The sequence below is a fragment of the Mus musculus genome, chromosome 13, assembly GCF_000001635.26.
Source record: "Mus musculus strain C57BL/6J chromosome 13, GRCm38.p6 C57BL/6J".
Taxonomy (NCBI): Eukaryota; Metazoa; Chordata; class Mammalia; order Rodentia; family Muridae; genus Mus; species Mus musculus.
In genome coordinates, this window is record NC_000079.6 from 50,445,962 (window position 1) to 50,515,770 (window position 69,809).

Genomic DNA, 69,809 nt, shown 5'->3' on the forward strand with positions numbered 1-69,809 from the left:
CAGGCTCCCTCACTGGCCTGGAGCTTGCCAAGTAGGCTAAGCTGGCTGGTTAACAAGCCCCAGGCGTTCGCATGTACAAACATGTTCTGCCATATTCAGCTATATTTTACATAAATTTTGAGGACCTTACTCATGGCCTCATGCTTGCAGGACAAGCCTATATCTTCCCACCCTCTTGGTCTTTCTATCTATCTTTAACTTCATAAATCATCCAATCAATATATAAGCAAATTAACTGAAAAATCAGTTCGATTTAAAAAGAAAAAAGAAACTTCAAAAGTCCCCATAGTTTATCACAGTCTCAACAATGTTTATAAGTTCAAAGTCTCTTCTGAGATTCATCCAATTGCTTAACTCTAATTCCCTATAAAATCAAATTTAAAAAGCTGATCACATAGCTCCAAAATCACAGGATATACATACCATTTCAAAACATCATAGTAAGGAGATCCTGGACAAACGCAAGACCAAAAAACACCTGGAGAAACTCCAAACTCCAAACTTCATGTCTGATGGATGTCTGATCTCTGCGTCTGATTTCAAAATGGTCTTCAGATCTCCAACTTTTTTCTGCTTTGTTAACTGCAACACACTTCTTTCTCTTAGGCTGGTTCAACTCCCTCTTATAGCAGCTTTCCTCAGCAGGTATCCTACAGCTCTGGCATCTCTAAAATGATGGGGTTTCTAATTGGAACCAGGCTTTACCCAAGAACCTGTCATAGGCTCCCTATATGGTACCAAGCCTCAACTTCTTTGCATGACCCCTCCAGTCCCAGGGCATCAACTGCAACCAAATCTGTACTTTCACCAATGACCTTCCCTGGGCTCTCACAGTGTCAAGCTTCATCTGTTCTCCAACACCCCTTCATGCCTTCAAAACCCATACCACCTGGGTGATTCTGAGTTACCAAGTCCAGCTCCAGCAGGAGATACAACCTTGGCAATCTCTAGAACACCACTTCTTTGTGCTCTCAGAAAACACTTCCCAGAAGATTTCACCTCAGTGATGCTAGCTTCTGCTTAATGCTAGCTAATTTCTTAACTCCAGCTAACCAACATCATTAATTGTCTCGGTAGTCTTCTACTCTTGATTCTAAAGCCAGAGCCACATGGCTGAAGCTGCTGAGTTCTGCTGCTCACTGGAACTAGAACATGGCCCCCTTGTTCTATTACATTATAACCAGCTATCTGTTTTCCAACTCCACTACCTAAGCTTAGTTTTTCTGGAACTTACTCTATAAATTAACCGTGAATTCAGAGATCTGCATGGCTTTCTCCTGAGTGCTTGGATTAAAGGTGTGTACCACAATGCTGGACTTAAGCTTTTCATGGCCACTATTCCTCAAGATCCGGATCAAAAGCCTGTATCTTCCAGCCTCAAGATCTGGATCACAGTTGTGCTCTCCACTTCTGGAGAGCAGATTAAAAGTCCAAATGAAAATAATAACCAAGTCCTTTGTTCCACTGCAAAAGCATAAACAATAAGCTTAGCAGGGTGGGGTCTTGCTATCAGATCACCACTCCCTTAATCTGTTTATCTCCTTGAACATAGGATTCAGATCCATTCTATTCCCTGGTGCCCCTTTATTCTTGAACCAGACATTTTTGTATTTTTCCTTTCAAAGCTTTCTCCTTTTCATCAAAACACTCTTCATAAGAGTGAATTTTAACTACACAACAGAATTTGTACCAGGCTGTTTTGAGACTTTCTTTGTCAAAGCAATTAATCTAACTATCTTTACCTTAGCCAAAAGCAGAATCTTCAGACAATGGCAAAAGGCAGCCCTATTTTTCACCAAAATATCTTAAAACAATTTCTAGGTCACATACTGAAATTCTCTCTAGTGAAACATATTGGGCCAGGTCTGCACAGTTCAAATCACCCCTAACACCAGTGTCTTCTATATTCCTACAAGGATGGCCCATTAAGCCCCACTTAAAGCATTCCACTGCTTCCCAAACCAAAAGTCCCCAAATCCACATTCCTCCTAACAAACATGGTCAGGCCTATCACAGCAATACCCCAGTCCCTGGTACCAACTTCTGTCTTAGTTAGGGGTTCATGGCTGTGAAAGGACACCATGACCATGGCAATGCTTTTAAAGGACAACATTTAATTGGAGCTTATTTACAAGTGCAGAGAGATTCAGTCCATTTTTGTCATGGTGTGAAGCATGGCATTATAACCAGGCAGGCATGGTGCTGGAGAAGCTGAGAGTTCTATATCTTGTTCTGAAGGCAGCTAAGAGAAGACAGACTTTGAGGAAGCTAGGAGGAAGGTCGCAAAGCCTACCCCAACAGTGACACACTTCCTCCAACAGGGCTATACCTACTCCAACAAGGCCACACCCACTCCAAAAGGCCATACCTCCTAATAGTGCTACTCCCTGGACCAAGCATATTCAGCCTGTCTGCAAGGTATGCTCATTAATCTAATAATGGCATGCATATTAGGCCATTTTCTAATATCAACCATTTTCTATTAGACTAAAACCTGCTGCATGAAATGGACTTTGACACTTAATGAGGCCAAAAACCTGGACTACATAGACAGGTCATATTCCTGTCTCCATGATCAGTAGTTGACTAACATAAAATGGACTCCGCATCTTTGAGAGTTCTGTTTTTATTTTATTTTATCTTATTTATTTTATTTTATTTTATTTTATTTTATTTTATTTTGGGTTTTCAAGACAGGGTTTCTCTATATAGCCCTGGCTGTCCTGGAACTCACTTTGTAGACCAGGCTGGCCTTGAACTCAGAAATCCATCTGCCTCTGCCTCCCAAGTGTTGGGATTAAAGGCGTGCACCACACCCAGCTTCTGTTTTTTTTTTTTTTTAAGATTTATTTATTACTTATTATATGTAAGTACACTGTAGCTGTCTTCAGACACTTCAGAAGAGGGAGTCAGATCTCGTTACGGATGGTTGTGAGCCACCATGTGGTTGCTGGGATTTGAACTCCGGACCTTCGGAAGAGCAGTCGGGTGCTCTTACCCACTGAGCCATCTCACCAGCCCCTGTTTTTATTTTTTTAAGAGAGAGAAGGAACATGAAGTTGGGTGGGTAAGGAGATGGGAAAGGATCTAGGAGAAGGTGGAGGAAGAAGAAAGAATGTGATCAAAATATATTGCATGAAATTCTCAAAGAATAAATAAAAACATTAAAAAATAAAACATGGCTAAAAAGGCATTAAAAAAACCAACAATAATAACATATAAGCAATCAAGGAAATGCAAATTAAACCTGCTTTGAGATTCCATTTCATTCCATTCAGACTCATGATCACAGCAGCTGTGTTACCTGCACCAGATGGGCCCGTTACCATCCCACCATGGATGGGAGGGAGGCTTATGAGGCCAGACCCCTGCCAAGGTACTGGCAAGTAATGGTTGCTGGAAGCAGGACAGCCATTTTCTCCAGTGATATAGTCACTAGTAACTTGTCCCTGTTCCAGAAGAAAAACAAAAAAAAAAATCCATGTTTATACACGCAACCCCAATTAAACTTAGTGAACCACGAGGAAGCAAAACGATAAAAAGTCAGGAAAAGCAGAAGGAGAAGTTTGTCTTTGCTACTTGGGTTCTTCTTTTGCTGGCATCTTGGAAAAAAAAATCCATTCCTCCGAGCCCTGTCGTTTTCTCTATGGCATTTGAAATCAAACTTCCATTCTTAGTGCGCTACATGGAGGCTCCACTTAAAGCTGTCTTTTGCTACTTTGTGGGTTCTTCTTTCTGGCACATTTCTCTACCCCTTTTCTTCTACCCTTCAAACCCCATAACATGACATAGGAGAGAAAAACAGATAGAAAGGAAAGATATCCCTGAATAAAGTCAAGGGTTTGGAAGGGGGTGATATTATCATTAGACTACTTCCCGCTGATTAGGGGTATCTAGTTCCTTGGGGCAAGTTTGATCTTGGCCATCATGATATCTAATTTCTACTTTTTATTTTTTTCTTTGCACATGAGTACTTAACAAACCATGACCAACAACAACCAACAACTCACCATACCTCTCAGGGGCCTCTCATTTATATACCCTCTGAAAATACCCAGAATTCCAAACTTCACACAATCGCAAAAACTATCTGCAGCCAGAAAAATCGCATCTCTGCTAGAGCATCAGGGACATCTCAGTCAGCTGCTGTCACAATCTGAGGCAGCCACCATATTCCACACATGGGATTCAAAAAACATGCTCTTATCATATTTCTGTTTTTTTAATAAACCAAAACTCCAAAATGGTCACTACCGGAACTTGCTGGAGAAAGGGGGTTCAAGGAGAGTGTTGGGGAGGAAGAGAGAGGATTATGAGGCTGAAAATGGCCAAAGTACATTATATACATGTATGACAATATCAAAGAAAGAAAGAAAGGAAGGAAGAAAGAAAGAAAGGAGGGAGGGAGGGAGAGAGGGAGGGAGGGAAGGAGGGAGGGAAGGAAGGAAGGAAGGAAGGAAGGAAGGAAGGAAGGAAGGAAGAAAGAAAGAAAGAGAGAGAGAGAAAGAAAGAGAGAAAGAAAGAAAAAGTGGCAATGAATGTTGTGAGAATGGAATGACAAAATCTTATCCCATGCTGGGAACTACCTTGTGCTATGTGAGCATTTGCACACATACACACACACACACACACACACACACATTTATACATACATACATGCACAGATACATACATACATGCACAGATACATACATACATACAAATACATAAACACACACACATACACACATGTGCCTAAAGGTCTGTGCTTATTCAGTACAGATGATAAAAATTATATATAAAGGATCCTTCATATTATTTAACAAAAGTTTTATAATCTAGACGGTAGTGCAATGGCAGAATTAAAATGCTTCAAAAAGTCTGTGAAAAATTTCTATCTAACTAAACTTGTCATTTAGAAGTAATAGACATTCAAGATAAACAAAACTTAAAGGAGTTCATTATCACCAGTCTAGCCTGTAAGAAATATCACAAGTGGTCTTGGTGGGATGGCCCAGTCAGTTAAGCATTTGCCTTGTGAGTCTGAAGACCTGTATCCCATCCCTGGAACCCAAGTGAGAATGCTGGGCATGGTGGTGAACAGTTGTGATCCCAACAGTAAGCAGCTAGGATTAAGAGGCAGGAATCCAGGGCTTGAGGATGGCCAGTTTCCCCTAATGGATAAGTTCCAGGTCAGTGAGAGACAAAGGAAGAAGACAGCTTCCCCAGGGTAACACTCAAAGTGTCCTTCTGATCTCCACGTGTACACACATGGATATGCACACATGCCTGCTTACAAAGGAATATTCAACATGCATGAATATGAGCACAAGTATAGGCACACACATAAACATGAACACACATGAATAGCCACATACATGCACAGATCAAGTACAGCAATGTCCATTTGGAATTACTGTTGTGTCTCTTCTCTGCACTTCTTTCCTGGCCTTCCTTGATCATTTTTGGTTGAGAGAAGCAGACCCTTGGGTTTCAGTTAACTAGTTGCAGGAGTCTAATTCTGCTGTGATAATCTTGCCTGGACCTTCCATTTTCAGATCCCCAGGATCCATCCCCATTCATGGGACTGGAGTGGAAGATTGGCAGTGGGTGGAGCTGTGTAGACAGAAACAATGTTAATACTTGTACTGGCTGGTTTTGTGTGTCAACTTGACACAAGCTGGAGTTATCACAGAGAAAGGAGCCTCCCTTGAGGAAATGCCTCCATGAGATCCAGCTGTAAGGCATTTTCTCAATTAGTGATCAAGGATGGGAGGGCCCATTGTGGGTGGTGCCATCCCTGGGCTGGTAGTCCTGGGTTCTATAGGAGAGCAAGCTGAGCAAGCCAGGGGAAGCAAGCCAGAAAGTGACATCCCTCCATGGCCTCTGCATCAGCTCCTGCTTCCTGACCTGCTTGAGTTCCAGTCCTGACTTCCTTGGTGATGAACAGCAGTATGGAAGTGTAAGCTGAATAAACCCTTTCCTCCCCAACTTGCTTCTTAGTCATGATGTTTGTGCAGGAATAGAAACCCTGACTAAGGCAACATGGTAAATGTGAAGGTCAGAAAGATGTCCAGGCGGAAATCTGTTGTTGATTATTTAGCGGAATGCAAGGTGAAGAACTGGGGATTTGAGGGAAAGCTTGGGGGAGCAAAATGGCTCTTGTTTGTTGTCAAAGGGTGTTCTCTCTAATGGCTCCTCCTTGCCTTATGAACTAGATTTTAAATAAGAAGGCGGAGATGCTGGTTTCAGGTGGTTGAACTCTAGTCACATTTTGAACAAGGAAAGAAAATAGCAGTTTCCCTGCCTCAGCCTGGGAATTCAAGTCCACCTTCTCACTGTCACTCCTGGGAGTCCTACAGGACCTGCCCCTCCCTCCTGTCCCAGAACCCTCAAAGATGGAAATTTGACACAGAAAAGTGTCTTTTTTTCAGAGTCATCATTTGTAGCCTCCCCTCCCCAGCCTGAAACCTGCTTGCTCAGGGGTGGGGCTTGCCGCTCAATCGTCCTGCCATGATTTGCTGGAGCCTGCCGCTTTGCTGTTCCGAAGCCATCACGTGTTCACCTGCAACCTTACTCCAAGATTATTTGGCGGGAATTGGGCCCCTCCCCCTCCTTCATAACTGAGTGTCAGAATAGTAAAATTGAACCTTGAGCAGAGCCTTGTCTTGGTTCCGTCTTTATCTCCAGCCGCCTAGTCCCCTCTTCTTTTCGAGGTTTCTAAGATGCCTTTCCAGACTAGAACCCAGACATGTGAGCCGCTGGCCAGACACAACAGGCAGGAGGATCATGATTTGGGGGAGAATCTGGCCTACTTGCAAAAGAGCTGCATGAGCAAGTTAGATAACACTGTGACACAAACATTACTTGGCCTGAATGTCACTCCAGAGAGTTAAATGTTAGAAAGGAGGACAAGGACATGGTTCAGTGAGTAAAGTGCTTTCTGTGCAAATGCAAGGACCAAGTTTGTGTCCTCCCAGTACCCATGTGCAGCAGCAGGTACCTATAAGCCCTGTACCCTGGAGGCCTCCAGAAATAGGAGGGTCATGCAGAAATGTTGGACAGCAAATCAGCAAATTGGCAAGTTCCAGGCAGAATGAGAGACTCTAGTTCAGAAAAGAGGTCAAGAGCAATAGAGGAAGGCATCTAAAAGCAACCTTTGCCTTTATATGCAGGCACACACAAACACACACACACACACACACACACACACACACACATGCGTACACAAAACTCGTTTTTAAATCCATTTATAATGCTAGTGATATGGTCAATAACTGACAGTTTCACTTTAAAATCATCCTCCAGCTTCATCTACGTGGGAAAAAGACAACAAGTGGTCGGAAGCATCTGTGTCCCAGCTTTTATGACTTTACAGAAGTACAAACAACATCGTGAAATTGTGACATGGACCAAGAGGACCCAGAAGCTTCCACCTTCCCAGAGCTGGGGATTTAAGTCTGCATCACCATATATGGCTTTCGAGTGGGTGCCAGGGATGAAACTCAGATCCCCACACTCGTGCAGTGAACACTTTACTGACTGAACTAGCTCCCAAGCTCTCTCCTTTCAAACTTTAAATCTCCCCACCTTACTGCCAGATCTCAACTTACACGCCCCTTGACAGCAAACCTGTGCAGAACACTTGGCCTTACCTGCAGTGGTTGCCTCCTGCTGCGGTTGGTCTGATGTGCTATTCAACAGCTAAATTCTGTAACCCGAGCTCTGGTTGCCCCAAGATGAGAGAATTTTCAAGTACACCAGCTTTTGTTGTGCAAACCTTGCTCCCCAGTTTAACTGGAATGAAAGCTAAAGCCTGTGATTGGCTATCTCTCTAAGATGTGATTAGAGAAATAGGTGGTGAGACTTCCTGAGAGGGAAAAAGGAACTCTAAAAAGAAGAGGAAGGATTTTTGAGAGGAGACATGAAGGGAGATAGACATGACTACAGGCCTGGAAGATATAGCTAGCCACATGCAGGACGGGACTAAGTGGTCGGGCTGAGCTAGTTAAGAAGAGCTTTGAAATATTAAAAGGTTTCTATGTGATTTGGGGATGGGGGAGAACTAGCTAGTCAAGGGATAACTGCTGCTGTATTATTAATTTCCAGCACTAATTAATAGAGAGAGAATATTAAATACTTTTACATCCCACTCTCTCCCAACCACAAGGCAATAGAATGAAATGTGCAGGATGCAGAATCTGAGCACCTGTGTAATTTCACATCAACTCCAAAGACAAAACCAAACCACCCTATATCCTAACTGTCAAAAAAGGGCCTATTCTCTCTCCTGGGTGTGCTTTACCCAGTTTGCTTCTGCCCATGGTAGGGGGGATTCTTTATTAAAACTTTTAACATAAATTCTAGTCTAGTAAATACTTTGTCTTGTCATTGCTGGCAAGATGCAAGAGACATTCCCTTGTCCTCAAATGTGTACAAATTCCATAGGAGCTATGAATTCACACATGCCTATGTGACTAGAGTTCAACATATACATCACACACCCTTACTTCATCCAGAAACACACATGCAACCCCCCCAAAACACTAAATATTCATACAACCAAAGAACTAGCACATATGTAAACTCCACCCCACCCTAATAACATAGATAACTTTAAAGTTCCCTCACAGTGTCTCACATTCACTAAATGCATACATCTAAACCATAGTGTTTTACAGACAAGCTACCCTGTCATCTCTCAGCCCCCTCAGCACTTGGCATCAGTCACAGACAGCATTTGGACATGCAGTACAGGAACAACACGTGAGAAAGGGTCTATGCCCAAGACAGCCCTGATGAGACATTTCAATTCTAGGTAAGATACAGCAGCAGGGGAAGGCATTTGGGAGCCCAGTCTTTCTATGTATTGGGAGTGTTGTGTCCTAGCCACTATTCTCTTGCTGTGAAGAGACACCATGACCAAGGCAACTCATAAAATAAACATTTAACTGTAGGCTTGCTTACAGTTTCAGAGATTTAGCCCATTATCAATCAACAGAGTGGGGAGGATGGCAGGGAGCATGGTGGCATGCAGGGAGTTGCTGGAACAGTTGCTGAGTTCTACATCCTGATCCATAGGCAGAGAGATAGATACCAAGCTCGGCATGGACCACTCCCAATGGAACACTTCCTCCAAATAATTTTAATATAGTAAATTTTAATTTTAATGTAGTAAATTAATAAAACTGGTTGTTTGTTTATACTATCTAATCTCTTCAATAACAACATGAAGAGATGGGGATTATTTAATCAAGCTTTATATTCATAATACTTGGGCAACCATTGATCTATCTCAATCCTCTAAACTAATCTGGCAGTATCCCCAAGCCAAAATGTTCAAGATAATTATATTTTAGTGTTGGTCTGCTTCTCTGGCCTTCAGCTGTATTTTCCCATAATGTCTCCTCTCAACACCCTTGTGGCTGAATTCCCCTTCTTCCTCCTCCCAGCAAAAACAAGGGAAACACACACACACACACACACACACACACACACACACCATCAATATCACAATAACAGGAAAAGATCACTGGCCATTAATATCACTCAACATCAATGGACTCAATTCCCCAATAGAAAGAAACAGGCTAACAGAATGGATACAGAAACAGGATTTATTATTCTGCTGCATACAAGAAACATATCACAGCAATAAAAATAGGAATTACTGCAGAGTAAAGGGCATTGGTAAAATGTTTTCCAAGCAAATGGACCTGAGCAGCAAGCTAGAGTACAGATAACACTTATCAAAGTTAAACCAAGATCATATAAACTATATAAACAGCCCTATAACCCCTAAAAAAAAGAAATAGAAGCAGTCATTAAGTCTCCCCTAAAACAAACAAACAAACAAAAAACAAAAAACAAAACAAAACAAAACAAAACAAAACAAACAAACAAAAAAAATCCCAGGGCCAGATGGTTTTAGTGCAGAATTCTATCAGATATTCAAAGAAGAGCTAATGCCAATATTTTTCAAACTATTCTACAAAATAGAAAGAGAAGGAACACTGCAAAACTCATTCTATGAGGCCACAATTGCCGTAATACCTAAACCACACAAAAACTCTATAAAGAAAGAGAACTTCTGACATATTTTTTTATGAACATTGATGTAAAAATACTCAATAAAATACTCACAAACAAAATCCAGGCACACATCAAAAACATCATCCACCATGATCAAGTAGGCTTCATTACAAGAATGCAAGGATGGTTCAATATATGAAAATTCACCAACATAATCCACCATATAAACAAACTGAAAGAAAAAACCCACATGGTCATCTCATTGGATGACAAAAAGGCCTTTGACAAAATCCAACACCCCTTCATGTTAAAAGAATTAGAGAGATCAGGGATGCAAGGCACATACCTAAGCATAATCAAAGCAATATACAGCAAGCCAATAGCCAACATCAAGCTAAATGGAGAGAAACTTAAAGCAATTCCACTAAAATCAGGGAAAATACAAGGCTGCCCACTATCTATTCAATACAGTATTTGAAGTTCTAGCCAGAGCAAAAAGACAACTAAAGGAGATTAAGGGGATACAAATGAGAAAAGGAGAAGTAAAAGTATCACTATTTCTGGGTGATATGATAATATACATAAGGAACCCCAAAAGTTCTACCAGAGAATTTATACAACTGATAAACACCTTCAGCAAAATGGCTGGATACAAAATTAACTCAAAAGAACCATTGACTTTCCTTTATACAAATGATAGATGGGCTGAGAAAGAAATTAGGAAAACAACACCTTTACAGTAGCCACAAATAATAGAAAATATATTGGTGTAACTCTAACCAAGCATGTGAAAGATCTTTATGACAAGAACTTCAAGTTCCTGAATAAAGAAATTGAAGAAGATATCAGAAGATAGAAAGATCTTCCATGCTCATGGATAGGTAGGATTAACAGTGGAATTGGAACCTTACCAAAAGTAATCTACAGATTCAATGCATCCCCATCAAAATTCTAACACAATTTCTTATAAACCTTGACAGAGAAATTCTCATTTTCATATAGAAAAATAATAAATCCAGGATATCCAAAATCAGGATATTCTGAACAATAAAAGAACTTCAGGAGGAATCACCATCCTGACCTCAGGCTGTCCCACAGAACAATAGTGATAAAAACTGCATGGTATTGGTACTAAAACAAACACACTGATCAATGGGATTGAATCAATGGCCCAAAAATAAACCCATGAACCTATGGATATTTGATTTTTGGTAAAGAAGCCAAAATCATATAATAGGAAAAAAAAAAAAAGCCTCTTCAACAAATGATGCTGGCCTAACTGGATGTCTGCATGTAGAAGAATGAAAATAGATCCATTTTTATTACCCTGCAGAAAACTCAAGTCCAAATGGATCAGGGACCTCAACAGAAGACCAGATTCACTAAGTCTCATAGCAGAGAAATTGGGAAATACCATTTCCTGAACAGAACACCAATGGCTTTAAGACCAACAATTAAAAAATAGAATCTCATAAAACTGCAAAAGTTCTGTAAGCCAAAGGACACTGTCAATAAGACAAAAATACAACCCTACAGAATGGGGAAAAATATCACTAACCCTATATCTGACAGAGTGCTAATATCCAAAATTTATAAAAAACTTAAGAAGATAAACACCAACAACCCAAATAATCCAATTTTAAAATGGGCTACAAAGCCAAACAGAAAAGTCTCAACAGAGGAATCTCGAATGGCCAAGAAGCACTTACAGAAATGTTCAGCATCCTTAGTCATCAGGAAAAGCAAATCAAAACAATTCTGAGATTCCAGCTTACAGCCATCAGAATAGCTAAGATAAAAAACTCAATTGATAGCCCATGTTAGCATGGATTTGAAGCAAGGGAAATGCTCCTCCATTGCTATGAGAGTGCAAACTTGTACAACCACTCTGGGAATCAATTTGGTTGTTCCTCAGAAAACTGGAACTAGTTCTACCTCAAGACCCAGCTATACTACTCCTTGTCATATATCCAAAAGATGCTTCACCATACCACAAAGACAGCTGCTCAACTATCTTCAGAGCAGCTTTATTCATAATAGCCAGAAACTGGAAACAACCTAGATGCTCCTCAACTGAAGAATGGATAAAGAAAATGTGGTACATCTATCTACACAATTGGAATACTGAGAGGAGAAGGGGGGAATGGGGGAAGGATTGTGGGAGGGATGACTGGGAGCAGGGCAGTGAGCAGGATGTAAAGTGAATGAGAAAGAAAGAAAGAAAGAAAGAAAGAAAGAAAGAAAGAAAGAAAGAAAGAAAGAAAAAAAGAAAAAAAGAAAGAAAGAAAGAAAGAAAGAAAGAAAGAAAGAAAGAAAGAAGGAAGGAAAGAAAGAAAGAAAGGAAGAAAGGAAGAAAGGAGGGAGGGAGGGAGGGACGGAGGGAGGGAGGGACGGAGGGAGGGAGAGAGGGAGGGAGGGAGGGAGAGAGAGAGAGAGAAAGGAAGAAAGAAAGATGAAAATTAAATTCCCCACATATTTTAATTATCAGGCTTGACACCTTGGAGCCCAGCTTCCTGTTGACCTAAGGTGCATTACATAAATAACTGAAGCCTAACCCATGAAAACTAATCCATAACTGACATAAAGGGATAGACAGTCTGAAGATAAACAACTCACACTGTAGAATTTGCTGCTTGATAAGAGTGTGAGATGCCACCCTATCCACCAGCAATGGACTCAGACAAGCAGCCCCTAAGGGGTAACAGCAAGTGACGTCCTCAATTGGAGGACTAGACAAGATTTTCACTGCCTTCTTGGTTGGACAGTCCCCTGAGGCTTACCTGCACTATAGTTCAGTAAATTCTATCTGACTGCCCATTCCCTTGGTGATTTCATTGCTGCCCACATTACTGGCTTTCCAGACACATTTTACATGGAGGTATTATATCTTATAGGAGTCAATAGATGAAGAGCTGTGTGCCGTCTCTATACAGTATGCATATGCACATAATAAAAGCAATTAAGACATACAGCCTAGACAGCAAGAGCCGTACAAAAGGAAACTGGGGGTAAACTGCAGAGAACAGAATACATTGCCTTAAGTAACACTGTTCCCATTGCTTTTGATTTTGCCCAAAGAGACTTCGCTGTCTTGGCATGAAGTTGTGTGTCCATTTTCAGGTGTACCCGTTATCTACTGCAGCAATACTGTGGACAGACATGTAATAGGCATTTACTACCACCAGTAACTGAGTGCCAGCAACTATAGGGGCCTTCTCTGAAAACTGCTCCTGCCCAACTCTGAGCTTACTCACATGATGGGGACAGTGTTGACCCTCGGCAGCCAGCCTCATGTGTCCTACTGTCAAAAACAGAATAAAAGGAGACCTTAGGTCAAGTAGGCCATAGTTCAATGGCTTCTGAGGAGGGAGTCTACACTGAAACACATGGGTTAGGCAATGATGTGGCAAGTGAGGAACTGAAGTCACTCCTGCCATACTTTCAATGAGGTATAGACTCAGCTATGTGCTCTGGGATGAAGCTACTGTGGGACACTGAGGGATAGATACCCCAAGGACAGGAGGACACCCACATTGGACACTCATTATATACTTCCTACTCAGGCAACTGTCCTCTTGCTGAGAAAACACTCTACTGTCCACTTCATGTTTTTTAGATGAGCCAGGTATGGTCTACCTGGGTTCCCTTTACCTATACCTGTATCCAGAGCTGATAAGTTCTGGGACACTCTCACAGTAGAGACCCTGAGCATCTTTGCATTCCTCAATTCTAGTCTTGTGGCACCATGGGGGTATTTGCCCCTGAAAGGATGGCTGGATAAAGTTGAAGGAAGGATGTGGACCACCAAACCCTAAACTGATGTTCCTCAATGTCCTCTGGGAAGGACAGGACTGCCAGCTTTCCATCTCTGAGGCTTAAGATAAACAGCCTAAAAACAGAAAACAATGCTTTTGGCTTAGTTTTGAAGGCTGCAGTCTGTGGTCACTTGGTCCTGTGGCACCTGTGACAGTGGTGTGGCAGAGCATTCCTGAAGAAGATCATCTAGCAGAGCAACAGTCCTCACCTTATAGCAGCCAGGAGAGAAAAACAAAGGATGGGTCCTAATAAGTCTTTCAAGACACCTCTCCAATGACCTAATTTCTTTACACATAGCTCCACCCTAAAAAGCTTCCACCAGCTCCTAATAGAGCCATTAGCTAGGCACCAAGCCTATAAAACAAGCATGAGCCCTTAGGAGACATGTAAGATCCAAAACACAAGACTCTACCAAAAGCCCCAATGGCTCACATCCATCCAACACAAAATGTGTTCTATCTTCAGGGCTCTCAGATTCTCAACAGTTTCCGTGTTGTTTAAGTCCAAGTCCAAAGTCTCCTTTGAGACACAAGGAGAACTGCTAATTAAGATACCAAACAATTGAGATTGTGTGAATTTTCCCACAAAAATACTAAACCAATGTCCTCTGATGGCATTAGCTAGTCTTTTATCTTGCAGTAATCAAGCCTTTCTTAAGTGAAATAAATTTTCTTTCCACCATGTCTTGTCTCAATTTTCCAGTTCTTTCAGGTGGCTATAGAACCTAAACTTCTCCAGTTGCACTATCTGTGGACCACTGTTAAGAAGAAAGAAAGTGTAGCCTCCCTCAGCCCTGAAGCAGGCTGATCCAGACTTTGACCTTGCTGCCACTGAGAAGGAAACTACCTAAGGTGGAGCCTTCCGACCTAGATGGCTCTTTTGTTCTGCCACCTGCCACTGTTCTCTCCAAGACACTGCTACCTGCTGAGAAGCCCCTGAGACATTCAGGAGGAACATCCTATTCTGCACATTGCCTACAGGCTGGCTCCAAACACCAAGAATGGACTGGCGGGGGATGGGCCTTCCCCTTTTATAAGTAGACTCTTGTAGTAAACTGGAGAGCCTTGAACAGAATCATGTCTTGGCTCCATTAACCTCTCGCCATCTAAGTCTCTTTCAGCCCCAGCCTGCCTCCCTGGTGTACCCGGTCCTTGTAAGCCGCAAGCTGGCATACAATAAGAAAGAAAAAGAAAGAAAGAAAGAAAGAAAGAAAGAAAGAAAGAAAGAAAGAAAGAAAGAAAGAAAGAAAGAAAGAAAGAAAGAAAGAAAGGAAGGAAGGAAGGAAGGAAGAGAAGGAAAGGGAAGGGGAAGAAGGGAGAGGAAGAAGGGAGGGGAAGAAGGGGAAGAAGGGGAGGGGGAGGAGAGGGAAGGAAAAAGAAGGTGAATGGCAATGATACAAAGGTGTTTTGTAAAATAACTGATTTTAAAGGGGAAAGAACAAAAAAATACTACGGAGGAATTGTATCAGAACAAGAGTAAAACATAGTGGAGCAAACACCAGACTATACTTTCATATCAAGCATGTGGGGCATCATACGAGCTCTCAGTGCCATGAACAGCTTTTCTGTGACAGACATGCCCAATTCTACCCAGAGGTCTGTGCTATGGCAGGCTTTGTTAGCTGCTGCTCTCAGCAGGCACTCAATGCTCCCAGCATACGTATCTTCCTGGATATTCTACTGCAGCTTCTCATGGGGACTGCTTCCAGGGACTCTGACATTGCCCAGCCTGACAGGATTTCTTCTATAATTCATCAGCACCATGAGCTCTGATACCAGTGTGAACAGGAGCTAGACAAGTTCCATCCATTACTACAGAGCCTCCAAGTGCCACAGGAGCTGAGGTCCAGAGTAACAAATCCCTGAGAAACAAGTTGGCTGTGTGGCTCTGGGAAGACAGAGTTCACTAGGGTGGGAGACCTAGTGGGGACTCTCATCCAAACACAAGCTTCCGAACCTCTAATGCGAAGGCTGTTGCTGATCCCTGGGATTCTTTCAAGGCATTTTCCACCCAGGGCAAAGCAAAGGGCATTTTCCAATGCACCAATCTGTTTAGCAAGCACACTACCCCTGATTGTAGCATTTAACTATGCCATGCTTGGTTGGCATACCACACTTAGCATGACCTAAATTGTTTCCTCTATGCCCTACCTACAAAAGGATTTGAACAGTGTGTAATAGTTCCTCTGGATATGAAGAAAACCTTAAACATGAGCTGGGGAGACAGTTCCATGGGTATAGCTCTTGCTATGCAACTGTGATGACCTTAGTCTGGGCCTAAGGAAACCCCGTAAACCTGTATGCAGCAGGTTACATGTCTGTGATCCCAGTTCTCCTATGTGGAGATGAGAGGCAGAGATGGGGAAATGTGCAGAGGCTTGTGGTCTAGTCAGCAGAAAAACACCAGGAAGATCTTATAACTCAAACAATGTAGAAGATGAATACCAACACCTAGAGTTGTATTCTGACTTCCATTCCTATACACCCTCAATCACACACACTATCTGTATATTGGCTAAATTCTGTACAGTAACTTATATACATACAACTCTCATACACATAGACACAAAATTATTTTCAGTGCCTGAATATATGCAAGTGTAACATGTTAGTCAATATTCTGTATCTGTAAAACACAAACTTCTGAGTTCAAGCCCCAAACATACCCATGCACACTGAAAACACACCATCATCAGCCAAATCTAAGGCATATGTATACACTGTGGTTTGAATGCAAATGCTTCCCATAGGCTTAGATGTTTGAACACTTGGTCCTCAATTGGTGGGTGTTGCTTAGGGAGGTCGGGAGGTTCAGCCTCATTTCAGGGAGTATGTCACTGGAGGTGGTGGACATTAAGAGTTTAGATATTATATGCCATTTCCAGTTCAGTCTCTATGGATTGTGCTTGTGGCTCAAGATGTGACTGACTGCTCAGCTTCTTGTTTCTGCTGCCGCACCACCATGCTTTGCCTCCAGGATGGTCTCTTCTCCTCCCAGAATTGTAAGCCCAAATAAACTCTCTCTTGTGCAAGTTGCCTTGGTCATGATGTTTTAAAACAGCAATGTAAAAGTAATTAATATATATATAACAAATTACCTCTTTTTCTATGAACAAATATACATATTTCATGTACTCACAGATAGAGAGAGGTATACAACTAGGTTAAATGCCCAAGACACAGAGATGTATCACCCACTTAACATTAAATTACAAACTCAAATCACCTCTCGATCCAGAATTATCTCTAGCTGCTAGAAACCATTTCCTACATCACCAATACTAACACATAACCATATTATAAATCCTAATGCAATCAATAGTTACCAAACACTTGCCTGCGCAAATATACAATCTCACTTATCCATCCAATACACGTGTTTGCTTATTTACTCTATTATACTAATTATTCTATTTACCATATATAAAAAGCATCAGAAAACATTCATTCAAAGTGACATGACCCTTTAGTGAACACACTGTTACCTAACTAATCTCCACACAAAAATCTGATCCTATATAGAAATCATAAATGCCCACAAGCCATACTAGAAAATACAAACTCTAAACCCACATACCTGCCCACCAGCATCAAACATTTATATAACACTACACATGTGCCAACATCTGCCCACAACTGTACAGTTTTGTCACCTGCAGCATGAGATGACATACTTAGGAAATCCACAAAGAAATCACTCCTCCAACTTCCAAATATAGAATCACATGAACCTGACACTACAGGTGCACATTTCCATTCTACCAACCCCCAACTGGTCACAACCTGCCTTCACATGATAAAAACACAGTAGATAAATCCTGTAGCCATCCATGACATTCCAAATATACAAATAACTTTGCATTTTCCAACAATAGTCTCCCTTTTGCATTGCCACAGAAATATGTACAGGATTCACTGACATTGCCCATATGCAATTATTTCTTGCCCAAATAGATTTCTTCCAAAATCCAAGATAAACAAAAATATTCCTACTTTCAAGGGGAAAAGATAAGATAAGATAAGATAAGATAAGGAATTCCCAGACCCAAATTACAAATACCTACCCTCAAGTACAAGGTTACAAGCATGTACTCACATTGTCTAAATACAATAAACTCTACACACGATCAAAAAATCTTAAGTCTAACTATCTAAACTGCATCACCTGCACTTGAATATACACTTTAGATTCTCCCCACTCATAATCCAAAACCACAAATCCATACATTATTCCAAATTTATATCATAAAATTATACCGAAAACACTACATATATACTCTTGAGTGTCCATGAACCCCAAGCATACTACCACATTTATACATGAGAATAATCACCGCACAATTCTCATGTCTTCCAAAATGAAAACACATTTTTTTTGCCTTCATATAGTCTCGACCTTACACACACACACACACACACACTCACAGTCACATAATTAATACAATTTAATAATAAAATCGTCTGTTATAAATTTCTTTTACTCATCTGCTTTTCACATAATGCTTTTCTTGATCATCGCCACTCTCAAAGTCCAAAGGGTCCTGACCGGATCCCAGACTGAATTTAAGAGACCAGTCATTCAGTTGTGAAAAACATCACTAACGTCAATGGCAATCAATGGCGTTACAACGAGGAGGCTGGTTGATACTTCTGCTTCCGTGGATGAGTTTTATAAGTGCAGCAAGTATGACTGTCAAAAGTTCACCCATTTTTAACATGAGACATTTATCTAATCCTTTCCAACACTTAGCAAGCTTCCTGAGAGGGTAAGCAACAGAGATGAGGCACACTTTCAAAGTTCACACCTCATTTATTAACTTCGCCCGTCTACCCCCAACACACACATCAAAAGCCAGGCACCCTATGGAATGATGGAAAGAAAGCCTGGTCTGAGCACTTGCCAATTCCAGTGGTATAAGAACTCTCAGCTTCAGCCTGGCCTCGGGAGGGCACTCAAGTCACTCGGGGCCACACTGCCTGCAAGATACTAGGAACTAACAGCCAAGAGCAGCTACAGTGGCGATTGCATGTTCAGAAGTCAGGCCTGAGTTTCCGTTACCTCTTTCTCTGTAACGGACTCTGGACGCCGCCATATTCACCAAACGTTAAGAGGCGTGCTCGCTCCAGCATCCTCCATGCTCACGCTAGCACGCTCGAGACCTCGTTGTTTATTTATCTGTCTGAGCCGAGCGGGTGGGTGCACAACGGACAGATGCAGAGAACCAGGGGAGGCAAGGAGCTCGCGCTAGAACTCCAATAGCATGCACAAAGAGGAGCTCTCAGGTGAAGCATAGAGCTTTGCGGCAGAGGAAAGAATGCACCTCGTGGGGCATCGCTGCCGCCCCCTCCCCTGCCCTGCCTCCTCACTGAACTTGTGCTGGCAAATCCTCCTTAAAACCAGGAATTACACACCCTCTACCCATGCACCTAACATCCTCACTTTGGATGGCATTTGTCTCTTTCGCACCTTCTAAATAACAGCAGGTCCCCTCCCATACTTTCTGAAAGCTTCATTAAGGAGCACTTCTCTGGAGAGGGGTGAAATTCAGACCCAGGAGACACTCTGAGACTGTTTTAACCCAGACTGCCTCTAGGGTCCCTCCTACAACATCCATTGTGTTCAGATCTCCTACTTCACAAGGAGAGCCCTGCCAATAAAGGTCGGTTCACAAACGTTTCCTGTAAAATTTGACATAATACTTTAATTGAGACTTGATAAGTCTGGTTCCCTCTAATCCTCTCTTACTTTCCCAAACCTCGGGGACAGCAGGAACTCTATTAACTCCTACTGGGGACATGAGGCTTGCATGCAGCAGCTTCTGGGGCAGCTTCCAGGATTCTTGGTTTGCATCCCCACTTGACCATTTCCTAGCAACCCTCTTGTCATAAGCAAAATGAGACCGCTGTCTCCCAGCATTCAGTACTGATCAAATGACACACAATGTTAAAATATGAGCAAGCTTTGTTTAAAGGGGTGCTACAACCAACCCCCCAACACACACACACCCACACACAGAAGGGTCCCTGCTCCTTCAGTCATGACTCTGTATCATCAGAAAATATCATAAATCAAATACAAATTAAATATTTAATTTGCCAAATCTCCAAGGACTGCACCTAGCATGATCCACCTTACACTTGCTCAGGACAAGCATTATCCTATAATGGAGCAAAATCATCTAATGCAATGTTCTCTCTATGATAGAGTATTGAATATTTCATGCTACTAAAAACTTGCAGTTGGTGTCTTTGCATCAGATAAGTCTCAAAGATGCCCAGTGTGCAAAATGTGAACAACTCACTGCATTTGTAAAACATTTGAGTCTTTTACCCTGGGCCCTCTGTCCAACATGCATTGTGACAGCATTTCCAGTCTGTGCAAATGCAAATATGATTTGTTGAGAATGTCTTTTGCTTTAGTATCTTAACATTAACAATTGTAAAATAATTTCTATTAGGTCAGAGATAGTCTTTTCCTGAAACCAGGAAACATGATTTGAAGGACATCAGCATATTAAAAAACAAAACAAAACAGGAAGATGGAAGCCTACAGTTGGTGAATCCAGTATTGTATTGGAGCTAGGAGTAAGGTGGGTGCTTGCACACAGGAGTCAGTATTGGGCAATGGTAAATGGAATTCTGACTTTGTCAAATGTACACAGGCAGTGGGTTTGGATACTTGGAAAGTCAGGGCCCTAGGAATGCTAAGCCTCTTCATCTTGGAGTGGGAGAATGTATTTCCTCTTCCTGTCTCTTACATTTAACCCTATTCCCACTGAGAGTCTCAGGAGGGCTAGTTTGTCACAAAACCCTACAAATTAGTTTTGTCATAGTGACTAGATTTTTAATTCTGTTGTCAGGAATCTGTTTGCAATAAAAGGACTCAGTACTATTGATCCAAAGAGAAGTGATTTCAGCTTTGAGTCCTGTAGGCTACATACTGTGGATGCCTTCAGGGGCTGGGGCCTCTAGCAAAAGGGGATGATAGCAGAGACTATCATGGGCAGAGGACAGACATCCTAGCACTCCACTGGTTGAACACAGAAAGACTGCTCTGTAAAGAATGATATACACAAGGCAAGAAGAGCCTCCCAACATCTTATTTTCAAATACACTGTACTCCTCTATCACTTAAACCCTCTATATTTGTCTGAATATATGTTGTAATTTGTTCAGAGTAAGTGTAAAGATTATAAAAATTAAGAGCCTACCCTCTGTCGAAGGGATGGAGACCTCAGGATGAAAGGAATTGAACAAGGTCTACTGAAGAAGGAATGAGGGAAGAGGAGTACGTGAGTTCAGGGTTCTGTGACTATGAGAAAAGAAATTAAACTTTACCTAGAGGCAAACATATCACATCCACATCCACAACCACATCCAAGAAGGGTGCATCATTTGAACTGACGCCAAGGTTCTTATGCACCTGCCCCAACCCCTCTCGGAATGTTCCCCCAGTCCTGTTTTACTTCCTGCCCCTCCCCCACTCTAGAATGTTACTTGCCACATTCTGGAGCTGTTTACTTTCAAACTTTTCTCTCAGCTGTGGCTGGCTCTCTTGAGCATCTGCCATAGATTGGTGACTTTTGGGTGTGATTTATCCGAATTTTCTCACCATGGACCTGAGCAGACAGACATGGTTACTGTCCAAGCCTATAGGAATAGTTTCCGAAGGTAAGTCTGGAGTGTCAGGGTATGGGGCCTGACACCCTGACAAAGGCAATTTAAATTTGATACTAGCAATGACTGACGGGACTAAGGAGTGTGTGGAGAGAGCTCTGGACTTCTGCAAGGACATCCCACTGTGAAGGCTGACTAACAGAGCCCACAATGCAACTAAGTTGCCATAGGAGATACACTGCATCAGAAGAAACGACTTAGACTAGATCTTCCGGTATGAGAGGCAGGTCTCCTGAGCACAGTTCATAGGGGTATGGGGTGGTTCACTGTGGTGGTCCAGAGAAGGATCTTAGGCAACAGCTGATCTCTGAGTCACTTCTCCTGGTTGCTGGAACTAGTTTAATGAAATTATGGATCCCAGGAATTTAACTGGGCTATCCTAGACCTTAGGAGGACAGTTCAGACAAATGGCTAGATAGGAAAGAGCTCAGTGGGGTCCTCTCTGTAGAAGCAGAGATTTCTCCATCAACTGGCAGTCCAGAGTTCCACCTTCCCACTCAGGGAAGGCTTCTCCTTTATCGGGTGGTTGATGTCTTTGATTCTACAGAGGCAGAACAGTTAGGGGGAGTCAACTAAGAAAGATGTGGGTACTTATTCCAAATTTGTAGACTACGTTTTAAAATACCAATTAAGAGGTGTTATCTTGGCACTATCTCTGCAGTTTCCTTAGCCCATCATTTAACAGTGACAGGAAGCCTCTCTTCCCTGATGCTGCTTTGACAAGCAAACGGGATGCGGAGTGCTATTGGTTTCAGTTGGTTCTGAGGTGGCTGGTTTCCTTTGCCAGAGGGTTTGGAGAGAGCCATTTGTCTTGGAACATGTTCTACTGTTACTGTTAAGCAGACCTAGAACATGTGTCCTGGCCATCATGTGCAGAATCTTTGGACTTGGCTCTCTTTGATGTGGTCCTTGTGAGTTCCCGCTGAACAGCAACATCTTAAGATAACTGCACCCGACTAGGCATCTGGCTCATGACTGTATCCCCTCAATCATATTGGTGAGAGTTCACAAGATTTCACGGTCAAATTGTGACAATACCAGTAGCTATGATAATCCCCAGAAACCTCCGGACCACTCCTCTATTCACTATTCCGTTACATTCTCCCACAGCTACTACAGGGCTTGCAAGGACAGGGTATCCAGCAACTGGGTGGCTGTCTTGCACACCAGTGCTGTGGGAACAGCTCCCAGCCATGGTAGGGACCAGTGATCATCAGGCAGTGTGGGTCTGCTGAGCCTATCCTTTTGCTGTTTCCTGCGGGAGGTATTAGGAGCGGGAGCAGCAGCATGGGTATGGCGTGCTACGGGGTTCCCTCCAGGATTCCGGGGCACAGGCTTGGAGGATCACTGGGTGTTGCTTTTGGATTGTTGTGCTGAACTAGAAACGGAGGGAGCTTTGGGGGCATGAAAGGAACTCAGAAGGGGCCGAGGTCAACATAATTAAAACCCTCAGCCTACACAGAGGCTCTTCCAGAAACTGGGCCTCCTTGATGGTGCCTTGCCTCCTGTGAGCACCAACGCTCAGACAGTGGTCCAGGGAGAGACAAATGGATACATTCGTGGGAAGAGAATTAGAACACCGTTGAGTTTTCTGCCAGGAATTCCTGAAAGAGCCCCTCAGAGGTGGGGAAAGCTGAGGGTTCCTCTCAGACAGCCCAGTGATCCCAGGAATCTTGATGAATGGGGAGAAAGATCCCTGCTGAGAAGATGCCCAGCCAGTTGAACTCAGCAGGGAACTTACTCAGGGATCTTTGCAAACTGTATAGTCTCCTCTCCCCCAGTTTCCACTGACTACCAAGATCAGAGAGCCACCCTCCTGTACACTTTCCATCTTCCATCCACTTTCTCCTTTATCTTCACAGCGTCTTCACTGGGACAGAACATGACTATCAACCCTGGTGCCTCCCTGCCTACATTTGCAACCTTGCCTGTTCTCCCACCTGCCCCCCAGCCAGTACCCCAGTTATTTTGGGAGCCCCCAGCACCCCTCGTGACTGCAGGCATCTCTCCCGGGAATCCTTTAGTCTTATCTGCCTTGCCTGGGATGCCTTTGGTGGCAGAAGGTGGAAGCACTGCCCTGAGTGCCGCTGTTCCTCTGAACATTGTACAGCTTGGAACTCTAGGCCAGCCTGTCCAACCTGTGCACAATACCAACATTGTTCTCACTCAGGTGCCTCTCACTTGTAATATCCCTGGGACCCAAGGTGTGGGTATGGGGTTCATGACAACACCTGCTGCAAACAACTTCATAAATACCCGAATTGCTTCGACTGTCCAGCCCCAAGAAGGAACATGGATCCTGGGTCCTCACCCTCCCACCACACAGCAAGTTGTCCAGCTGGTTCCTGTCAAGTCTCCAGTGAACTCTGCACAGCCTCCAAAAGGAGCATATGGAGAAAGTGGCCCCGCCAACATCCAAACCAACTCCCCAGAAAACTACTTGTCCAAACCAGACAGTGTCTATGGGAATTTCCGGCGCTGGCAACATATCAAGACACTGGTCCAGAGGCACCTGCCTCAGACCACCGATGTGGCAGCTTTCTCCTGCTTCCTCATGTGAGTGCCACCTGTGACTGGAAGGTCCTCCTGGGGCCCCAGCACCATGAGGGTGAAGTAGACAAGGAAAGTGCTGAAGTTGATGGGTCCACTTCAGAAAGCCACACTCTGAGGAACAACAATGTCATACCTGAGATCCTGAAGTCCTGGGAGCTAGGGTTTGGACATAGTCCTTTGAATCCATTTGATAATTCTTCTCCTTAATTCTTTATCTTCTAGTGTGAAGTGAAGTGTTTAGGACCGACAGCACATCACAATTGGGGGTGGGGAAAAATGCCAGACTTCAGTAAGACCTGTACATGTGTCCCCCACCTCATTGTTCTAGAGAATTCTCCTTAAGTCAGAAAGGCACTGAGCCTATACCGGGGAGAACTCTGGGGTTCTTGCTCCATTTCGATCCTCAGCAGGCATTTACACCATTGACCCAGCTAACCTTAGGTTCCAGATCTTTCTGGACATTTTGCCAGCCAGCTCAGCTATACCACCAGGTAGACTAGATGATTGAAACCACAGACACTATATTCTCATGGTTCTGGACATTAGAGACCCAGGCATGGCCTAGAAGAAACAGCTCTGTTGAAGGGTCCATGGCTGTCTCACTGGTAGAAAAGAGAACTTGGGAGTCTCTTTCCCCTTCCCAGGAAAGCACTTTCCTATCCTGGGAGTCCCACATCATGACCTATGCCTGGCTATCATCCAAGGTCCCATTTCTAATGAATTTTACTTTTATTCTGTCGTCCATACTTCCATGTTGGGATCCTAGATCCCATTAATTCTCCCTTCACAGTGATACATGGAGAATTCATATGGCAGCCAGAGAAACAGGCACACATCTTTGTGTTGATGTTTGCTGCATGGTTAAGGGGTTCCTGGAGGCTAAGACTCTACATTGGTACAAGGATGTAGATATGACTGGGCTGAGCCTGCTGGGGCTGGAGTATAAGCTGATCATTAGATTGAATGGTCCTAATGAATTACAGTCCAGTGCTTCGGTCCCTGGCCCGGAGGAAGCCCACCATGAATGTGGAGGAGGGCCTATGGAGGGGTCTGCAGGAATGGCAGTGTACAAGCAACTATGACCGGATGATCTTCTATGAGATGGCAGAAAAGTGAGTCAGGGAGTCTTAAAGGAGGGTAAATGGGTAGCTGTTTAGATGTGGATGGGTCTGGTGAGTCAGGCATCTTGAAGAGGGTATGTGTTGGGGTGGGGGTGGGGGTGGGGGGCTCTGCTCAGTTATAGCTGGGTCTGGTGAGTTTGTTACCCACACCCTGCCAGGAGGGTAATCTTGCTGTCTTGGAGGCTGTTCTCACTTCCTGTACTGCTGGTTTATCTGCTCCATGGTCCCAGCACCTCTGACCTCATTGGTCATGAATATCTATCTATCCCTGCCTTTCTGTTGAGGGTCAAAGTGGGAGAGGTGGCCCATTCCAGCCCCAGGGCACTGAAATATTGTTGGCTCCAAGTGCTCTCCCATATTAGTTCAAGACATATCACCTCCAGCAGTATCCCCTCTCACAGATCTTTAGAGAAAACTGTTCTGGCTCACCCTAGGCCATTGCAGTTTCCCTGCACATAGGGTCTCCTCTAGCACTGTGGGATGTGCAAAGGCAACATACTCAGCAAGTCTTAATGCCAGCTACCTGACAGTTGAGCCACCACCTTTTGACAGTAGAGACCACTGTGTCTCAAGAGAGTTGCTTCAGCTGATCCTAATGTATCACAATGTATCAAGAGGGCACATAAGAGAAGGATGCCTCTTAGACATTCCGAGGACATGTCTCTGCTCTTTCTGCCTTTGCCCTCATGCACACAAGTCAGCAAACAGCTCTCAACAGGAAGCATCCATACTGCTCAGCTTCCCTTCTGCTTTCTCCTGACATCTCCTGGGCCCTTGTTTCCCAGGTCATCCCAGCTCTCCCAGTCTCAGCTTCAGGATCTCTGCATCTGGTCCAAGATTCCTGATATACTCCATCAGTTATACCTGTGGCCATCTTGCCAGTTAGCTCTTTTATGTGACTCTAGGCAAGGTCAAGATGGGACTTAAGGAGGAGTCGCATGAAAGCCCGGCTTGTGACACCTCCAACTTGTTTGATTCCCTGCAAGTATAAAGGGACCTAAGGTTCCCAAGAGCTGTGGTTATGTCACAAGATCAGCAACTTCATGGGACTGTACCAGACCCTGTACACATTACCACCATCGTAATCTCCCATGCTGGGCCCTGGTCTACGTCATCCCTAGGTTCACAGAATTTGAGAGTGCAGAAGAGATGGAGAATTCAAGGCTAGAGATAATAAGAAGCATCCAGTACCAAGTTGTTGCAACCATACCAAGGCAAGATCCTCCAAGGCTTCCAGCTCCTGAGGTGGCTGAGGAACCAGGTAGGGTTCACACACCTTTAGGTTTCTAGGCAGAGGCCAAATCAGTAAAAGTAGACTTCTGTCCCACACATACACTTCTTCCTTCTGGATGGGGTATTTGCTATGTAGCCTGGGGTTCCTTGCAGCTCTTGGCTTTGAACTGAGTAGTCATTGAACTGGCCATGACCATTGCTCCTCTGCTGTCACCTCCCCAAAGAGCCAAACACCATGGGATCAGAATCTGGGAACTGAAATATTGGTGGCTCCAAATGTTCTCCCATGGGAGCTCAAGACATATCACCTCTTGCAACGTCCCCTTTCATAGATCTTCAGAGAAAACTGCTTTGGTTCACTCTAGGCCATTTTAGTTCCCCTGAACTATATGCCCTGTGTGGTTTATCTGGGGTGGCAGTGATCCCCATCCATGTAGCCTCATGCTTGCCTACCTCCTAGAGTGCACCTCCATGAAGACTGTCCACCAGACTGACCCTGCCCACCTCCCAGAGCTCAGACCCCAGAAGTTACAGAAGACTGAGACACCCATGGAAATTCCACCTGAAGCTGTGCGGGAGTACATGGAGATCATGGACTGGCTGGAGGGGTTTCCTCAGTCATTCACGGGAGAGGCCAAGGAAAAGGAGGAAGATGAGAACAATGGACCAGAGCAGGAAGGAGATGACTTATACTCAGATGCAGAACTCCTGAGCTACATTGATGAGCTGTGTTCACAGAAACACTTTGTTGAGCAAGTGAGCTACATCTGGAGACCTGGTGTGGGCCAGATTCTGAGTTTGGCATCCTAGCCCTTGTTAATGAGCCTACTTTCCCTAACTGTAGAGCTCTCTCTCTCTCTAGTTCTCCCTTCCTCTCTTCCTCCCCCAACCCCTGTGTGTGTGTGTGCTCATGCATGTGTATATGTGTGTATGTGTGTGCGCACATATGTGTGTGTATGTATGTATGTGTGTGTGCGCATATTTGTGCATGTGTGTGGACATGTGTATGCATATTTGTGTGTGTGCACATGTGTGTGTGTCTGTGTGTATATGTGTGTGTGCACGTGTATATGTATGTATGTATCTGTATATGTGTGTGTGCCTGTGTGTGCATGTGTATGTGTGTGTTTGTGTATGTGTATGTGTGCATGTGTGTGTGCCTGTGTGTGTGCTTGTGTGTGCATGTGTGTGTATGTATCTGTGTATGTGTGTGTGCACATGTATGTGGGTGTGCATGTGTGTGTATATGCATGTGCCCATGTATGCATGTATGTGTGCATGCGTGTGTGTATGTGTGCATATATGTGTGCACTTGTATGTGAATGTTGGTTGCCATCATGAGTTGTCACCAACATAGGACAAGATTGAGGTCCCCTTGGCTTGGGGGTTCCCTGCCCCTGGCACTCAAGTTATTTTGCTTCTGTTTACAGGTGGAGGCCATAATCAACCCCCAATTTGTGGCAGAAATCCTATCTACCAAACCAGAAATAGACATACTGGCTCTCACCAAGGTGCTGGAGCATGAGGAAGAACTCACTGTTGACCAGGTAGACAGGGAAGGTGAATGCCAGAGACAGTGGGGAAGGAGCACTAGGTAGAGAAGAGGCAACCAGACACCATATACACAAGATACAGAGAGATATTAGGTCAACTAGACAGGGAAGGAAGGACTCCAAATGAAGTGGGACACTGAGGGACACCAGATGAACAGGGAGAAGACCATGCTCATAAGACCCATGTGACCTTGATTCACCAAGTCATCCTGCCTTGGGCTTCACCCAGAAGGGGATGCAGGTGTAGACATGACAGACACATCTGCAAGGAACCAAGCATGTTAGCCCCCAGAGCCTGTCTCTAACACTTAGATAATTGACTAGTCCCTTGGCTAACTCCACCCAAATGCATTGCCCCCCTCTGGTCCTTCCAGCTTATGCTGGGTCTTATGTACTTATTTCCTCCTGCAGCTGCTGGAGAAGCCCTGCCCAGCTTTGAAGAAGAGGGGAGTTGAGAGAGCACCCCCAAATCCTGGTGCCCCTCAGATACCTGCCAGTACTTCTGTACCATCTGTTTGCCAAGATGCAGAGAGAGATGAGCATGGTGTTCAAAGAGGAGCCAGTGCACAAACTGGCTCCTCACGAATGGCTTCCTTAGACCAGCAGTGTCTTGAAGTCACCAGCGCAGAAATATGGGGGCCTAAGCCTGCTACTGTCTTCCCGAGTAATCAAAGTTCACCCTCACTGGTAGACGTCAGATACACTGGTATTCCCCGTGGCAGAGGAACATATAACCAAAGCCCAGGATCCAGATGTGTAAGGAGCTTCAGAGTAGCTTCTGCAATTGAGGACCTCCACAGGTCACTGGCCAGAACCATTGAGGACAAGGAAGAGCTCCACAGCCTGTCCTTCCTCCTGGCCTCCCAGTACAGGCTGGTGCCCTGGAAAGTGCCTCACCAAGTGTGCCCCTATACAGATCTCTCTGACTCTGAGAGTATCCCCAGCCCGTGCCCAAAGTTAAGGGGCCTTAGCCCTGATCTGTGTTCGATTGCCAAGTCAAAGAAGCGAGCTCTCTTTGGAAGCTTGGTTCCTATGGCTAAGAGGCCTAACTTAGGACCTGGTCACGGGGTGTCTGAAGGGCCACTCTCAGCTCTGGAGCTGGCTCACCTCTCACAGCCTCAGAAAAGGAAGCATGAGCCACTAGGTACCCATAAGAGGAAGAGGAAGAAGAGGCATTGAGCCTCCTGGGTGATATCCCCTTAAACTGGCCAGAGATTTCACCCTGCCTCTAAACCTAAAACCCCAGAGTGAGGGGAAAAAAGCAACCAACAGCTCTTGCTCAATCAGGACTGATCCAGCTGCTGCTAAGGATGGATCTAGAAGATTAGAGGCACTGGGAAATAAGCACAGGAACGAGGGGTGGGGAAGGGATTGGGAGGGTGATATCACTTTAGAAGTTTTTAAGTTATGTAAATAAAGACAGCTTCATTGAAAATGGTGTCAGAGCTGCTACTTTTATTCTGACGCCTGTGCTGTTCCATGAAGTGAGGAGATGTTAAGGGGAAGACCTGGAGATGCCCTGCTCTGGTCTTGAGTTATAGTTATTTAAGATTCATGTACTTGAGGTTTAGCTAAACGAACTTTAACTACTAAGCCAAATAAACATAAATCATTTTTGTTTTACATCAAGTGTAATACCTCATAGTTCCCTGAGCATTTCTCCAACATGAAATAGCCTAGTGAGTTTTGGATGCTCAATAAGAGTCTGGCTCTTAAGGGACATGGTCTCACCTAAAAACCAACACAACTCTAAATTTACTTACTGATCTAGGGAGAGTGCAGACTAACAGCTCCAGCTCCTGGGATCCTACCCTTGTCCTCTCACAAAGCTTGTCTGGTTACAGGGACTACTTAGAACATGCTATTACTACCTGTGTCCTCAAAAACCTTTGGCTAGAGAGATGCTTTCCAGCCTTCAGCCCTAAGGACCATTGCCCAGTTTCTAGAATTAGCCTACTTCTTAGGATGCCTTTTCTGCTCCCCTAAAGACTTGGGTGACAAGATTAATCCAGTCCTCAGCTAGCCAGGGACTTCTTGTGTGAGTGGTTTGAGGGAAAGGCCTGGCATTTTGAGGAAGGGGCCAGTAGCTATCTGGGGATGTTCAGTTGACACCTTTAGCCAGCTCCCATCTTATGCATCTGCAAACACCATGCTCCCTGGCGGCAACAGCAGGAGCCTGTTCTTGTGGACTCTCTTTTGTAGCCCCCACTTGGTTTTTCTCTACTGGGGACTTTAAGGCAAGCACTAACTAAAAGAACTATAACTTATGGTATGCTAAAAAAGGAGACAACATATAATAATTAAAAAATGTTCATTTTACATTACAAAGTTCAAAAACATAGAAAACAAAAACAGGAACAAGAGACATGGCAAAATGGCAGAAGCCAGTTTGGCAGTTTCCAGATTTTGGTTAGAGTTCCACAATACTCAGTTACTCCCTGTCCAGCAGAGTCGTGAATTATGTAAGTATAGATTTTTCTCAAACTCACAGCAAGACAAGGGGGCAGAACTTGGTGGACATAAATATTAGTTCCCAAAAGGAAACAGGAACCTAGATGTGCCATGGTTAATCGCAAATGTTCTCCTAAGATTCATGTGCCCATGATACCATTCAATAGGGCCAGGTCATTGGAGGCTGTGGCCTTTAAGGGGATTCAGGACAGCAGTTCTCATGCTCACCTGCTCTGGTTCTGAGCTCTCCTGGAGTTATTAGCGCTCTTTCACACACAGCCTCCAGTCATGCTCAGCTTCAATGCAGACGAGGAACAATGGAGCCTGCATGAGCAGGAACCTCTCACTATACCACTCAACACAAAGCATACAAAATGGCACTTTGGAATCTTAGAGAACATTCAATAGGCATTCAGCACTTTTAACTACTTTTCTTCCCACCTTATTATTATTATTTTGGTGTATGTATAATGTATGTGTGACTTCTGTGTGCATGCTGATGTGTGTGTGTGTGTGTGTGTGTGTGTGTGTGTGTGTGTGTGTACAGAGCCTGGTGACAGATGTCTTCCTTAGTTATCATCCACCTTGTTTACTGATACAGCACCTCTCACTTGCCCTGGTGCTCACTGGCGGTTGATTAGACTGACTTGCCAGGGTACTCTGGAGATCTGCCTGTCTCCACTCCACCATCACAAGAGCTACAGGCATATTACGTGATCATGCTTAGCTTTTATGTGGGGTCTGGTGCTGAAACTGAGATCCTCATGTGTGCCTAACAGGCCCTTTATCTGTAGTGGTATCCTCCTGGCCTACAGGCTCTGTTTTTCATGCACTGTGTACACAACATCTCTTGCCATGCTAGCTTTGCTAATAGTTCTATTAAATGTCCTGGGGAAGACTAAAGATCTGAGCACATGTGTTTGAATCAATTGGTGGGACTTACATAAATGGCCAAAGGCATTTGAAGATTGTGACACATTATATCCTCTTCAGGAAAAAATGGCTCATGATTTTAAAGCTGTGTAGTACTGGAGTGACTGTTTATAATAGAAATACCACACCGGGCTTTGTAGATTCTCAGTAGGTATAAACAAGTGTGTAAAAATTTAACTTTTAAATCTTTGAAAAAAAATTACAGAAGGGTAAATGATATTCATAAGAGCCCCCAGTTGCACACAGTACAAATGCCCATTCTTGGTAAACAGGGATAATCGAAGTGTGATACAGACAAAAAACATCAGGAAGCACTGGAAACTTTCCCAGAGAAGCCCATATCCTGCTCTTAAGTGCGGCTGTCTCTCCCTCCTCACGGGTACCTTTTTCCTTTTCTTAGTGTTCTGGCCAAACTCTATTAAAATAGCTTTGTAAAACACAAACCTTTCCTTCATTAAAGGAAGGAAGGAAGGAAGGAAGGAAGGAAGGAAGGAAGGAAAAGGAAGGAAAGAAAGAAAGAAAGAAAGAAAGAAAGAAAGAAAGAAAGAAAGAAAGAAAGAAAGGGAAAGAAAGGAGGGAGGGAGGGAGGGAGGGAGGGAGGAAGGAAGGAAGGAAGGAAGGAAGGAAGGAAGGAAGGAAGGAAGGAAGGAAGGAAGGTGGAAGCAGAACACACAGTCTAGTCAGTTTATTAATATCCAGGCTCTAAACGTCCATTGTTAACTCATTACAGAGACCAAGAGGACTGCTCACTCTTATATTTGTATAAACGAAAATGAAAGTCAATAGACTGTTTAAAGTCACAGGTAGTGCAGAACACTAGGGTGCAAACAGATACATTATATATGCATGTGCCTTAAACTCTGGGTAGATGGCACTGAAACATCCTTAACTCTGAGGTCACGTCCTCCATTAGGCCATTTTATTAATAGTTTTCTATTTGGTTGAAGACACTCATAGGTTCCTGAACCACATCACATAGAAACTGATTTCCAGCAGCAGACGAATGTCAATGAGCGGTCCAGCCATCGCTCCTGCACTGGGCATTTCTCTTACCAAGCACAGAAGCTGAAAGGCTCTTCAGACAGCTCACAGCAGAGCCTTAAAGCGTCACTATCCCACCCTACACCTGCAGCTGCTCACCAAGCCATGTTATCCTCAAACTCTGTCCACTAGAATGCACACACTTGTGACTGTGGTGCTGACTGGGTATAAAAACAAAGACAGCATAGCGCTGTGTACTTGTAAGCGTCGATTAGGAAGCTGAGACATAGTATGGCTATGAGTTTCTGATCTAGCTGGGCTCCATAATGAGACCCTGTCTTTAACAACAACAACAACAACAAACAAACAAACAAACAAACAAACCCAAAAGATCTACACACACACACTAAGCTGTGTGCCCAGACATGTCTATGTCCCCTATTGTGCTGGATGTGTCAGCTTGTTTACTGACATTGTACGTTTACATATTATCAGTTAGAAACATTTCTCCTACAATGCAAACATACTTCACTCTCTCCTCTATGTAAATTATTTTAAGTAAACTACCATAACAAACAAATTTCTAGACATTGAATTTCTTTCTAAGCTCTTTCTGGGCAGTTGCTAATGTAAAAGGGCCACATATTTCTCCCTTTGAGATGACAAATCTTTAAAATTCAGACTCCATTTTAGAGAACCTGACCTAAGTTTGAACTCAGGTAAACTAACAGGCTGGTACCTAGCACCAGTTTCCAAGTTGCCCCCCAACAAAACCCAAGCCTAGCTCCAGTCTCTAGGCGAATCCCCAACAAGACCAGCATTTCCAGGTTACACCCTCAGCAAGACTTCTTCAGGTTATTCTTCTCCTTCAGGTTATTCACCCAACAAACCTGCACCTCCAGGTTACAAGCCCACCCCCTGCCTAACAGCCACCAATGCAGAGGAGAACATAAATTGAGTTTATGATGTGACTCCCAGCAGCAACTAATTATGTTAAAGGCCATAGCAGCTTTCCAATTAGATGCCTGCACACGTACTCCCCTGCATGATAGTGGTGCATTGGTGGGTGGGTGGGTGGGGGGGTTCAAGAAAGCTCTAATATAATAAAGACCCTGCTGTGAGTTGCATCAGATTGGCTCCTGTTTGTATTGGGGGATCACTAACATTTCCCTGGAACAACACCTTTACATTACCTGAGATCTCTAAGGTCTTTATTATAGATTATTCTAGTACACATTAATAACTTCAACTAAGCCTTTGATGGACCACCCTGACTCCATGTCAAAATTAGAAACCATCTTGTTACAAGGTTAAAGTAAGTTCATTCCTGGGTTTGTTTGTTGGTTTGTTTGTGTAAAACTTAAGTTTGACCATATCTTATAATGCATTTCCTGGAATTTGAATTCTTACACACCTTATACCCTAACCTCCACCCTGATAAGGTGTTCTGCCAAATAATTTTGAGATGTTTGGCCAAGTTCCTACCTAACCAAAATCCCTCTAGCATTCCCCCAACTCTTGCAGTTTTTGAGTTTCCTATGTTCAAGGCTGACCTCTCAAATCTCCCATTGGGAAGAAGCAGTGGCCGGGTCAGCTATACTTGGCACTTATAATAAAGCTTGCTATAAATTTGGCTAATATGGGTGAAAATTAAATCCCATTCAATGGGATTAACACCTGCTAACAGAGCCTTTCTAGGCCAGTGGCCTCTGTACATCATCTGTGTCCTTTAATATCAATACAAATATCTTCAGACATCCCAGCTGTCTTTCCATAGACCACTGCAATGGCTTCAAAACTCTAATGCTTTTTCCCTATCTACTCAAATCCTTGTTGACCATACATTTCTTGTTGACCACAGACATTTCTGAAAATTCAAATCTCATTTTGCACTCCATGGAAGAATTCAAAATACAACCTGAAAATGCCTATCACCCCTTATGCCATTTATATAATATGCTATTGCTGCTGGTTTCATCAATGGGTGAAGTCTAGGGCTGAGGTTCCTTGTAGCTCAGTGCTACATAGATCAACACACATGAATGTATTCACATCGGCATAAAATGAAACTATAACTACATTCCAGTTGAGAACTGGTACTCCATGGTTGGAAATGACCACTACTTTTTTCTATGAGATGTCAATATGCTAATAATTTTAGTAATTTACTCATTTGCTTTTTTTTTTCCTCCTTGAGACAGGATCTCACTATGTAGCCCTGACTGGCTTGGAACTCAAAAGACTCACCAGCCACCCACAGCATATCTAGTGCTGGGATTAAAGGCTTGAGGAGCTAGGGCCATCCCCATTAACTACAGTTTGACTAAATCACTCACATCTATCCAGAGACTAAATCATTCTAAGATACACAGTCTTTATCTGAAATGGTTTTATTTGTTTGCTTGTTAAATATTGAACTGCCCCTGAAGCATTTTGGTCCTCCATCAGCCAGCTGGCCCTATCCCACCCGTGTCTTACCCAGAGTTGGTGCTTGGCTCAAGGCCCTCCCTACAGGTAGCTCCAGCCAAAGCTGCACTGTATGTGAGTGGCCTCCTGACCTGAGGCCTTTGTACCCAAGATCAGGGGAAGTTAGACGTCTAGAGCCCCAGCTTATTCTACCAGCTGCTCCAGCTATGCCTGCACGCAAGGAAACAGACCCTGCCTCAGGCTGAGGACCCACTCCTTCACAAGCCCCGCCCCCAGCACACTATCCAGGGTGCTGCCAAGGGAGCCCCACCCAGCTCAAACACCACCCCCTGCGATTTTCATATCTTGGATTGGCTTGTCACTGTTGTGTATTTAGGCCCTTGCACACACTGTGCTGCTGTCTGTTAGTGTGACTTCAACTCATGACTCCTGACACTGTATGATCTAAAACATCATTACACGTGTTTGGTTGGGTGTCTGCTGAGATCATTGAACCCATTTTAAAAAATGATCTGTCATCTAAATGTCTTTTGTTAGGATTCTTTGCAAGTCTACGTACAGCCCCTTTATCAAATTTCCTAGCCTGTAGCTTCTCTTAATTTTTGGGCATTATCCCTTACAGAACAGATGTATTTACAATGAGTGGTAGGGCTTGAACCCAAGGCCTCTTGAATCTACTCCAGGAAAGTGTTACCACTGAGCTGCAGCTGGAGCTCAGAAGGTTCCCGTTTCCATGAAGTATGTCTTGTCAACAATTTGTTCATGAATTTTAACTTGGTCTTGTATATAATTTGCCTGAGGACTTGTTACAGCAGTTAAGAGTACTTACTGTTCTTGCAGAGGACTCACAATCTAGTCTAGCACTCACAGGATGGCTCACAACTATCTATAACACCTGTTCTAGGCTATATGGCACCCTCTTCTGGTCTTTGTGGGCATCAGACAGGCAGTATACATGCAGGCAGAACACCCGTACATATGAGAAATAAAAATTTTAAAAGTAAAAAAATATTACCTTACTGTAAGGCATATAAGTGTTTTCCCATGTTATGCTCTACATGTTCATAGTTTCCGTTTACATTTAAGTCTGTGGCCCATTTGAGTTATATTTTGTAATGGTATACAACTGTGTCTATATTTGTTTTGTTTTGTTTTGGTTCCAACAGGCTTTGGTTTATTTGCTTGTTGCATATTGAATTCTAACTCTTCCCATGAGCATATGTTGAAAAAAGTGACTATGTATTTAATGCCTTGTCCAATACTAGTTGATTGTATTTAGATGAATATGTTTCTAGGATCCATATACTGTTCCATTGCTATGGATCTATAGATCAGTCTGGAAAAACTGACATATTGATAATATGGACAAGGGTTTGCTTTTTTTTTTTTAAATACATGAACATGGGATATTTCTTTTCACCTAGTTGCTCCAAGATTTCATTTGGGCTTTGAGAACCCTTATGAATATATTGTATCTATTCTTAGATTTGTATGTATTTCTTCTCCCCCCCTCCCCTTACTCCTCCTCCTTTTCTTCCTCCTCCTACACCATGATTCTCCTCCTTCCCCTCCCCTCTCTTCATGCTTGGCCCTGTCTGGAACCCTGCAGTTCTACAGGCATAACTGGGGTTGTGGCTGTGGCTGTGACAGGCAGAGGTTGGAGCACACCCTGGCCAAGGACAGGAAAGCCAGGCCACCAGAACTAGGGCTGGGGTGCAGGGAGTCTGCATCTTGCTGTGTATCTCAGGCTGACTCAGAATTAGCTATGTAATTCATACTGGTCTTGAGCCCTCCTGTCCTTGCCTCCCAGGTCCTGCCATAACAGGCTTCCCCCAAGTACATCTGAACACTATACTAATATAATGTTGAGTTACATTTGTGTTTATAGGAGTTGCTGGTCTGTCATTTTCTGTTCTTGTAATGTCCAGTCTTGGTATTTGGGTGATTCTGGCTTCGTAGAATGAATTAGGATAGATCTCTGATTCTGTGCTCTGGAGAGTTTATAGGGAATTGGGAAGTGTGAGGGTGATACTTCTACGTGGTAGAGGACTTTCCTCCCTAGGATTCAGTCAACAGTATTGCTGGGCAAAAGGGAATTTGTATAATTTCTTCCCCAGATGGTTGCTGCCATTTACCAGTGATCCAATACAGGACTGGTGTTTATTTAGTGTCATGTTGGTGTGCACGTGTGTACTGTTTGTGTGTATATGTGCACTGTGCACAAGTGGGCCAGGGACAACTTTTGGGAATCTCCTTCTGTCACATGGCATTATGTGCTAGAGCTTAGCCATTACACTTGGTGGTGCGTGCCCTAGTTTCTCTCTCCCACCTTCTCATTTCCCGTGTTCCTACTGCCGTTCATTTCACTTACACTGAGGGCCATACATCCTCGTGTGCATTAGGTCATGACCCGTCCAGCAGGTCCAGTTATTCGAGGGTCTCGAGGGGACCTCCTCCTAATAACCAAATAGGGGGAGGTAGAGAGAGACGAGGGCCTTGTGCGAATAACGACACGGAAACCGTTCTGGAATGCATCAAAACCCCAAATGTATTAGTCAGGCCTGAGGTTTAAATGCACAAGCAAAAGGGGAAGTGCCTTTCAGCAGGAGGAATGGGGCAGAGGAAATGCACCTCAGCAGGAGGGATGGGGCAGCGGAAATTTTTTTTGGCGACTACACGGGGAAGCAGGAACTTGGTGGTATCAGGGGGTACATCTTGAGGTCAGGACATCCGGCGCTGACTTAGGGCTGGAACAATCTGTGGTTGTTCTCGGAGCAGTGCATCCAGTGGCCTGCTTTTGACCCCCTTTTTTTCTTGGGGGGAAAGGCCCAATTCAGAGATCAGGACAATTGTGTTGTCTTAATAGCTCCCAACAAGGTCATGCACACTTGTATCCACTGTTTAGTTATCGCTGTGCCCAATTTCCTTCTTTCCTTACTGCATTTCTTTTTGTGTACATGTTCTACATGTGTATATGCATGTAGAAGCTAGTGAACCTCAGGTGTCAATCAATCAAATGCCTCCCTGCCTCTGGGATTACACCATATGCCAGGCTTTTATGTGGGCACTGAGGACCAATCCAAGATGCTCAGGTGCCATGCACTCTGGTCAAGTCAGCGGAAGCCGAGAGACTTAAAAGTCACTCATGAGGAAAAGAGTTTCAAGGAAGCTCTCCTCCTGGAGTCTGGCGTTCTCTTAAGTCTCCATTCCCGCACTAGTCTAGTGTATGGATCCACGTGCTCTCTTTCAGTATCATCTCATTATAAGTGTCTTTTAAGATTGAATTCTGGCATAGCTAAAGCCTCAGTGTTCCAACAGTCCTAGATCGTCCTTGAGTAAGACCTTGGGCTTGGAATTCAGTACTGCCCCTGTTATTACACTATCTCTTTGAGTAAAAGTTAGGTCACTACCCTTCACAGGAATCTACCATCACCAAGGAAGAAAGAAGTTTCTGACTGTAAGAGAAACTAGAATAGATACTTAGAATTATAGCTGAGTTACACCCATATACAGGAATTTACAATGGATTAGGAAGTAGATCGGGCTGTGGTTTTAGAGTATTGCATTATTCATGAGATGGTTAGCTAGAACGGAGAGAACCACGACTTGGGTGTGAAAGCCCTTGCCCTAGGAGTGAAAAGTTCTCACACCTGGCTTCTAAGACTATAGCTGACCTTAGATAGGGCTGACTTTGTCTCAGTTATTTTATTGCCCAGTTCCTGCCAGTCTTTGCGTTTTCATTCCTCTGTGTAAGAGTCATTAAGCATCTGGTTACCTCATTTGTACCTTGCGGGTATGTCACCCAACTTCCTTGTTGTCTTCTGCATAAAAAGTCTGATGTTCGCTTTGACAAATTACATTCAGATTCCACACGACCTCTCCTGTGTGCGTCTGTTTGTCACTCATCCCACGCTTTGTTCACCCGCGACTAGAGACATGTTCCACACAGACAAAGGGGCCCAGAGGGTCTGCGGCACTCAGACTTGGGCAGAACACAGTTTACTGACTGAGAAGTCTCCCCAGCTCTGCTAGGTGAATTGTGAGTCAGGAAAATTAAACTGCTATTTCTTTGCTTTCTTTAATGTTCTTTTTTCATTACTTAGATGCAGTTGTCTGACCTCCTCTTTTATATCTTCTCTGAGAATTTAATCTAAGATTTATTTCAAGGGGAGTCCCCCAGTTACAAATGTCTCCAAGTTCTTCCTAGTTGTAACATCTCTTGCTTTTAATTGCGTGCATTTACCTGTGTGGGTATGTGCACATGAGTGTGGGTTCCGATGCCACTGCAGCTGGGGTTCCAGTGGTTGAAAGTTGCCTCCAGTGGATGCTAGGAAATGAACTCGGGCCCTCAGCAAAAGCAGTTCGTTCTCTTAACTGCTGAGACATCTCTCCAGCCCTTGTCATTGGATGATAATTTCACAGAAGGTAGCACAGTCATTGGTGGGGTTTTCCCTGAATACTTTTTAAATAGACTTTATTTTTTATTGTTTGTTTTTATTTTATGGTCTACAGGGATCAGAGGCTCAATGTGTAACTCTGGCTAGTCAGGAACTCACTATGTAGATCATGCTGACCATGAACTCATGGGCAATCCTCCTCCCTCAGCCTCCCAGGAAAGTATGTGTGTGTTGGGTTCATAAGTGTTGGACACCATGCTCACCTTTAAAAAGTATATTTTAAATGTTCTTTATTTACTTTAAGATTTTTAATTCTATTAGTTTAAATTATGTATAGGTATAATACAGTGGGGACTTTCCCGTGGCTACCTAGGCCTCTAGGGCTTTGCTCAATGTCAATCTCAAACAGTCCTTTCAGTACAGCCCTGGCCAGAAAATCACTTACTGTAGTAGCCCAATGAATCAATAGCAACATTGATTGAGGCTTCCCTGGGACAGGAACACCCCAGTGCTAACTGCAGGGCATCCATCCTCCACCTGGCTACTCCTGGTCCACCAGCTTGGACCTGTGGGCCTCCGCTTACCAAGTGTTAACACCTGAAATGGGGCCTCAGGCTATCCCAGTGGAGTATTTGGTCCCCTGCCTCAAGGCATGGTGGGTCCTTTACTAGACAGATCTAGGGTAACTATGAGGGGATTTGCTGTTTCCCTGGACATCACTGATGCTAATTATACAGAAAAAGGTTAAAGTTACAGGTCACTATTCTCAAGGAATTCCACAGTATGCTCTAATCAGTATAATTGATAGGGCTACAACATCCTGAGTTGCAGCTAAAAACCAATGGCAAAGCATTTCAGGGCCTGGTGGGTACTGAGTTAATGTGTCCGTGATAGGCTTAAGTGCCTGGCCCAAGGCCTGGCCTCAGTAGGAGGCTATCATATCCAATGCAGGGCATTGGATAATCACAGAACCTTCAGAAAGGCTGCCTTTTTTTTTTTTAACCTAGGAAACAGGTGAGGGTCATCAAGGGCAATATCAACCAACACGTTCTTTCCATCTTCCCCACTAATTAGTGGATAAGGGATGTGCTCTCTACAAAGAGAGCAATGAAATGTGTCCCCATGTCTGACTGTGGCCCATCAAATGTTTCAACGAGGTTATAGCTCCTGAGGGGAATTTGATAGAGGGACAAGATATAATCTCTACTATTGTGTCTTCCCTCAATCTGGGACAGAAGGCTTGGGTTTTTCTATAGGGTACTGATATCTCCTTGACCCAGACATTAAGAGTCTATTTTATGGCTCACTGGGTGGGTCAGTGGCTACTTACACTAGAGGAACTAGCAGTTGCTACACAGTTGGTTGAGGAGTAGCATTCCGTGGACATCTTGAGCCCAGTATCAGTCTCTGTAATACTCCTATTTTTGATATTAAGGAAAGGTCAGGACAATGGAGGAGGAACTAGTTGCCTGCTACTATTAAGGACAAATCTCCAGTTAACCCAGCAAATCAATGCCATCAGTGATCTGAGAAGGATAAGTTACAGCAGGAAGTACAATCCAAATGTATGGGTTAAAATAACAGAGACTAGTGTACTACCTAGGCAGTTACCCTAAGCTCCTGTGGTATTCACAGTGTTATGAGAGGGATAGGTTCCAGAGCAGAAGCAATCTTCAGCTCCCAGGCCCAGAATATCTTGTAATAACAAGACCCCAGAGCTGTCAGTGGTTATGCAGCCTATGGGAGCTATACAGCCTGGCCTCCCTTCTCCCTGTGCTGTGCCTTTTCCTTGACACCTTATGATATTAAAGGATGCATTCTAACTATTCCCCATTTATCCCTAGGACCTCCCCATTTTGCTTTTAGACTCCCTTAGCTTAATTTTCAGGATCTATATAGAAGTTTCAATTGAAGGTGTTACAACAGGGTATGGCCCCACGTTATGTCAACAACTTACCACTCAGATTTTACTTCCAGTAATAAAAAAGAAAGTGCCCCTCTCTCAAGGCTACTCATCATATCGGGGCTTTGCTCTTAGCAGCTCTACAGAGAATTATTAAATCAGTTGTTTCTTACTGTCCTGCTTCATCTATAGGTGTAGCTAGAAATTTCTTCAGGAAAAAAAAACAAACTAAAACAAAAACCCTCAGCTCCCTTTTCTTTTTAGAGGAACACACTATTTGCCTACAGATGGCACAAGTATATATGGATCGATTGTAAGCACCTAATTACTTTCAAAGTTTATTAGGAGGCATTAACTGGCTTAGGCCTTCCTTAAAATTAACTACAAAAGAATGTTCTCCTGTTTTTCCCATTCCAACATCCCTCTTCTCCTGCACAACTTCACCTTGAAAGCAAAGTGGCCTTATAATTAGTGAAGCCAAGTTGTCACTCATGGATAGTTGACCCATATTGTCATGGAGCATTCCCCCATCTCTTACATTATTACATTATTTCTTATTCCTACAAAGACTCTGTTGAACTCCACAGGGTCCCACAGAGTGGACTTTTCTGCCCACCAATGTTGAGAACAGCTAATATTGTTTTGGAAGTTTGTAGGCTCAGTCATTTTGACCATTAAAACTATATTTTTACATTTCTAGAGTCAGCGAGCTTTCTTATCTGGCTTTGCACTTTGCCTGCTAGTACAGTTCGGAAAGTCCTTTTCAAAGGGGGAAGGTACTGAGTGGTCTTGAATTCATTTTGGATATTACAGAACAATAAACATGTCATTCCTGTTGTTGGATGCATCTGGAGCTCCCTTCAGACTGGCATAACTTTTTGCATGACCCTTAGGCCTGAGCACACAGTAGAGTGAATGTGTATGCACTATCAGCAGCAGCAGGAAGAGTCACTATATTCCTGTATTTCTGATACCTGCATAATCGCCTGGGATCACACAAAACTTCTTCTGGTATGTTTGTCCCTCGTGGTAGGAGCCTAGCAATATAAATATATGTAATTCCTTCCTAGGCATCTCTTTGTCTATGGATTCTGAGGGGAGACACTCTAACAGGCCTGGCTCTTAGCCAGGGCCTCTGAGTGTGGGATCTTCAGACCATCTGTCTTAGACCGCCTTCTCTCAGGGCAGAGAGTAGGACTCAAATGTGTGTATGTTGAAGATGGAACATTACTAGGAGACCTGGTTCTGCCCCTCTTTCTGTTTAATTAAAAGGCAGGGGGAGGGGGGATTTCAAATGCTTTGCAGAGTGTGTAGAAAACTGGGTTGCATCAGGAGAGATGAACCTGGAAGCAATACCACCTGTATGTTGTTGTATAAGTAAGAGCTGAGCCTCCTGGTCCCTGGCAGGCAGATCTCTGGTGCACCTGCCATAGCCAGCACTGAATGCTGGATTGGAATACACTGCCACACTTTTAGACCAGGAAATCCAGGAGTGTGATGAGTTTGCTTTAGGAGGCTAGATCCAGATCTGAAATTTAAAAGACCCAGGGGGAATGTGCCCTTCCCCAGCCTTGAATAGGCTAAACAAACCTCCAGTGGTTTTACAACCTGGCTGGAGGCTGCCCTTGGCCTTGCTGCATTTGCAACTTCCAACTTTGAGTTTTGAGCTTTGAGGAGTTGATTACCTGCTGAGCTTGCTTTGCAACTCAATCCAGCTGAAACAAAAGGATGTGTCTTTGGGGTTTGCCTATATAAACACAAAGCTGAATATTAAACTTTGAGCCCTCCTCAGACATCTCTGTCTTGGCTTCATTCTTCTCTCACCTGCCTGTCCTTTTTCATTCCCATCCTCCCTTTCAGGTGTACTCAGTTCTCTGTGGCTGCTGGACAGATATAACTGGTGTCCAATGTGTGGTTGAACAAGGTTGTGGGGAGGTCAACTGAGGAGCCCTGTCTTTGGTGAATCCACAGAAAATGGAAGAAGTTACAGTAAACAACGTACAGCATTGATACTAGTACTAGGTATAAATTTCTTCTTTTGGAGGCGTTGTTGGAGGTGCAAAAAGTCTATGGACTAGGGTAAGTTGGTGTAGACCCAGTGCTGAATTCACCTAGGGGTGTAACAGTGGGTTGGGATGAGGGAATTCTGTATAGGCATTTGTCCACAGCCAAGAACTACATCAGGTGAGTCCACAGCCAAGAGTTTCATCAGGGGAGGAGGGGGAGGTGGGAGGGAGGGAGGGAGAGAGGGAAGAGAAGCAGGGGAGAGAGAGAGAACAAATACAACAACAAAAACACGTGCTAGAAAAATTATTAGCTCAAGTATATTGATGCTGTGCAAGGTCCCAGAATTAGGAATGGTAAATATACATATGACAAGAGAAAGAGAAAGAATAGGTTTCAGAAAAAGTTTTCCCCTGTTTCCAGGATGCATTAGCAAAAAATGGATATAAGCTATCTCAGAGCTCTCCTAGGGACAGAAGGAAATCAGATGTCCTGCTTCCTCTCTGGCTCCTGGAAACATCCTTAGTTCTGGTTACATCAAGTTCTATTCCCTCTCTTTGTGTTATCTGTCTTTGGTGCACCAATCTGTCTGTTTTTATTATGTTGTTGGAATAATTGTTCTATGTTTCATGTTAAAAAGAAAAAATGGTTATAGCTTTATTTGCTGGCTATCCATCCCTTGATTTAGTTTAACTTGTTTAAAAGGCAGTCTCAATTTGCACAACAAAAAATGATGAGCTACCCTGCACCCTTAGCTAGGAGTCAAGCACAGCAGGAGAAGCACTGCCAGGAGTTGAAAAGCTGCTCTTGAAGGGGCCAACAGCTTCTCAAATTCTATGGCAAGTAAGTTGATGGCTGTTTTTTCCTACCAAAATCTCAACAATTGTGATTTTTAGGTTCAGGAGGTAACAGGGTGCTCCTTTCTTGAAATTATTGCTAGAAAAATAAAAATTTTGTTTGGTCTAAATATAAAAGATGTGTGTAGCTACTTCATTTTTGTTTCTGACTAGTTTTATAGGTATAAAATGTTCTGCATGTCTTGGTTATAGAGTATTGCCTTGTAAGTTATTGGGTGTGATAAAAAAAACTGTAACATTGGTAAAAAGAAAGTTAGTTTAGAACTGGTAACTCATGATTGGAGTCATTTTAATCAACCACACATAGCATGAGCCAACCCAGGAAAGCAGGTCTCTAACGTTACTTCAGAATTGGGATAATATTTTGTGTGATTCCTATCCGAGAAACTGAACTTATAAAGGATAGAATTTAAAACAGTATTTTTTAATGAGATATTTCGTCATGCATTCATGTATAAGAACTGGCAGCAAAAAATCCTTTGTTATGTGAAAGTAGTGCTTTTGGTGTTGATTTTAAAGAGTATGGACTGTTTAAAATTGGGTTTTGCTTTCCTAAGTTAAGGTTATGATCCAATATTGCAAAAGAAACTTAAAAATTATAGTTAAACTACCAGTGTTCCATTGACTGCAGTTTGCAGTTCAATCACAGGCTCAAGGTTTTTAGCTCACTGTATTTGAAATTAGGAAAAAATCCAGCGGTGGGCTTGTGGAGGAAGCAGCTGGGAGCTGGCAAGAGAATGAGAAAGCAGGTGGGCAGGCAAAGGAGCTAGCGCCGGTGGGAGGGAGCAGTGCATGGCTTGGAGCAGCAGCAGCCTGGGCCTCAGAGGAGCCTCAGTTGGAGGGCAGGCCGAGAGGGCGCCTCGATCCCTGGTCCCACTCGGCGGGGCAGTGCCCGGTGTTCCCCAGTGCAGGAGGGCAGTGGCTGAGCGGACCCTACAGGACCGCGCAGGTGTTGCCACCTCGGCCAAAGAGCCTGCGAGGCCGTGGGAGGAGGTGGCGTTGGCGACACCATGTCATCCCCCAGTCCAGGCAAGAGACGGATGGACATGGACTTGGTCAAGCTCATTGAAAGCAAACATGAGGTTACAATCCTAGGAGGACTCAATGAATTCCTTGTCAAGTTTTATGGACCACAAGGAACATCATATGAAGGCGGGGTGTGGAAAGTGAGAGGAGACCTTCCTGATAAATACCCTTTCAAGTCTCCATCTATAGGATTCATGAATAAAAATTTCCATCCTGACATTGATGAAGGGTAAGGAACTGTCTAGATGTAATTAATCAAACATGGACAGCTTTCTATGATCTTACAAATATATTTGAGTTCTTCCTGCCCCAGTTGCTGGCCTATCCTAACCCCATAGATCCTGTCAATGGTGACTCTGCAGCCATGTAACTCCACCGACCAGAAGAGTACAAGCAGAAAATTAAAGAGTACATTCAGAAGTAAGCAACAGAGGAGGCCCTGAAGGAACATGAAGAGGGCACTGTCTACAGCTCATCGGAGAGGTCTATGTCTGATTTCTCAGAAGATGAGGCCCAGGACATGGAGTTGTAGTAGAAAAGGCACCTGCTTTTCAGAAAGTCTATTATTTCCTAACCATGAGAAGCAGGCTTTAATATTCATATTTAAACAAAGCAATTTTTTATTACTAAACAAGGTTTTTATGAATAATAGAATTGATATATATATTATATATCACCCTTTAGATCTTGACTTCTTGGTCATTTCTCAACCTGAGGTGCATAGCATATTCTCACATTCCATTTTGGTAGCAATATGCAGTCCGAATGCATGCATTCACAAGTCCATTTGGCCAAGTCAGCCTGTGTGCTACTGAACTGTCAAGAGATTGCCACTCTCATAGGTAAACATGAGAAAAACAGGAAAAGTTTGCTTCTTTTTATTGATGGTTCCAGAGAAACAAACCAAATATACCAGCTCTTGGGTGAAGATAGAACAGTGCTTTTCCAGAGTGGAAAGGAAGGGGTTGAGATGTGTGCTTTGAGAGCCTGTGAGGCTGCTCTGTCCTTGCCAGCTGCTCCCTAGTCCTGAGTGGTCATTGGTGAGGAGCAGTGAGAAGCATTGAGTTGAGTGAGAAGTGAGACTTAAGGCTTTTTTTTTTTTTTTTTTTTTTTTTGACTCAGATTTAAGTGCATTTTTCTAGGGAGACTCCTGCCCTCCATGCTATCAGACCAGCAGCCACCTTGGTTTTGCCTTGGAGAATATTTGGGAAGCATTTCCTGAACCCATGTCCTTTTGGGGGTACAGCTTGTCATCCAGCAGGGATTATTGAGAGAACAGGACTGGAGGAGACTGGACTGAAGATACAGAGTGACATCCGATCCTAGCAAGGGGCCTGTTGATCCATTGCCTGGACTGACCTGTGAAACTGGATGCAGTTTGGTGCTTTTATTTTGTTTTTTTTTTTTTTTCTTCTTTTTTTCTCCTTTCTTTCTTTCCTTCTTTCTTTCTTTCTTTCTTTCTTTCTTTCCTTCTTTCTTTCTTTCTTTTTTTCTTTCTTTCTTTTTTAAATTTGTGTGAATTGTACCTAGACAGGTTACAGATTTAATTTTCACCTACCAAGGGACAGTCTCCTTCCTGGACAAGGCTAGTGGACCATCAGATGGAGGAAGACTGGCCCCATTGCTTGAGCCCCTGTGTGACCCTTGACCTTAGTTCTCCTGGAAGCTGCCAACTGCTTAAAGGAGTGGGTATTTTGGGCATCTGAGACCCAGCACATCCTAAATTTGCAATGGGTAACAGCCGAAACAAATGGAAGTTTTTGTACCAAAGTGGCCCTAGGTGGGGAAGAACTACTTTTGAGAATTGTTATGGAGGCAGGTGGAGGGGACAACACTTTGACCCTCCAAGGTAACAGCCAGTCAGATGGCTTGAGGTGCCTGGCCCATGCTGCTGGCTAACTGCCATCCAGTGTGCTAAGCATTTTCAGACCTGACTCTGGAGGGAATTTGGAGACAGTGAAGACAGCAGCTCTGCTCTGTATTCTTTTTGACGGAACCAGAACAGTAGAAGTAGCCAATTGTAAGACCTTCTGAAGACATTTTGAATGTCCCACTGGACTAACCTTTCTTTTGATGTGTGTTTTTAGTTTAGAAGTGCTATATTCCACAAGGGTTAAGTCAATGAGGTTGGAAGACACCTATCTTTTTTTTTTTTTTTTTCAATTCAAAACGCACAATCGTCTTTCCTTTGAAAATCCATATAAAGTACAACTTTTAGCGTGATTATTTTCCTAAATACAAAGACAAATAATTTACTTATTTTATGTTAATTACGGGCACAAAGCAAAAGGTTTCTTTGGGGAAAATGCAGTTTTGTAGTGCTGGGGTTGGTTCACTGTACTGTCCTCTGACACCCTGGCTTGTTGAAAGGTGGCTTTAGCTGTGTGCTGTGTACCTGCTTACGTGGCCCGCTGTCCTCTGTGTGGTTAGGAGGGTTTCTGCTGGCCCTGCAGCTTGCTTCCCTGCAGATTAGGCCTTTGCTCATGCTATAGCCTTCATATGGGTGCTACCTAGGGCAGGCTTGAACTGCTGGGTGGTGATTGTGAGTTCAGACAATAACAAAATGTATTTTTTTCAATACTGTATAAAAATAGTATTCTGATTACCTCACCCTCAATTTAAAAAAAAAAAAAAAAGTCCAGATTAAAAAAGAAAAGAAAAAATCCAGCAAGTAGGGGCTGCTGCCTTGTGGGGGACTACAGTAAATATTTACATTTGTGTTATTGCAAAGCTCAGAGCAGCCTCAACAGAGGCTTGTGTGGCATTCTTTTTGTCTTGCAAACCCTGCGTACAGGAGTTTTAGGCCCTTGCCTCCAGAGACCTGGTGATTACATTTAGGCCAAAGCAGCATTATAATAAAAGGATGAAAATTGTGGCTGCCTCCCCCATGGCATTATGCTCCAAATACAAGGGCAGCCACATTCATTGAAGAAACTTTAGTAAAGTTCAAAGCACACATTGCACCTCACACAATAAGAGGGGGAAACTTCAACACCCCACTCTCACCAATGGACAGATACTGGAATCAGAAACTAAACAGAGTCACACCCACACTAACAGAAATTATGAAACAAATGTGTTTAATAGATATTTACAGAACATTTTATCCTAAAACAAAAGGATACAACTTCTTATCAGCACCACATCATACCTCCTCCAAAATTGATCATATAATCAGTAACAAAAAAAGGCCTCCACAGAAACAAAATTATTGAAATTATCCCATGTATCCTATCAGATCGCATTTCATTAAGGCTGATCTTAAATAACAGAATAAATAATAGAAAGCCAACATTCACTCGGAAACTGAACAACACTTAACTCAATGATTGATTGGTCAAGGATGAAATAAAGAAAGAAATTAAAGACTCTTTAGAGTTTAATGAAAATGAAGCCACAACATACCCAAACTTATGGGATACAATGAAGGCAGTCCTAAGAGGAAAACTCATAGCCCTGAGTGCCTCCAAAAGAAACTAGAAAGAACATACACTAGCAGCCTGACAGCACACCTAGAAGCTCTAGAACTAAAGGAAGCAAATTCACCCAAGAAGAGTAGATGGCAGGAAATAATCAAACTCAGGGCTGAAATCAACCAAGTGGAAATAAAAATAATTATTCAAAGAATCACCCCAACTAGGAGCTGGTTCTTTGAGAAACTCAACAAGATAAATAAACCCTTAGCCAGACTAACTAGAGGGCACAGGGACAGTATTCTAATTAACAAAATCAGAAATGAAAATGGAGACATGACATAACAGAACCTGAGGAAATCCAAAACATTATCAGATCCTACTACAAATGGCTATACTCAACAAAAATGGAAACCTGGATGAAATGGACAACTTCCTAGACAGATACCAGGTACCAAAGTTAAATCAGGATCAGATTAATGATCTAAACAGTCCCATTTCTCCTAAAGAAATAGAAGCAGTCATCAATAGTCTCCCAACTAAAAAAAGCCCAGGACCAGATGGGTTCAGTGTAGAGTGCATTCAAAGAAGACCTAATTCCAACTCTCCTCAAAGTATTCCACAAAATAGGAACAGAATGTCCTACCAAATTCATTCTATGAAGCCACAATTACTCTGATACCTAAACCAGACAAAGATCCAACAAAGAAAGAGACCTTCAGACAAATTGCCCTTATGAATATCGATGCAAAAATACTCAATAAAATCCTCACAAACCAAATCCAAGAACACATCAAAACGATTATCCATCATGAACAAGTAAACTTCATCCCAGGGATGCAGAGATGGTTTAATATATGGAAATCCACCAATGTAATCCAGTATATATACAAACTCAAAGACAAAAATCATATGATCACTTCCTTAGATGTGGAGAAAGCATTTGACAAAATCCAACACCCCTTCATGATAAAAGTCTTGGAAAGATCAGGAATTCAAGGCCCATACCTAAACATAATAAAAGCAATATACAGCAAACCAGTAGCCAACATCAAACTAAAAGGAGAGAAACTCAAAGCAATCCTATAAAATCAGGGACTAGACAAGGCTGCCCACTTTCTCCCAACCTATTCAATATAGTACTTGGAGTCCTAGCCAGAGCAATTAGACAACAAAAGGAGATCAAGGGGATAGAAATGGGAAAGGAAGAAGTCAAAATATCACCCTTTGCAGATGATATGATATTGTATATAAGTGACCCTAAAAATTCCACCAGAGAACTCCTAAACCCAATAAACAGCTTCAGTGCATTAGCTGGATATAAAATTAATTCAAACAAATCAATGGCCTTTCTCTACACACAGGATAAACGGGCTGAGAAAGAAATTAGGGAAACAACATCCGTCACAATAGTCACAAAAAATATAAAATACCTTAGTGTGACTCTAACTAAGGAAGTGAAAGATCTGTATGATAAGAACTTCAAGTCTCTGAAGAAAAAAATTGAAGAAGATCTTAAAAGATAGAAAAAACTCCCATTCTCTTTGATTGGCAGGAATAATATACTCAAAATGGCTATGAGGCAAAAGCAATCTACAGATTCAATGCAATCCCCATCAACATTCTAACTCAATTCTTCAACGAATTAGAAAGAGCAATTTGCAAATTCATCTGGAATAACAAAAACCCTAGGATAGCAAAAATTCTTCTCAAGGATAAAAGAACCTCTGGTGGAATCACCATGCCTGACCTAAACCTTTACTACAGAGCAATTGTGATAAAAACTGCATGATACTGGTATACTGACAGACAAGTAGACCAATGGAATAGAATTGAAGACCCAGAAATGAATCCACACACCTATAGTCACATGATCTTTGACAAGGGAGCTAAAACCATCCAGTGGAAGAAAGACAGCATTTTCAACAATTGGTGCTGGCACAACTGGTTGTTATCGTGTAGAAGGATGCGAATCGATCCATACCTATCTCCTTGTACTAAGGTCAAATCTAAGTGGATCAAGGAACTTCACATAAAACCAGAGACACTGAAACTTATAGAGGAGAAAGTGGGGAAAAGCCTTGAAGATATGGGCACAAGGGAAAAATTCCTGAATAGAACAGCAATGGCTTGTGCTGTAAGATCGAGAATTGACAAATGGGACCTCAAGAAACTCCAAAGCTTCTGCAAGGCAAAAGTTACCGTCAATAAGACAAAAAGACCACCAACAGATTGGGAAAGGATCTTTACCTATCCTAAGTCAGATAGGGGACTAATACCCAACATATATAAAGAACTCAAGAAGGTGGACTTCAGAAAAATAACTCCATTAAAAAATGGGGCTCAGAACTGAACAAAGAATTCTCACCTGAGGAATACTGAATGGCAGAGAAGCACCTGAAAAAATGTTCAACATCCTTAATCATCAGGGAAATGCAAATCAAAACTACCCTGAGATTCCACCTCACACCAGTCAGAATGGCTAAGATAGAAAATTCAGGTGACAGCAGATGCTGGAAAGAATGTGGAGAAAGAGGAACACTCCTCCATTGTTGGTGGGATTGCAGGCTTGTACAACCACTCTGGAAATCAGTCTGGCGGTTCCTCAGAAAATTGGACATAGTACTACCGGAGGATCCAGCAATACCTCTCCTGGGCATATATGCAGAAGATGTCCCAACCAGTAAGAAGGACCCATGCTCCACTACGTTCATAGCAGCCTTATTTATAATAGCCAGAAGCTGGAAAGAACCCAGATGCCCCTCAACAGAGGAATGGATACAGAAAATGTGGTACATTTTACACAATGGAGTACTACTCAGCTATTAAAATGAATGAATTTATGAAATTCCTAGCCAAATGGATGGACCTGGAGGGCATCATCCTGAGTGAGGTAACACATTCACAAAGGAACTCACACAATATGTACTCACTGATAAGTGGATATTAGCCGAAAACCTAGGATACCCAAGATATAAGATACAATTTGCTAAACACATGAAACTCAAGAAGAATGAAAACTGAAGTGTGGACACTATGCCCCTCCTTAGAATTGGGAACAAAACACCCATGGAAGGAGTTACAGAGGCAAAGTTTGGAGCTGAGACGAAAGGATGGACCATCTAGAGACTGCCATATCCAGGGATCCACCCCATAATCAGCTTCCAAACGCTGACACCATTGCATACACTAGCATGATTTTATTGAAAGGACCCAGATGTAGCTGTCTCTTGTGAGACTATGCTGGGGCCTAGCAAACACAGAAGTGGATGCTCACAGTCAGCTATTGGATGGATCACAGGGCTCCCAATGGAGGATCTAGAGAAAGTACCCAAGGAGCTAAAGGGATCTGCAACCCTATAGGTGGAACAACATTATGAACTAACCAGTACCCCGGAGCTCTTGAATCTAGCTCCATATGTATCAAAAGATGGCCTAGTCGTCCATCACTGGAAAGAGAGGCCCATTGGACACGCAAACTGTATATGCCCCAGTACAGGGGAACGCCAGGGCCAAAAAAAAAAATGGGAATGAGTGGGTAGGGAAGTGGGGGGGTTATGGGGGACTATTTGGATAGCATTGGAAATGTAATTGAGGAAAATATGTAATAAATATATTAATAAATTCCAACTCAATTCTTCACTGTGTTAAAAAGGGAAATTTGCAAATTCTTCTGGAACAAAAAAAAGACCTAGGATACCAAAAACTATTCTCAACAAAAAAGAACCTCTGGTGGAATCACCATGCCTTACCTCAACCTGTACTACAGAGAAATTGTGATAAAAAGAAAATCTGCATGGTACTGGCATAGCAACAGACAGGTAGACCAATGGAATAGAATTGAAGACCCAGAAAAGAATACACACACCTATGGTCACTTGATCTTTGACAAGGGAGCTAAAACCATCCAGTGGAAAAAAGACAGCATTTTCAACAAATGGTGCTGGCACAACTGGCAGTTACCACGTAGAAGAATGTGAATTGATCCATTCTTATCTCCTTGTACAAAGCTCAAGTCTAAGTGGATCAAGAAATGCCACATAGAAGCAGAGACACTGAAACTTATTGAGGAGAAAGTGGGGAAAAGCCTGGAAGATATGGGCACAGGGGAAAAATTCCTGAATAGAACAGCAATGGCTTGTGCTATAAGATTGAGAATAAACAAATGGGACTTCATAAAATTGCAAAGCTTCTGTATGGCAAAAGACGCTGCCAATAAGACAAAAAGGCCACCAACAGATGGGGAAAGGATATTTACCAATCCTAAATCTGATAGGGGACTAATATCCAATATATACAAATAGCTCAAGAAGCTGGACTCCAGAAATTCAAATAACCCCATTAAAAATGGGGTACAGAGCTAAACAAAGAATTCTCAACTGAAATATACCAAATGGCTGAGAAGCACGTGAAAAATGTTCAACATCCTTAATCCTCAGGGAAAGGCAAATCAAAACAACCTTGAGATTCCACCTCACGCCATTCAGAACGGCTAAGATCAAAAATTCAGGTGACAGCAGATGATGGCAAGGATGTAGAGAAAGAGAAACACTCCTCCATTGCTGGTGGGATTTTAAGCTTGTACAACCACTCTGGAAGACAGTCTGGTGGTTCCTCAGAAAATTGGACACAGTACTACCAGAAGATCCAGCAATTCCTCTCCTGGGCATATACCCAGAAGATATTCCAACTGGTAATAAGGACACATGCTCCACTATGTTCATAGCAGCCTTATTTATAATAGCCAGAAGCTGGAAAGAACCCAGATGCCCCTCAACAGAGGAATGGATATAGAAAATGTGGTACATTTACACAATGCAAAACTACTCAGCTATTAAAAGCAATGAATTGATGAAATTCTTGGGCAAATGGTGGATCTGGAGGGTATCATCCTGAGTGAGGTAACCCAATCACAAAAGAAGTCACTTGATATGCACTCACTGATAAGTGGATATTAGCCCAGAAAGTTAGAACACCCAAGATACAATTTGCAAAACACAAGAAAATCAAGAATAAGGAAGACCAATGTGTGTGGATACTTCATTTCTCCTTAGTCTAGGGAACAAAATACCCATGGAAGGAGATACAGAGACAACATTTGGACATAAGATGAAAGGATGGACCATCCAGAGACTACCCCACCTGGGGATCCATCCCATTATCAGGCACCAAGCCCAGACACTATTGCATATGCCAGCAAGATTTTGTTGAAGGGACCCTTAAATAGCTGTTTCATGTGAGGCTATGCTAGTGCCTGGCAAATACAGAAGTGGATGCTCACATTCATCTATAGGATGGAACACAGGGCCCCCAATGGAGGGGCTAGAGAAAGTATCCAAGGAGCTGAAGGGCTCTGCAACCCCATAGGTAGAACAACAATATGAACTAACCAGTTCCCCCAGAGCTTGTGTCTCTACCTGCATATGTAGTAGAAGATGGCCTAGTCAGCCATCATTGGGAAGAGAATCCCCTTGGTCTTACAAACTTTATATGCCCCAGTACAGGGGAACGCCAGGGCCAAGAATTGGGAGTGGGTGGGCAGAGGAGCAGGGCAGGGGGCAGGTATAGGAAACTTTCAGGATACCTTTAAAAATGTAAATAAAGAAAATATATAATAAAATAAAATTTAAAAAAGGAATTCGAGAGATCTCCTGCTAGTAACTTTAAAGCACACCTTAAAGCTCTAGAACAAAAAGAAGCAAATATAAGAGAAATACACAGTAAGAAATAAACTCTGGACTGAAATCAATAACCACAATAAAATAAATAGAACAATATAAAGAACCAGTGAAACCAAGCACTGCTTTGTGTGTGTGTGTGTGATAAAATCAACATGAAATACAAACCCTTAGCTAAATTAAGGAAAAGGCAGAAGACAGTACACAAAGCAAGAAAATCAGAAATTAAAAGAAGGACATATCAACAGACACTGAGGAAATGTAAAGAATCACTAGTCAAACTTCAAAAGCCTGAATGCCAAAATATTTAAAAATCTATATGAAATGGATGGTTTTCTAAACATGCCATTTACCACAGTTAAATCAAGACCAGGTAAACAATTCAAACATTACCAAAAAAAAAAAAAAAAAAAAAAAAAAAAAACTCCCAAGGAAATCAACACAGCCATTAAAAGTCTCTCAACCAAAACTAGCCCAGGGCCAGATGGTTTTGACATAGAATTCTACTAGACTCTCAAAGAACAGCTAATATCAATACCCCTTAAACTACTCAAGAATATACAAACAGAAGAAACACTGCAAAACTCATTTTATGAGGCCACAATCACATTGACACCTAACCCACAAAAAACTCAACAGAGAGAATTTCAGTCAAGTTACATTTATGAACATTGTTGTAAAAAATATTCAATAAAATACAGGCAAACTGGATCTAACTACATATCAAAGATTCCATCCACCATGATCAAGGAGTCTTGATCCAAGTGATGCAGGGTGGTTCAATATATGAAATTCCATCAAAGTAACCTACCATATAAAAACACTGAAAGAAAAACACTCCACAAGGATAATCTCATTAGATGCTGGAAAAAAAAAAACTTGACAAAATCCAACAATAGTTCATGTTAATGGAGACATCAGGGGCACAAGGTTTATATCTAAACATAATGAAGTCCATATATAGCAAGCCATTCAGAAAAGAACACACATGGTATAAACTTGCTCATAGGTTGATACTAGTCCAAACATTCCAAATGCCCAAGATCCAATTCACAAACCACATGAAGCTCAAGTAGAAGGAAGACCAAAGTGTGGGTGCTTCAGTCCTTCTTATAAGGAGAACAAAATACTCACAGGAGCAAATATGGAGATAAAGTGTAGAGCAGAGACTGAAGGAAATGCCACCCAGAGACTGTCCCACCTGGGGATTCACCCCATATACAGTTACCAAATCAAGGCACTATTGTGGATGCCAAGAAGTGCATGCTGACAGGAGCCTGATATAGCTGTCTCCTGAGAGGACCTGCCAGATCTTACAAATACAGAAGTGGATGCTTGCACTTGGACTGTGTGCAGGGTCCTCAATAGAGGAGTTAGAGAAAGGACTCAAGGAGTTGAAGGGGTTTGCAACCCCATAGGAAGAACAACAATATCAACCAACCAGACTCCCCTAGAACTCCCAGGAACTAAGCCATCAACCAATGAGTACACATGGCTCCAGCTGTCTTACACGCGTTCTCATGACCGGCCAGGAAGAACACAACAAACCAGAATCTTCTGCGGCAAAACTTTATTGCTTACATCTTCAGGAGCCAGAGTGCAAGCCCCAAGCCCCCAGCCCCCTGCTTACATCTTTAGGAGCCAGAGCGCCAGAGCGCCAGAGCGCCAGAGCGCAGAGCAAGAGCTCTATTGTTTACATCTTTAGGAGCAAGCGTGCAAACCTCAAACCCAAAAACGAAAGTGAAACCCCGTCCCTATTTAGGAGAGTTATCCTTCGCCTAGGACGTATCACTCCCTGATTGGCTGCAGCCCATGGCCGAGTTGTTGCCACGGGGAAGGCAGAGTACATGGGGTGGAGAAATACCCTTGGCACATGCGCAGATTATTTGTTTACCACTTAGAACACAGCTGTCAGCGCCATCTTGTGACGGCGAATGTGAGGGCGGCTCCCAACATCTCCCCCTTTCCTTTTAATAAGAGCAATAGGCCACCCATATTAATGAGAGTGGAGATAGAGGTCAAATCCCCAGTGTGCAGGTAAAGGAGCCGTGTACAGGATTAGCTCTTAGGCTCACAGGCTTTTACCCAGAGCAACCCTGACCTGCTCCCGTGTCGTTTTACCTGGAGAGAAGGACACTTGGACACTCAACCTTCTTGAAAGATGACATGTCTCCCTAGAATAGGCTCATATATGCCGCAGAGCCCTTCTACTGCAGTGCTTAGCCGTGCAACTCTCTCGGGCTGCTGAAGCACACTCACTCTGTCCCGTGCAATGAGACTAGCCTCGTGGTGTGCAAGAGCTGAGTGGCCAGCGACCTATTGCTTAAGCATAGATAACTATATATCAGGGGAAGCACCATGTTCTAGTACTGCAAGTGCCTGGGCAATAACCACCTTGTCTCTCCTAGTTTGGGCCTTAAGCTTACAGACCAACCAAAGAAGCAACACTAATCCACAGCAAAGTGTATCTCCAAATAATATCAATCCCACCCATTCTTTAAAGAAGGGAAATGCTGAGGAGATCCAATTGGGTAATCCTTTGGTCAGGGACAGGTCCAAGCGCGTGGAGTTGACCTGAAGTCTCAATTCCCGAAGGGTCTGTTCAAATTCAGCCATCCAATTCTGTAACATATACTGAGAAAGACTTTTTGACAAATTAGCTGCCCTAGTAAATTTAACGGACAATCCCAGAAACTTTTGTTCACATCCCAGCTGAGCTATTTGCCATAATACATCTATTTGTTTCTGGACAAGATCTATGAGTTGATTAACCAGCATGAGACCACCCTGTATCTTGACATTAGCTGAGGCCTGTTTATCTATGACTGTAGTCACTGAGGCTGACAAAGTGTTAATGGTGTCAGTCGTCTGGACCTGTCCAGACAGAGCCAAGGCTGTCTGAATCAAGGCCAAACCCAGTTCCTAGTTAGTGGTAAAAAAGCAGGGGAATACTTGAGCATTATACATCACCGGCATTGGGAGTGGAAATGTGGACATTATCCCCCAACGCTGCTCTCTCTTTATTATTGACGCCCTGGACATCACCAAGACGAGGGACATCAGTATTCCCTTGGTCAGTCTGGATTTTTCGGGTGAGTCTTTCTGGTATCCAAAATGGGTTGTCTTCATTCTGTGGGAAAACACAAATAGCTCCCCTGGATCTTATCAAAATAGGATCCGGGCCATACCATTTATTATCAAGGACATTTTTCCATTTAACCATCTCATTGGGCCTATCTGGCTCTGAACAATGACGTTCAGCCGCAGTATGGCCATGAGCATCAATATTTAAAAAATTGAGTGTAAAGAGTGCCATAGACACAGACACTCTTGGTACTCGGGGTAGAGTCTCGACTCCCCTCTTCTGTTTTATTAGATAGGCTTTGAGGGTGCGATGCGCACGCTCAACAATACCCTGTCCTTGAGGGTTGTATGGAAGTCCAGTCAGGTGGGTCAAGTCCATCTGACGGCAGAACTGCTGGAATTTTTGAGATGTATAAGCTGGTCCATTATCAGTCTTAAGGAGTTTGGGTTTCCCCCAAGCACTCCATGCCTCAAGGCAATGTTGAATCACATGTGAGGCCTTTTCTCCGGTTAACGGAGAAGCAAACATGATGCCAGAACATGTGTCAATAGAGACACGTAAATATTGATTTCTCCCAAAGGAGGAAATATGCGTGACATCCATTTGCCAGACCTGTAATGGCCTGACGCCACGAGGGTTTACCCCTACATGAGTAGATAAAATTTGACAACAATCTAAAGGCATTATTAAGTAATCAGAATCATTTCCAGTAGAACCAATCCCTCTGGCGGCTCGAGGAATACCAGAGGAAGGAAAAACAGCCATGTAGGCTTGGCAAAATTATTAGTTGAGCTATTCTGTCCCTTTGTGATATAGAAAAGACAACTTGAGGACAAGAACAGAGAACCTGAAGTTCCCCTTTATAATCCTGATCTACAACTCCAGGGTGGACAATAAGACCTTGTAGGCTGCAAGAGCCTGCCTCTGTCTCTCTGGCCACAAAATCTGAGAAGGACTCCTGAGGTCCCTGGACGATCTTTGTTAGTTGTCCAGTGGCTTCACCTGCTCGGGAGAGCGCCTTCCAGGCCCTAATAGCCTTTTCATCTGATTCAGAACTACTAAGAACTGGCTCCTTGAGCTCACCTAGTGATGAGTATCTCCTAGAGACCTCCGCTAATTGATCTTTTTTCTTTTCCTTCCTTCTAATCTCTCCCCAGGTATTCTTACCTGACCTAAACTTTTCCTCGGGTTCAAGACCCGTGGAAAGGCCTGTATACTTATTTTGTGTACCATATTTCCTCTTTGCTCCTACTCTCTCTCCCCGCTTTACTTCTGATAGACTGCCCTGAATTTCATCCAGAATTTTCAGCCCTGCCTTAACCACTTGATAACATGTGAAAAGGAACAAAAGGGCTCCTAACACTAGAAAAAGTTCAAGGCCAAACATACCTTGTAAAGCTATTTCCCACTTTACTTCTGATAGACTGTCTTGAATTTCGTTAGAAAGTTCAAGGCCAGGCGTACCTTGTAAAGCTATTCCCCACTTTACTTCTGATAGACTGTCTTGAATTTCGTTAGAAAGTTCAAGACCAGACTTACCTTGTAAAGCTATTTCCCACTTTACTTCTGATAGACTGTCTTGAATTTCGTTAGAAAGTTCAAAACCAGACTTACCTTGTAAAGCTATACTTACGGGTACCCTGTTCCCCAGCTGAAGAGTTCTGAATTCACGCAGTTGAATCCTTCTCAACAGTCTGTGATGCGGGAACACTTTATTACCACCGTTCCCCGCAGTTCTGGTTCCGGAATGAGGGATCTTCCTTGCGCCGGTGATGGTAGTTTCCGTCCCGGGTTTTCTCTTCCCGGGTTCTCGGCACCAACTCTTACACGCGTTCTCACGACCGGCCAGGAAGAACACAACAAACCAGAATCTTCTGCGGCAAAACTTTATTGCTTACATCTTCAGGTGCCAGAGTGCAAGCCCCAAGCCCCCAGCCCCCTGCTTACATCTTTAGGAGCCAGAGCGCCAGAGCGCCAGAGCGCCAGAGCGCAGAGCAAGAGCTCTATTGTTTACATCTTTAGGAGCAAGCGTGCAAACCTCAAACCCAAAAACGAAAGTGAAACCCCGTCCCTATTTAGGAGAGTTATCCTTCGCCTAGGACGTATCACTCCCTGATTGGCTGCAGCCCATGGCCGAGTTGTTGCCACGGGGAAGGCAGAGTACATGGGGTGGAGAAATACCCTTGGCACATGCGCAGATTATTTGTTTACCACTTAGAACACAGCTGTCAGCGCCATCTTGTGACGGCGAATGTGAGGGCGGCTCCCAACACAGCTGCATGTGTAGCAGAGGATGGCTTTGTCAGCCATCAATGGGAGGAGAGGTCCTTGCTCTTACGAAGGCTAGATAGATGCCCAAGTGTAGGAGAATCTAGGGCAGGGAGGTAGGAGTGGGTAGGTAAGTGGAGGAACACCCTCATAGAAGCAGGGTGAAGGACGATAGGATAGGAGGTTTCTGGGATGGGAGGAAACCAGGAAAGGGGATAACATTTGAAAAGTAAATAAAGAAAATTAAAAAGAAAACACTGAAAGGAAAAACACCGACAGGAAGATCTCATCAGTTGCTGAAACACCTTTGACAAAGTCCAACAACACTTCATGTTAATGGAGACAAAAAGGATACAAAGTGCATACCTACACATAGGGAAAGATACAGTAAGCCCATAGCCAACATCAATTAAATGAAGAATAACTTAAGCATTCCACAAAAATCAGAGACAAGACGAGGCTGCCCACTCACTCCCTGTCTATCCAACATAGTACTTGAAGCTCAAGCAAAAAGGAAAAAAAAAGACAACTAGAAGAGATCAAGAAGATACAAACTGAAGAGGAAGAAGACAATTCAGCAGTTCAGATCACAGGTGAGCAGTAGACTCTCCATCCACTCACAGACACTTCACAGGTGCATGAGCAGACAGTTCAGTATTGTCAGGATGGCAGCAGTGGTAGCACAGACTAGCAGGAGGTGCTAGGCCTCAGTAGAATCTCAATGAGTCAGCAGGAGGGATTCGGGACCACAAGGTATGCCAGGAGCAGCTGAGCCTCTCGGAACTGAGTGAAGGTCAGTGAAGACACAAGATCAAGAAGAGTTTAGCAGCAGAAGCACAGTCCATGGTGTCCTATTTACATTCCTCCCAAAGATCACATGTGCTCCCTGGGTTTTGCCTCACCATGTGTCTTGCCTCAGCTCTTGAGTCTGTCTCAGCTGACATCACTCTGCCAATTGGCTCAAGTCCTCCAATAAGCAAGAAAATGCAGCACAGCACACCACCAGAAATTTTGTGGAGAGTTTCTCTCCATGGAGTCCTGACAAATGGAGCTCAAGGAAGAAATGTAAGGTGGAAGTGGGCTGTTAGCAAAGAATCACTCATCAAGTGTCCTTTCATGTGCTTGCTTTAGCAAAACATCCTTTCACCTGTGTCTGCTTCAAGGCACTGTTCCTTCATGTCTTTGCCCCAGCAAAACACCACCCAATGCAAATATTATTTTAAGAACCCTTAAGTTTCCTCATCATATCCCTTTTTCTGTTTAAAAATTGTCCTTTGGGCCAGCCCCACAACACCCAGAGGAAGCTCCACTCCCAGGCGCTCTAACATACCCAGGATCAGAGGATCACAGGATCACAGGAGCTTGGACACACCAGGATCTCAAGGTCCCAAAGGCAGCTTGACTCCCAGGAGCTCAGACATATCCAGGATCACAGGATCCCAAAATCACAGGATCACAGAGACAGCTTGATTCTGAGGAGTTCTGACACAACCAGGATCACAAGGAGGACAGGCTCCAGTCAGACATTGCTAGGACAGGTAGCACTAGAGATAATCAGATGGTGGGAGGCAAGCATAAGAACATAAGCAACGGAAACCAAGGTAACCTGGCATCATCAGAACCCAATTCCCCCTACTATAACAAGTCCTGGATACCACAACACACTGGAAAGGCAAGACTCAGATATAAAATCACTTCTCATGATGATGATAAAGGACATTAAGAAGGACATAAATAACTCCCTTAAATTAATACAGGAGAACACGGGTAAACAGTTAGAAGCCCTTAAAGAGGAAACACAAAAATCCCTTAAAGAGTTAGAGGCAAACACAATCAAAAAGGCAAAGAGAAGGAACAAAACATCCAGGATCTAAAAATGGAAGTAAAAACAATAAAGAAATCACAAAGGGAGACAACCCAGGAATTAGAAAACCTAGGGGAAGAGATTTGGAGATCACCAACAGAATACAAGAAGAAAGAATCTCAGGTGCAGAAGATACCATAGAAAACATTGACACAACAGTCAAAGAAAATGCAAAATGCAAAAGGATCCTAACCCAAAACATCCAGGAAATCCAGAACACAATGAGAAGACGAAACCTAAGGATAGTAGGTATAGAACAGAGAGAAGATTTCCCAACTTAAAGGGCCAGTAAATATCTTGAACAAAATTATAGAAGAAAACTTCCCTTACCCTAAAGAAAGAGATGCCCATGGACATACAAGAAGCCTACAGAACTCCAAATAGACTGAACCATAAAACAAATCCCACCTGTCACATAATAATCAAAACACCAAATGCACTAAATAAAGGAAGAATGTTAAAAGCAGTAAGGAAAAAGGGTCAAGTAATATAGAAAGGTAGACCTATCAGAATTACACCAGACTTCTCACCAGAGACTATGAAAGCTAGAGGATCCTGGACAGATGTCATACAGACCCTAAGAGAACACAAATGTCAGCTACTATACCCAGTAAAACTCTCAACATAGATGGAGAAAACAAGATATTCCATGACAAAACCAATTTTACACAATATCTTTCCACAAATGCAGCCCTACAAAGGGTAATAGATGGAAAACACCAACACAAGGAGTGAAACTACACCCTAGAAGAAGCAAGAAAGTAATCTTTCAACAAACCCACACAAACATAATTCCACCTCTAACAAGAAAATTAACAAGAATTAACAACCAATTTTCCTTAATATCTCTTAATATGAAAATTAATATTACCAACATATCATAATCGATTGAAATTCAAAAATATAAGGAATTAGAAACTTGTTGGCTGTCATCTCATGGTCTCACTAATTTGGTAATGGTGAGGAATAGCTCCAATATTATACAAGCCATATACACTTTCTGCTTCTTTGTACATAACAGGGTCTTGTTCTGTGCCACATAATGGTCTTGAAATCAACCTTCTCCTATCTCAGCCTCTCTATTAGTAGGACTGTTTATTTGATGTTTTTCACTATACTATGATTTTCATAACACCTTACATATTTCAAAATTGTTTATATAGCCAACAGATACATAGACAATTAATTTGGTAGGTGGCTTGTAAGAGAACAGCAAAGAGTGAGACTGAAGGCTTTGCTTGATATTTATAATTATTTTATCAGTTTTGAAGAAGAGGACTTTATTTTGTCTTTTTTTTTTCCAGAGCTGAGGAATGAACCCAAGGCCTTGTGCTTGCTAGGCAAGCTCTCTACCACTGAGCTAAATTTCCAACCCCAGAAGATAACTTTTAAGTTATTCTTTTCCTGAGATGTATGCTTTTCAACATCATCATAGCCAATGAACCAGAATCTTATCCTCACCTAACATCTGTGCCACATTCCAAGCAGAACTATTGTTCACTGAAACAGTTGATAAATGACTTGATGGCTATACCATCTTAATATACACACCATTTCTTTTTTCCTTTCCTTTTCTTTCTTTTTTTTTGTTTTTGTTTTTGTTTTTTGTTGTTGTTGTTGTTTTTTTTAGACAGGGTCTCTCTATATAGCCTTGGCTGTCCTGAAACTCACTCTGTAGACCAGGCCGGCCTTAAACTCCCTGCCTCTGCCTCCCAAGTGCTGGGATTAAAGGTGTGCACCACCATCGCCTGGCCCATGCATCATTTCTTAAATGAATGTAACCTGTTCCCTGTGGGCTGAGAATGACGACAATCACTCAAGTCAAATAGCTTTGACTGTAACAGGAAATCTGTATGCAAAAAAAATTGTGCCTACAATTCCTTGGCACAGCAGAACTGTCAACTCTTAGCTTATCTACTATGGAGGTAAAATCCTTTGGTGATGTGAGGGACATTCAAGTACAGCCTTATTACAATGAACTCCACTCTCCAAAAACTGTTCTTATTTTGTGTTTGTACCACAGTAAGAGCCAAGATTTTAAACTCTACTAAAAACAAAACTAACAAACAAAAAGACTTTATCTATTTATGTTCATTACAAAAACTAATAGTGACATACTGTTATATTTGGAGTTTTTTAAAATTTTTATTGAGAAAATTGTATGTATTTTCAGTATTGCTGTACACAAACAGCTACATAAGATTGTTCAATTGATTGTTGCTTTCTATCAAACAACTTTTATAATACTCATTTTTATTGTTGCAACATTTTATGAATTTTAAAGAATCGGATAAAAAAGGAAAGGTTTTTTGCAGGTTTTGAAAGGGGAACTCTCTGGGAGGAGTTGGGGTACAAAAGGGAAAGAAGAATGTGATATAAGTGTATTTACTCACAATATGTTTTTAAATGTTAACAAATTTGGATAAATTGAAATTATGTATCTTTTCTCATCATAATGCAATAAAACTTAAATAAAAAGAATTGTCTTTTACACCAACATTATCAATTTATTCATAATAGATATAAGAACCATCACATTTTATTAAAGTACTTTTTATATACAATACAGTCAAAAAATAGGCTAACAAAACAAGCTTAAATCCCTATGGATATAAAATGACTAAATAAAAACCTTACATTTCTTTCAATAGAGAATACAATAATTAAACAACAACCTTAAATTTCTATTAATATACAATAATTCAAACAAACCCTCTCCAACCCTATATAATAACAACAATAACATCCAGTGACTAAAACTACCCACCTCAACTTAAGCGATTTAGACTTCTACTCCTGCTGTATTGGGTCAAAGGGTTCCTGTTTTGGGCCCCAAGGGGAAAATATGGTTAGTCTGAATAAAGCTAGATGTAGCATTTATTGCCCAATCTCTGGGTTTATCCAGTATCTGTATTGTCTGTTGTTTGTGTCCACCCCCCCCCCAAAAAAAAAAAGATCAGTCTAAAAAAGACTGCCTGTAACATTTATTTCCCAGATTCTGCCTGTATCCAGTTTCTGTGTTGTATCAGTCTATATATTGACCAATCTCTTTGTTTATCTAGTATGTGTGTATGATCAAGAGCTTGAGCTAACCATTTTGAAATTGATTTCCATGAATTGTTTAAAAATCAGATATTGACACAGTCTGTAAATCATTTGGGCAATTTGCTTTGTGAAGACTTCTATGTCTCTGATGATAAGAGAACTTCCCGGATTTGATATAATCCTTAAAAGTTTTGCTGGTAAGCATATTTTTTCATTCCATGTACATACATAACTAAGACCACACCCCCACCGTGAAACTTTTGCATGTTCCATTCTACAGGCAACACATCGTTAAGGTGTATTTGTTGATCTGGTTTGTTTTGGATTGGACTGCCCTTCCTGATTCATGTGTGGTATCTGCTCAATAGACTAGACTGCAGCTGCTGACTCATGTTTGGTGTTTGTTAGTGAACTAGACTGAGAACAACGAATGCTACGCCTACTCCAGTGAAGTCTGCCTGTTGAGGTCAAAAGGCCTGGAGGCAGTCACGAGGAGGCCAAGAGTATCAAGGAAACTCAGCTTCCTGAAACTTTGGCATTCTCATAGCCCGTATACTCAAACCCTATCCCCGCCTATGGGGTATGCTCTCTTTCAATATTATTTTATTATAAGTGCCTTTAAAGGTTGCATTTTAGCATAGGTGAGCCTGTACCAGTGTTCCAACGTCCTAGAAAATCCTTGAAGCCAATGAGCTTGGAATTCAGTAGGAATTCAGTGAGAATGGTACCTATTCAGTAACATTCAAATCTATTTCTAGTAAAGATCATGAAATTAATTAGGCATTACAATGATCAGAGCTACAATAGCTCAGGACTAGTCTGCAGAGTGATTACTTAGGACAGTAGCAGAGTCTCACCCAAACAAGGGAACACACAATGGCCTAGCGAATAGGTAGCTGTTAACCATTAACCATGAAAGAGTTAGGGAACCCCCCTGAGACAGAGTTCTTCACTAGGCCCAAAGGAACAGCATAATCAGGCATTTACTAAGAACCCCTGGTGGTGGGCTTAACAATAGACTAGCATTACACCTGGCTCCCTTCTTAGTGGTAAACAGCAGCTGGTCCCTGCCATCTTTTGTTGTATACATTCCTTTTGTTTTGTGTCACTGTAACTCTGGGGATGTGTCCTGCCTGGCTTTTCTTGATTTTCTTCTGCATATAAAAGTCTGGTGTTCATTTGGACAATACACTCAGAATCAACACACTCTCTCGTGTCATGTCTGTCATTCGACTCCTTCACCCACCTGCAACCAGAGACCCATTCCTCCAAGATCAGAGACCCAGAAAATGGATTAGTGTGTGGCAGTTGGTGCCCAAACAGGTACTAGGACAGGAAATTCCCTAAAGAACTATTTATGAACAGTTCCACTTCCCCATATCCAAATGCCCTTCATTTCCCACTACCTCTTGTGGGTGGTAGGCCAGAGAGGAGGTTGAACTATATTAAAGTAGGTTGTGAAAAATATATGACTACAAAGAGAAATACTGGGGCTCAGAAAGAAGGAACAAAATATGGAGAGGATCTATTTCTGACTGATTCATAAGCAGTATTTGGAAGGAGGGAGCAGGGAAGGGACACAGGAAGTGCTGCTTGGTTGGAGGCTGGAAAGTGGCTGTGGCAGCCTCTCTACTGCCAGGATCCCTTTGTGATGAGTAGGCCACAGCAGTGTGATGTGCCCAGAGCCCTCCTGACACATCTCAAACTGAGCTTTAGGACTCAGTGTCCTGAGAGCTGCACTGGGTTTCAGAAGAAGGGGAATTTTCTCCTTCTGAAGAGTAGCTTTATGGACTTGTGGATGAGCACCAGCTCCATGGACACAGCAATGGATGTATGCTAAGGAGCGGCTGCTTTTCCTACTATTCCCATTATTCACAGAGTATCCACTATCACCATCAGCTGAGACCTAAGGGGACATCCCAAAGGTGAGCAAACATGTGGTTCACACACAATGGAGCAGCACACTGTTGTTCACAAACTTTACTCCACATTCCATAGAAAGACAGGTGTACTGACAAATTATAGTATTTTGTTCTTTTTGTCCTGTAATGGGTGCTGTACATGGGAGTGTTGTTCAGTACATTAAACTGATGCTGTGCACCTGTAAGGAGGACTCCCAGATCCATGTAACAGCAGGTAGCTTCAATTCTCCCAGATACAAATCTCTCTCAGATAACAGCTCCTGTGGCCCTAACACTATTGTAAGGGAAAATGACAGGAGTGGAGGAAAGAGCAATGAAAGTGTAAATGGAGAGATGAGGCCCCTCCATTCCCCTGGCTCACGTTCAGTGCTCTGTCCTTGCGCTATGGTCCTTGAGCTTTAGAGTCCTATTGTGAGTGGGAAGTCATAAGCGAGATGCCTCACTCCTGGGTATTCTCATTCCTTGTCCTTATCCTACATCACTATCTCCAGGATGTACAAATGACAGGAAAAAAAATGTGAAAGAGACTCAGAATCCAGCACAACTTATGTAAATGTAAGAAATCTGACTTGTGAAATTTTTCATAAAAGGATGTGAGCTCAGGGCCTGGGGATCTTCATACTGAGGATGCTATGGAGGGTGAGATTGGAACACATCCCGGTTGAATGTGACACTAAGGGATATAGGATATGGAGGCAATGGAGGGAGTATATGGCTACAGGTGCCATATTTACAGAGACTGATGGGCCTCTTGATCCTCTGTTAGGGGCTGATGTTTTCAACTCCTGTCTTTTACAGTCCCATCAAGCAACTTTTCCTGAACTCCACACCACAACCTTTTTCAAACCATAATAAGAAAATGGATCACTTTCCTTTCTCAGAGGTCTCAGAGGATCTTATACAGCAGAAATTTAGTGGAATTGTCTGGGGCATAGCCTCTGTATTCTCAGAGACAGTTGTGGCTGCTGCCCAAGACATCTGAAGCCCTTCTTTACCAGGACATTAAACTACTAGATTTAATGCTGGATGTGGGTCTGTCAAAGGACTTTCACAGGCTCTAGGACCTCCATAGCTTTCTCAGGACAAGCCATTGCCTGAACAATTTGTAACACCAAGCTTTGTATTTGTTTTTTTTTTTTTTTTCAAGCTTTGTATTTGTAACAGGTTCAGAAAATGCAAGGAGTAACAAGTTCTACAGCAAACTAACACCTTTTTGTTTCCAGAGTAGGGCAAGTGGAAGAACTGTTCCTAGTACTGAGAGAGATACAGGCATACCTTCCAACTGAAAACAGCCCTAGCAAAATGCAGTGAAGTGAAAAGGCGCTACAGATTCTAATGAACAAAAACATTAAGCAGCCATTAGCCAGCCCACTGGCAACTTGTTCAAGGGGGCCACACACAATAAAGCTATCAGGTTAGCCACCATCCTTCCTGAGCATTGTCAGATACTCCAGACTCATGAGGAGCCACAGAATGAAGACAAGGCGACTAAGGAGGGGAACAACAAGGGACAGCTGTCAAATTACTCCCATCCAGGGAACTGAATCAGCTTCAGGAGCATCTCCAGCAGTAATGATAATTGCAATAACAGGCCTCAACTCTCCCAGCCTGTATAGCCCTCCATCTTCAACGCTAAAATCTACAAGTTGAGCCAGACGATATGGTCTGTGTCCAGGGTGATGCCCTCACAAACTCAAAAGCTAAGTGTAACATACACCATGCCTAAAATAAGAGCCTAGGTATCAGGGGAAAATACATGCCTCGCACTTCAAGCCCATGCCTGAGAAGAGGCTGACACCCAGGAACCCTGCACTGAGCACAGACAAGCTGTTCTATGTGAACACTGCGGAGCACCATTTCCAGCTTGACACCAAATACAGAGAGGAAGCTAAAATCAAACATCCCAGAGCTTCCTGAAAAACACAGAAAAAGACTTTATCTGCAGATTCCTGAGGCCAGGGAGCTCATTCCACCTGAGTGAGTTCCAGCTGAAAACTTCCCCAGGTTGTGTATCCCTCCTCACACATTAGTGATTCCAAGGCTGAATACTATTCAAAGGCTGCCATGATCCTGGAAAATTTACATCACAAAGATCCAGGAAGGACAAGGGTAGAAAGCATATCAACTGCCAGGCTAGAGAGATCTATATTTAAACAATCACCTGTAGACCCAAAACCCCTTCTGCCTGCTGCCAGTCATGGGACCTCAAAGGTACAACCAGATTCATTGCCGAATTACCTGAGTGAGAGTGATGTGCCCTTTGCTTCTTGATTCCAGACAAAACTGATGAGAGCAAGACTATCTAAGAAACTGGAAAAGGAGCCTGGAACAATATACCACCTCAAAAAAGGACAAGTGAACCATAAAAGAGGCTTGAAGATGTGGCCTTAGGACATCCCTGCTGACATGTGATAATGGTTGGCCCTGAACAAATTGTCCCACCTTCCGTGGCCAAACAAATGAATACATGGGAGGTGAAGTAAGAGCCACCTCCTGCCTTGAGAGTGAGTCTGGAATCCAGTAAAATTCCCAATGGCCAAGCCATCAATAATTCCCAAGAATTCGAGTCTGTAGGGGCCAAGAAAACACAGGACATCTGCAAACACCTACCTTAAAGCACTCACTATATTGAGCTCTAAAAACACAAGATTATAGTGACATGGACTTGGGATAAGCATGCAGTCAAAGTCTTGGACTGTGAGACCTTACCCTGATGGCCACAGAACAGTACACTGTGCCACAGTCAGCTTACCTTCACAGCACCCGCACCCAAGATTCCAGAATAATTGCCAAACCCAAAAACTTCCAGGGTTTATTTGATGTCTTCATGAGAAGACATCAGAGGTTGGAGACTCAGGAGTTCAGAATTCCCAAGGATAAGATCAATGTGAAGGATCACATGGGGTTTCATTCCCATGAAGAGAGGCAGAGTAATATAATATCTAGAGGGATAAGAAAGGGAGAAAGGATTGTGAAACTAAGGCCTTCTATTCCAAGCTCCACTAAGCTCAAGGATACAGCCAACACTTCCCTATATATACCAGGAAAAGAGAGGCTCCTCCTAATACCTTTTGAAAGAACATCTTAAGTAATGATATGGAACAATATGGAAATCTCAGCACAAAATACAAGGGGAAGGGGCATTCTTTGAAGAACAAAAGCCCAACACTAACTACTAAGCACAGAACTTACTAACAAGAGAAAAGACAATCTACTCTATGGCAGCTGAACTGCAAGCCCTCATGAATGATCTGGTCCATATCCTGGTGAGTAACATACATAACCCATCAAAGGTACAAAAATGAAAAGTAGAATCTGTGACATCTCAGCTGGGTGGCTCATACCACACTTCTGAGGTTCTCTATGACCTACACCATAGCAGAGCAGCAAGCAGGATGAGCTGTAGCCAAGTCAGAACAGAGAGGAGCACAACCATCCATTCACATACAGGGGAATTGGAATCTAACTGCAGTCTGACATTGATGCCAGAGGACCTGTGACCATCATCTAACCAAGTGAAGAGAGGAATGACCATTCATGTTGGTAGAGGATGTTGGTAGAGGAGAATTGGAGATGACCAGGAGCCAGGTCT

At 42.9% G+C, this 69,809-nt stretch overlaps 1 protein-coding gene, 1 long non-coding RNA gene and 1 pseudogene across 3 annotated transcripts; 2 read left to right on the plus strand and 1 right to left on the minus strand.

Annotated features, from left to right (window-relative positions):
* Positions 1–2,828: 2,828 nt before the first annotated feature.
* On the minus strand, positions 2,829–19,261 carry Gm40946. Of its 2 annotated transcripts, none has more exons than XR_873387.3 (3): positions 18,886–19,261; positions 3,305–3,449; positions 2,829–3,021 (listed from the first exon to the last, which is right to left on the minus strand). It is a non-coding gene; the product is annotated as a predicted gene, 40946 (long non-coding RNA). The 2 variants fall into 2 exon arrangements; XR_873386.3 differs by lacking the exon at positions 2,829–3,021 and adding an exon at positions 3,058–3,087 and having other exon boundaries at positions 18,886–19,249.
* Positions 19,262–21,345: 2,084 nt separating this feature from the next.
* Nutm2 (NUT family member 2) lies at positions 21,346–29,394 on the plus strand. The gene is made up of 7 exons (NM_001033400.2): positions 21,346–21,497; positions 23,366–24,059; positions 25,040–25,168; positions 26,299–26,438; positions 26,871–27,166; positions 27,841–27,957; positions 28,375–29,394. The coding sequence occupies exons 1-7, from the start codon at positions 21,440–21,442 to the stop codon at positions 29,140–29,142; spliced, it is 2,202 nt and encodes a 733-aa protein (NP_001028572.1). The 5' UTR covers positions 21,346–21,439; the 3' UTR covers positions 29,143–29,394.
* A 15,532-nt stretch (positions 29,395–44,926) lies between these two features.
* Gm7259 lies at positions 44,927–45,474 on the plus strand (annotated as a pseudogene).
* The last annotated feature ends 24,335 nt before the right edge of the window (positions 45,475–69,809 follow it).

Coding starts and splice junctions, on each gene's coding strand:
- Nutm2 (NM_001033400.2), top strand. CDS start 21,440: ATGGACCTGAGCAGACAGACATGGTTACTGTCCAAGCCTATAGGAATA. Junction 24,060..25,039: donor GCTTTCTCCTGCTTCCTCAT/GTGAGTGCCACC, acceptor AATGAATTACAG/TCCAGTGCTTCGGTCCCTGG. Junction 25,169..26,298: donor TTCTATGAGATGGCAGAAAA/GTGAGTCAGGGA, acceptor CGTCATCCCTAG/GTTCACAGAATTTGAGAGTG.